We start from the raw sequence: 60,948 nt of genomic DNA, 5'->3' as shown, positions 1-60,948 counted from the left end.
CTATAAAGTTACTGATATCTATACACGTCTGATGAATGCATACCAAGGCCAGTTGAATTATTTTAGTGCTTACGTTCCTTTTAAAAGCTAACCCCTCTTAAAATGTTCTACAATGCATCAATGCTATGCCCCAGACCCCCTTTCTTGGAAAATGATGGTAAAGCCCAGGCACCTGGGTTGAGCAGTGAGGCCCGGTCAACCTAACTTGTTCACCCAGTCGTCCCGCCTATCTTGTTTGCTATTTGTTACCAGGGGAATGACGTCATAGTGTTTTCCCCTTGGCCGTGGGGACATGCGACTTTCCTATTGGCCTGTCTTCCGTCAATCACTGTGACGTCGCCATGTCGCCACCATAGAGCTAGGTTGCAAATTATTGGTGCAAAAAAAATTTTTTTTTTTTTCCTCCCTCTGCCGCTCTCTCTCTAGCGATACCGGGAGGTAAAATGGCGTTCACGCAGGGTGGGACGAAGAAGAAAGTTTGCTATTATTATGATGGTAAGGCGAAGAATTGGCCTGCTGTGGGCGGAAAGCTTGATTGCACGGCAGTGAACGTAAATGTCGGTGTACGGCACAGATTGAAGCTCCGTTTGACCACATTTTGAATGGGTTTTGGGTAACGAGTTGCATTGTTTTTGTCCCCGGGGGGGCTGAAATCTGGGCCTGTGAGCGAGAAGGTGCTGAAATGAGGCTGTGCCTGTGTTCAGCTTCCCCCTCCCCCCTTTTTTATTTAAAAAAAAGAGAAACTTTCTAAATCATCATTCTTTTAAATGTTTAATTTATGATATTTGATATTTTTGTGGAAGATCAGATACCTTACAAAGACCACCCACCTGCACTCATCTCCCCAATATCCCCCCCCCCCCCCTCCATGGCAATACACTGGGTTTGGAATGTGTCTCTGAAAACTGCAGTCAGAGCAGATGCCCCAAAATGTGACTGGATTGACAGACCAGAGTTCAAAGCTGTAGTACCCTCCAAATGCAAAATTATTTCATTCTTGATGAGAATGAAGTGTATTTCTGTTCAATAGAAGCTTTCATGAGGTGTGTGAATTTCACCATTGCTGCATACTCTTGTTGCTGTTTGATATTGAGTTCGGGGGGGGGGGCTTTCTTGGAAGTTGTGGATTTTTTGAAGTTGATGAGACTTTAAAAATATTTTTCCGAAGAACACTAAAATAAAGATTTTCCTTTTTCTTCCAAGGATTGTTATCATGATATGAGACAATGTGCTGTGTGATGTAAACTGAGCCACACAAACTAAGAAAGGTCCAAAGCTGCTTTGTGGTCTGTGTTGAGTTAGTTGATCTTGACCAGTGGCAAAACAATATTTGCCCCCAGGGTATTGAATGAAAGATGCAAGGAGCTTGTGCCCCAGTTGGTCCATATCAGAGCCTGAGTTCTGGTGGGCCACCCTTAACTTAGACACAGCTTTTTTTTGTCCTCCTTCAATGATACCCAAGTCCCAATGCAAATTAAGTTTATGGCATATAATATGTGTCCAGATGGTTATCCTTCATGGTTCAGAACTCCTAGGCATGTAATGGAATGAGTTCCTTTGGCACATCTGAGTTCCAATCACCAAACTGAGGAGCATTTGTGGCAAAAGCGGAAGTGGTTGCAGGGAGGGCAGACTCCATGGTACTCCACCTTCACCCAGTCCCTTGGCGGGAGAGGCAGCCTTATGCCAAAGTCCCTCTCATGATGAGATGGATTAAGCAGGTGATGATGGCATTTAAGCCTGGCACATAATGCTGAACTTGGACATGTAGACAAACAGGTGGCTGGCTGGCTTATGGGAAGCTGTTGTACATGGATTTTTTTCCCCACCATATTGAAGGCAGATGTTCTTTAAATAGAATCATAGAAAGGTTACAGCATGGAAGAAGGCCATTTGGCCCATCGAGTCCACGCCGGCTCTATGCAAGAGCAATCCAGTTGGTCCCACTCCCCTGCCCTATCCCCGTAGCCCTGCAAATTTTTTCCTTTCAAGTACTTATCCAGTTCCCTTTTGAAGGCCATGATTGAATCTGCCTGCACCACCTCCTCGGGCAGTGCATTCCAGATCCTAACCACTCGCTGTGTAAAAAAGCTTTTCCTCATGTCACCTTTGGTTCTTTTGCCAACTACCTTACATCTATGTCCTCCGGTTCTTGACCCTTCTGCCAATGGGAACAGTTTCTATCTACTCTGTCTAAATTCTTCATGATTTTGAATACCTCTATCAAATCTCCTCACAACTATCTCTGTTCCAAGGAGAACAACCCCAGTTTCTCCAGTCTATCCACGTAACTAAAGCCCCTCATCCCTGGAATCATTCTAATAAATATCTTTTGCACCCTCTCTAAGGCCTTCACATCTTTCCTAAAGTGTGGTGCCCAGAACTGGACACAATGCTCCAGTTGTGGCCGAACCAGTGTTTTAATAAAGGTTCATCATGACTTCCATACTTTTGTACTCTATGCCTCTGTTTATAAAGCCCAGGATCCCGTATGCTTATTTAACCGCTTTCTCAACCTGCCCTGCCACCTTCAACGATTTGTGCACATATGCCGCCAGATCTCTCTGTTCCTGTACCTCTTTTAGAGTTGTGCCGTCTAGTTTATATTGCCTCTTCTTGTTCTTCCTACAGAAATGTATCACTTCACATTTTTCTGCGTTAAATTTCATCTGCCACTTGTCTGCCCATGCCACCAGCCTGTCCATGTTCTCTTGAAGTCTATCACTATCCTCCTCACTGTTTACTACCCTTCCAAGTTTTGTGTCATCTGCAATTTTGAAATTGTGTCCTGTACACCCAAGTCCAAGTCATTAATATATATCAAGAAAAGCAGTGGTCCCAGCACCAACCCCTGGGGAACACCACTGTGCACCTCCCTCCAGTCCGAAGAACAACCATTCACCACTACTCTCTGTTTCCTGTCACTTAGCCAATTCTGCATCCATGTTGCTACTGCCTCTTAGGGTGTTTAGGGTGGTGGATGGGGTGCCAATCAAGCGGGCTGCTTTGTCCTGGATGGTGTCGAGCTTCTTGAGTGTTGGAGCTGCACTCACCCAGGCAAGTGGAGAGTATTCCATCACCCTCCTGATTTGTGCCTTGTAGGTGGTGGAAAGGCTTTGGGGAATCAGGAGGTGAGTCACTCGCTGCAGAATACCCAGCCTCTGACCTGCTCTTGTAGCCACACTATTTATATGGCTAGTCCAGTTAAGTTTCTGGTCAATGGTGACCCCTAGGATGTTGATGGTGGGGGATTCAGCGATGGTAATGCCATTGAATGTCATGGGAAGATGGTTAGACTCTATCTACATGAAGGGTGAATTCATTGGGTGAGTAGCCAAGGGTTTACTGTCACCTGTGTAATGCAATGTGAGTTGCCACCAACAGGAAAGAAAGGAAGAAAAAGAAAAAAATATGGAGGTTTTTTAAACTTGTTCATCTGGGCGATGTCCAAGCTCCTTTTATTTGTCCTGCTAAGCCCACATCAGTTCTTTTCTTTACACAGTTGCATGTAACACTGATTTTTACTTCTGTTCCACTTCAGTCCTTTAAATTTTCCCAAGTCTGGAGGACTGGAAAAGACCAACGACAAAGAGCCTTTACTAATCCCAGAACGTTTAAAATGCTGAGGCTGAAGCTTTCAAATATTTAAAATGTGAAGCGGTAGTGGGGTGGACAAGGAAGTGGGAGCAGCAGCGGAGGAAAAGGTAGTGGAGACGGAGTGAGTGACGATGGATGTCAGTGGGATGTTGGGTCTGACTGGGAAGTACGCAAAAAGCTGAATGAGGTGCAGGTAGCCAGCCAATTTTTGCAGAGGAGGTGTGAATTTTTATGGAATATTTTGTATATGTGGGAACTTGCATTTTTCTTTAATTATTCGCAGCCCACTTGCATTGTGGCACTTGTATCCAGCCCCTTACTCTTAAAGGTTGTACGCCACTTTCAGCATCTTGCGAGATACTTTGTAGTTGCAATAAAATTGAATTTTTTAAAGAAAACACAACCTAAATGGATGACATTTTGTAGTGCATTCTTCATTTCAGGTGCCCAACTAATATTGCAGTAGGAGAATGGTCTAATGTACTGAAAATGTCACTGGCATATTTACCCTTGGGAACTTAGCCAAAAGGTTCAGTACAAGGTGGGTCCTGTTGTGTGCGTTCAAACTTTTTATTGAAGCCTGTCATTGGTTAGGATGAATCATTGTGAGACAGAATGGCTTAAAGATGCATGAATTCAAAAGGTTATATGCATTCTTAAATTTTAGCCGTAATCTTGAAAATGGCTGATTTTCCATCTGCTTGTTTTGGAGATGGGTGAATAATACTGAATTCCTCTCTGCTTTAGTGAAGTAGTCAATTTTTAGCTGTTTTTAGACATCTAGCTTCAGTCTTGGATTCAATACTGATTTTCCTGGGGATTTTGCTACTGCTTTACTATAGGTTATTCATGACCATCCTGGAGTCATCTGTTAACTGAAAAGAAACACAGTAACATTTTGAGAGTATTTAATTTGGAAGTTTGCAAATACGATCAGCCCTAGTTGGCAGTGTAGTCAGAGTTTAGACGATTGTAAAAGTAGGAATTCACAGGATGGCCTAGTGAGTAAAGGCACTGCTTGCCGTACAACTGTGTCAGTTGGGGTCCTAAAATTAGTCTCAGCACCTCAGGACTAGAGAGGAAAAATCAGAGGGTTCCCAAACCTGATTAGTCGCCAGTGACTCTTACTGAAAAGTGAATGTGATAGGACATTGGGTGAGAACAAAGTTGTTCTTGGCTGTGATGCCTTTAGTTGAATAGCCTGCTAACACTCATGTGATTGGGCATTTGAGAGAGATATCAGGACTACTGGTGTCTGTGGTACCATACCCCACTTCAGGAAAGGAGAGAAACTTGAGGGGAGGGTGTAAACCTATGCTGATAGGGGCTCAGTAAATATTCTGAGATGCACAGGATGTGGTGCTGCTGTGTACGACGAGATAGAGTTATACAGCACGGATAGAGGCCCTTCGGCCCATCGTGTGGATGGCTAGATATCCTGGAGTTTTTAAATAACTTTGGGGGGTCAGAGAAGTTTTGGAGTAATAATTATAGTAGGCTCGATGATTGGGTAGATTGTACTTGGTCTGTGCAAGCAATAGGCTTGATGGTTTGAGTGTGCTTTCTTATTTTGAGGTTTGTTACCTGATTGAAATGGTAGCAAACTGCCCTCAGCCCCAGTGATTTTAGACTTGCATATTAAATACTGAATCTTTGTGTTTGTTTGGGCGAAAGAAAGAGAGGAGACGACATTACAGAAGTCCATTTTTCTGGGTTTTTTTTGCTTCTCATACTGAATCATTAGCAATCTGTCCAAATGCTATTGCTAATTAAAGAAGGCAATTAAATGCTATTATATGTTGCTAGTGACAAATTCCTGGATCCCAGACCAGCCCAGGGCAGAATTCATAAAACTCCTGTAGCCATTCTATGTTGAAAATGAAATGGCCTGGGCAATAGTGCAGCAAGGAATCAGTTGAGAAAATTGACAGAGGAAAAAAATACCTTGGAGCAAATAACAAGTTGTTAATGCATCAAGGATTCAGTTGACTTTATAAACCGCAAAGATAAAACCAAAATGCTTTTTAAGTGCACTTGATCCTATCCCGTTGATATATTATGCAATGGATGTGGTTTATGTGGATTTTCAAAAAGCATTTGGTAAGGTACCACATAAGAGACGTGGCAAAGGTAATGTCACATGGAATGTGGCCATATGGATAGAGAGATGGTTAAAGGGCAGAAAGTCACAGGTAAATGGAAGTTCCTTATTCAGGAACAATGTGGAGTGTGATGTTTTATAGGGGTCTGTGGTGGGGTTGCTTTTTTATTTACTATGTGCATACATGCATGTTCTGAATTTGGGAATTTAGTTAACTATCAGAAATTGATAACACCAAATTGGAGCATGTGGCAATTTGTGATAAGGATTGTGAAAGACTGCAGAATGACATAGATAGGCTAGGAGGATGGGCAGATAGGTAGCAATTGCAGTTGGATGTAGAAAATGTAAAGTAAGAATAGGAAAAGGAAATACACCTTAAACAGTACCATAAGAAATAGGAGCAGGAGTAGGCCATACGGCCCCTCGAGCCTGCTCTGCCTTTCAATAAGATCATGGCTGATCTTCAACCTCAATTCCTCTTTCCCGCTGATCCCCATATCCCTTGATTCCCTTAGTGTCCAAAAATCTATCGATCTCGGTCTTGAATATACTCGGCAACTGAGCATCCACAGCCCTCTGTGGTAGAGAATTCTAAAGGTTCACAACCCCCTGAGTGAAGAAGTTCCTCCTCCTCATCTCAGTCCTAAATGTCCCACCCCTTACCTGAGACTATGCCCCCTAGTTCTAGACTCTACAGCGAGGGGAAACAGCATCTACCCTGTCAAGTCCTCTCAGAATCTTATATGTTTCAATGAGATCACCTCTCATTCTTCTAAACTCCAGAGAATATAGACCCATTCTACTCAATCTCTCCTCATAGGTCAACCCTCTCATCCCAGGAATCAATCTAGTGAACCTTTGTTGCACTGCATCTAGGGCAAGTATATCCTTCCTTAGATAAGGAGACCAAAACTGTACACAGTACTCCAGGTGTGGTCTCACCAAGCCCCTGTACAATTGCAGCAAGACTTCCTTACCCTCGTACTGCACCTTGCAATAAAGGCAAACATGCCATTTGCCTTTCTAATTACTTGCTGTACACCTGCATGTTAACTTTCTGTGTTTCGGGTACAAGGACATCCAAATCCATCTCAACACCAACATTTAATAGCATCTCACCATTTAAAATATATTTTGTTTTTCTATTCTTCCTGCCAGAGTGAATAACCTCACTTTTCTCCACATTATACTCCACCTGCCACCTTCTTGCCCACTCACTTAACCTGTCTTTATCTCTTTGCAGACTCTTTGTGTGCTCCTCACAGCTTACTTTCCCACCCAAGGTGGTAAATGGAGTATAGCGACCATCGTGTGCAGACACACGGGTCATAAAAGGTGGCAGCAGAAGTGGAGAAGGTGGTTTAAAAAAGGCAAACAGAATCCTTGGTTTTGTATCTAGAGCCACAGAATACAAGATCAAGGAGGATATGTTTCATTTATACAAGAGCTCAGGTTGGCCAAAGTTGGAGTATTGTGAGCAGTTTTGGGCACCCCATTATAGGAAAGCTAAAAGCAATACAAAAATTGCAGCATAGATTCACTGGATGTTACCAGGGATAATGAGTTACAGTTTTGAAGAGAGCCTTCAGAAGTTATAATTTTCTTCAGAGCTGAGAAGGTCTTTAAGATTATGAAGTGTTATGATCATAGAATCTTGCTGCACACAAGGAGGCCATTTGGCCCATCGTGCCTGTGCCGACTCGTTGAAAGCTATCCAATTAGTCCCACTTCTCTGCTCTTTCCCCATAGCCCTGCAATTTTTTCCTTTTCGTGTGTGTGTGTGTGTTGAAACTTACTATTGAATCTGCTTCCGTCACCCTTTCTGACAGTGCATTCCAGATCATAACTCGCTGTGTAAACAAAAAACTTATCTCCACTCTGATTCTTTTGCCAATTATCTTAAATCTGTGTCCTCTGGTTACTGATCCTCCTGCCAGTGGAACCAGTTTCTCCTTATTCACTCCTATCAAAACACCTCATAATTGCGAACACCTCTATGAATTCTCCCTTTAACCATCTCTGCTCTAAGGAGAACAATCCCAGCTTCTCTAGTCTCTCCATGTAACTGAACATTCTGGTAAATTTCCTCTGTACCCTCTCCACGGCTATGTTAAGGTAAATGGTGGTGAATTGTTTCCTCTGCTTGGTAAGACAGTAACAAGAGAAGCACACATTTAGGAATCCTATAACAAATTAAAATGTAGGTTGGCAAAATGTCTTGACAAATATTAGTTAGAATGTGGAATGATGTGCTGCAAAGTACATAGCTTTTTAAAAGAGAATTGGAGAGTTACATGAAAGAGAAACATTAACGGGTGTGGAGAGCATGTAGGAGAATGGGATTAGACTCGGTGGCTCGTGGTGACATCACAAAAACTAATCCACATAATACAGTTTACATTATCCTTGTGGTATAACTGAACTATATGACATATAGGATAACTCTCTTGTAACTTTGCTTTTGAGTAATCAGGTCAGCCTGTTTTTGGTATATTAATTGTATCTCACGAGTCTGCAGATGCCATCTATAGTATATAACAAGTGTGCATAGACAGTGTCATATTTTTCCATTTGTTAAATACAGGTGATGTTGGGAATTACTACTATGGACAGGGTCATCCAATGAAACCACATAGAATTCGAATGACCCATAACCTGCTGCTAAACTATGGCTTATACAGAAAAATGGAAATCTATGTAAGTATCATTAAGTATTGACTGAATTGTTTTATTTGTGTGTGTGGTTTGTGTTTTTTACTTATCACATTCAATGCAAAGATAAAAGCTACACAGCTAATTTAGGGTAAATGTGGTCATCACAACCTTATGGGTCATAATGCAGTCTTCAACAGGTTCTAGGCTACAGTGGGAGTACAGCTGCATAGGGGTAAAATGAAACTAGGCATATGTATGCCTATGCAAGGTAAGTAAATATCTAACCTTTGTAAGTGACAAGCACCTGATTAACCTATATAATTAAGTCTTGTGTCTAGTGTGCATTTGTAGGGTTTTAAAAAATCATTATTGGCTCAAATAATCACTGTCTGTCAAACTAATCGTGCAGATTGATTTGTGTACAATTGATTAAATGTGGTCCAATCCAAAGCAGTTCCATTCACGAGGCAGATGGCAATAGTAACTAGCAAAACCGTGTAATCAAATCACTCACTTTTTTCCAAAGTCTTCATTCGAGAGCAGCAATTTCGACTAATCAGATTGCTCAAATTTTGGCTGTTATGTTGCTTTTTGAGCCACTGACTTTACAAAAACAAAATCGTTGTTACATGAACACAAAGGAAAAATTAAACTTTGCCACAAACGTACCTGTTTTATCTTTGAAATTCTGTAATAACTTTCCTCTGAAGAGGCCTAGTCCTTTCTGTGAGACTAGGGTTCTACTAAGCATCCATTGGTTGCAGTATTTACCTGGCTTTTCCTGCTGACCTTTCCCAGGCTGCAAGCATAATATTCCTCCGTTTGCAGCTTGTGACAATTAGGCAGCTTCTATTTTTATACCTGGCAAAATCTCATTCTTGGCAATTTTTAGTTTCTGTTCCTGCAACAATTAAATGGTTGAGATTTTCTGATTTTCTTTACTTCTGAAGATTTCAGAAATATAATTGGGCTGCAAAGTAAAGTGAGCTAGCAGGCAGTGTTTGGCCTACTGACCTGATCCTACTTGGGTCTTTTTGGAGTATTCTGTGTAGCAACTATGATGGAAATTTTTTGGAATTAAAGGTGTGAATACACTTTTTCTGCTCAGGTGAGTTATGAGTTTATTGTAAGGTTACAAGTCTCAATGAAAACTGCATTAGGCACAATTTCCGGTCTTTATTTCAGCAGAAATCTTGCTGCCTTGTGGCCAGTTCCCTGACCTATTGTCACCCAGCCTTACAATGTCTAATCCATTCAAACTTTCCCTAGGCCCTGAACTTTGTTCTCTTCCTGACAGCAATAATAATTAGCAGTTAGCCCACAGCAGTAGTGCTACAAATATTATTCATATATTCATAATTATCTGGAACTAAAACAGGAGCCACAAGATAACACAACCCTCACTGTGACCTCCACCACCTAGAAGGACAAGGGCAGCAGGTGCATGGGAACACCATCACCTCCAGGTTCCCCTCCAAGTAACACAGTATCCTTTGTTGCTAGGTCAAAATGCTGGGACTCCCTACCTAACAACATTGTGGACGCACTGGAACCACACTGACTGCAGTGGTTCAAGAAGGCTGCCCACCAACACATTCTCAAAGGCATCTTTAGGTGGTGGAGGACACTGGTTCGGGAGGCGCTGCAGTGCACCCCATATAGTACACATTGTAACTGCAGTATGCTGATGGAGGGAGTGGATGTTTAAGCCAGTGGACAGGGTGCCAATCAAGCGCACTGCTTTGTGGTGGAGAGGCTTTGGGGAGTAAGGAGGTGAGTCACCTGCTGCAGAAAATCCAACCTCTGACCTGCTCTAGTAGCCACGAAATTTATGTGGTTGGTCCAGTTCAGTTTCTGGTCAAAGGTGATCTCCAGGATGTTGATGGTGGGGGACTTGACAATGTAATTGAAGGTGAAGGGGAGGTAGTTACACTCTCTTTTGTAGGAGATGGTCATTGCCAGACACCTGTGTGGCACGAATGTTACTTGCCACTTATCAGTCCATGGATGTTGTCCAGGTCTTGCTGCATGCAGGCAAGGACTGCTTCATTATCTGAGGAAATGCAAAAGGAGCCGAATACTGTGCCGTCATTAGCGAACAGCCTCACGTCTGACGTTTAAAGCTGAACCTTTGTACCATGAACCACACAATATATTATTTAATATAGTTGATCTCCTGTTCCATTGCTCATGCACAAAAACTAGAAGTAAAGTTCTCTTCCTGTAACTGTCTCCACTTGTGTCTCACTAGCTAAAGGACAAGAAATAATCAAATGTGAAAATACGTAACTGGAGGAGGGCTAATTTCATTGAGGTAAAAAGGGATCTTGATGAGGTAGATTGGAATCAAAAATTGGCAGGTAAAACAGCAATTGAATAATGGGAGGCCTTCAAGGAGGAGTTGGTTCAGGTATAGAGTGGACACATCACTACGAGGGGGAAAGGAAGGGCATCCAACGCTAGAGCTCCCTGGATGACTAAAGATATAGAGATTAAAATGAAACAGAAAAAGGAGGCTTATGACCAATGTACGGTTCATAACACAGTAGAAAACCAGGCTGAATCCAGAAAGTACAGAGAAGATCTAAAAAAGGGAATGAGGGGCAAAGAGAGAATATGAGAATAGATTAGCGACTAACATGAAAGGGAACCCAAAAGTCTTTTATAAACATAACATAAACAGAGGAAGGGTGGGACCAATTAGGGACAAAAAAGATCATCTTATGGAGGCAAAGGGCATGGCTGAGGTACTAAATGAATACTTCGCATCAGTCTTCACTAGAGAAGAGGATGCTGCCGTTGTAGCAGTAAAGGAGGAGGTAGTAGCGATATTGGATAGGATAAAAATAGAGGAGGTGCTTAAAAGATTGGCAGTACTCAAAGTAGGAAAGTCACCTGATCCAGATGGGATGCATCCTGGGTTACTGAGGGAACTAAGGGTGGAAATTGCAGAGGCTCTGGCCACAATCTTCCAATCCTCCTTAGATATGGGGACGGTGCTGGAGGATTTCAAATGTCACACCTCTGTTTTAAAAAGAGAGAGAGAGATAAACCCTATAATTCTGGGCACCACACTTTAGGAAAAATGTCAAGGCCTTCAAGAGGCTGCAGAAGAGATTTACTAGAATGGTACCAGGGATGAGGAACTTCAGTTATGTGGAGTGACTGGAGAAGCTGGGGTTGTTCTCTTTAGAACAGGGAAGGTTAAGGGGAGATTTGGTAGAGGTCTTCAAAATCATGAACAGTTTTGATAGAGTAAATAAGGAGAAATTGTTTCCGGTGGCAGAAGGGTCGGTAACCAGAGGATACCGATTTAAGGTGATCGGCAAAAGAGCTGGAGGCGGAATGAGCAAACATTTTTTTATGCAGCAGTTATAATGATCTGTAATGCACTGCCTGAAAGGGTGGTGGAAGTAGATTCAATAGTAACTTTCAAAGGGGAATTGGATAAATACTTAAAGGGAAAAATTTACAGGACTATGGGGAAAGAGATGGGAAATGGGACTAATTGGATAGCTCTTCCAGAGCAGTCACAAAGGGCTGAATGGCCTCCTCCTGTGCTGTACCTACTATGAAATGACAGCTTTGTCTGCAATGCCTATGTCCCTAAAATGAATTTTTAAAAATTTGTAGGCATTGGTGAGGACCGAATCGGGGTTTCTTGTTAGTCCTCTCTGTGGAACACCCGTATGAAAAAGGGCCACTTTGGCAACAAGGAGGGCATGTTATAGATTGAACCCGGGCCTTTGGGTGCTGGCAGTGAAATAACAAGTGTGTGTATGTGGATACTGGTGCACGCTGGATATTTTAGCACTGAATTTCTCAATTCTAAATATATAAAACTAATGTCCTGCATTCTTTCTGTTCTATAGAAATATTGACACTGCTTCAAGAAGTATGAAATGTAATTGAAACATAAAGATTTCCCTTTCTGTTCTTCCAAAGCGTCCACACAAAGCTTCAGCTGAAGAAATGACAAAGTACCACAGTGATGACTACATCAAGTTCCTGCGGTCCATCCGTCCAGACAATATGTCTGAATACAGCAAGCAGATGCAAAGATGTACGTTGCCATTTTTTGTTGAGTTTAGCTTAAGGATTTTGCATTGAAATGGTGTACAGAAGTGCTGTACATGAACTTGTTAATTTACTCAACTGTGATGTGTTTTTTTGTCCATTTCCTGTGTAAGAATGCAATACTTGTAACTGTTGGTCTACTCTGTTTTTGCATGGGCTACTTTCCAAAGGGGAGACCAATACAAAAGAGAACAATTCTGCAATTTCAAGAGGTCTTGTAGACCCGTAACCCTCTGTGTAATGCCTTTTCTGTGTCATGGATTGGGTCTAATATGAAGTAGTCAGAGATCCTTTTATCTTGGTAAAATAGACCTTTCCATCTTTGCATGTCCTGTGGTTGCCTGAGGTACTGCTATCTGTTTTATTTGAAACTTCCATTATGCACCGAGCAACAAAATCTGGTTTACATACAATATTGAAAGAATTTTGGAGGATATCAAAGATGTGCTTGGGCATTTTGTCCATCAAATCCTATTTGCATGTGGAGGCTGCTACTTAATCATCCTAACAGTTCGATGCTTTTCTAGGGGGAAATGCAGGGTCGTTGTTGCATGTTGCACGTGTAGTACAACAGTTTTTTTTTAAAGTCTTGTAATCAACAAAATTCAACCTTTTTGGTGAAACCCTTTTTTATGCATAGTTGTATTTTAGTTGCATACAGTGAACAAATCATTTCAATGGACTTTGAAAGGAAGAATACTGAAAGCACCAATGGTTCTGTCACTAAGTTATAAAGGATTTTAAGATCCTTTGATTTGGCATTTTGCAGAAAGATCATCCATGTTGTCAAAGGGTTTCCAAAATTCCAGTTTTCCCCTTCCAGAAGGCACTAACTCTTGGGATATGGTTCCATACCTCGGCTTCATATCTGAGCTTGAAAATGAATATGAACTGGCTATTTGAGCAATCCTGTCCTCACCTGGCATTCCCACACACGTAGTGGGATTTACTGGCAAGCGATGGGGATCAGGGAATCCCCTATCTTTTCTTCCTCTCCTCCCTTACTAGGGGTGTACCTCAAATGCTGCACTGGCTGAGATCATCTAACTCAGCACAGTCTGGAACTATCCTTCTATGTATGGCTTAGCACTACACTGACTTATGCCCTTACCCATTAAGCCATTGGGGGAGTGATTGGCAAAGGGTCTCATCGAGTTGTCTATAGTAAAGTCTGTATGGGTAGTGACAAACTGCTAACAAATTTTGGCAGGACAAATGAGACATAGACCATACTAATAGAATAACAGGAAACCGGTAGCAATTCAGTGGAAATGTCTTGGGAGGATATTTTGTCTAATAAAATATTACTATTTGTCACTTAGCAATAATGTAATCTTTTGCAATCATTTCTTTTTGTAAAATTTTATTTTAAAACTTGTGCTTTCTGTTAGTTAACGTGGGTGAAGACTGCCCTGTATTTGATGGGCTGTTTGAATTCTGCCAGCTCTCGACTGGAGGTTCAGTTGGTAAGTGATACTACATAGAATTAACAGCGCAGACACAGGCCATTTGCCCCAACTGGTCCATGCTGGTGTTTATGCTCCATTTGAGCCTCCTCCCACCCTACTTCGTTTAATCCTTTCAGCATATCCTTCTATTCGTTTCTCCCTTAAATGCATCTATGCTATTCGCCTCAACTATTCCATGTGGTAGCAAGTTCCATATTCTAACCACTCCCTGAGATAAGAAGTTTCTCCTGAATTCTTTATTGGATTTATTAGTGACCATCTTATATTTATGACCCTAAATTTTGGATTCCCCAACAAATGGAAATACCTTTTGCATCTACCCTATCAAACAAACCCCTTCATAATTTTAAAGACCTCTATTAGGTCACCCTTCAGCCTTCTCTTTCCTAGAGAAAAGAGAGTCTTTGCTGTTAGTTATAACCTCTCAGTTCTGGTATCATCTTTGTAAATCTTTTTTGCTCTTTCTCCGGTACCTCTATATCCTTTTTGTAACCAGAACTATGCACAGTACTCTTAAGTATGATCTAACCAAGGTTCTATATAAGTTTTACATAACTTCTCTGTTTTTCAATTCTGTTCCTCTGAAAATGAACCCCAGTGCTTTGTTTGCATTTTTTATGATGTTTTCCAGAAGTTCCTTAAAGAGTTCATTTTCAATTATTACACTTACAATTTTTTTAAAGGGTATCTTAATTTTGTAAAATATTGAATAGAAAATTCATTTAATTGGAAATCAGTGGGGAAAATTGCACTGCTTTTTTGTTTTCCTCTGCCAAGTTTTTTCCACTCCTACCCTGAAGGTATTGACTCCTTGCCAGTGCCAAGGGGCATTATTTATGTGGGAGACTCATCTGAGATTGTCAGCTGGCTAAGCAGGCTATTCACCTATAGTGGGAAATCAAAACTGATCTCCATCCTCACCCCACTGCAACACCACACTAGCAATTTTAGCAGAAGTCACTTTAGGTGATCAGGAGCAGAAACTCTGGCCAATGATTCTGCATCCTCTCCCTCTTCTCTTCAACCCCACTAAGGCTAATTGTAAAGCGTATACTGATAACCCAGCTGATAATAGGCTAACTCAGCACTAACCATGGATTGAACCTGGGACCTTCCGGCTCACAATTTCTCTTGTGGTTCAAACTTGCTGGTGTACATAAATGTCATGAATACAAATGCCCAGCTTAGCGAGTTTTCACGGTCGAAGTCCCTTGATAACGTGCCATTATTATCCTTGAAACCCTTTAATACAATTAACATGTACCTTTAATGATGTAACCTTTTTTGTTTTTAGTCTTCAAACGTGTTTAATTATTAAATTGCGTCAAAACTAGGGGAAAAAGCAGGTTGTTGTCACTATAAATTAATTATCATATTTGAGAAATACTACTTCCCAAACATATTAAATGTACTGTGGTTTGATTGCAAGTTGCTACTTTCTGCAGCTGGAGCTGTTAAACTGAACAAACAACAAACGGACATTGCTGTCAACTGGGCTGGTGGACTTCATCATGCAAAGAAATCAGAGGCATCAGGCTTTTGTTACGTAAATGACATTGTCTTGGCCATTCTCGAATTACTGAAGTAAGCATATTATAACACATTGTACAGTTTTAACCCTACAATAACTCTTTTAGAACACAGGTTCGGTTTCTTCAGCATCAAATTAAGGACTTCCTTCCCCCGGCTCTGTGTCTCCCCCCACCCCCCCCCCCCCCCACTTCTCGCTCTCTCCTCCCCCCCCCCACCCCCCCCCCCCTTCTCTTGCTCCCTCCTCCCCCCCCCTTCACTCGCTCTCTCCTTCCCCACCCCTTCTCTCGCTCTCTCCTTCCCCACCCCTTCTCTCGCTTTCTCCTTCCCCCCCCCCCCTTCTCTCGCTCTCTCCTTCCCCCCCCCCCTTCTCTCGCTCTCTCCTTCCCCCCCCCCCTTCTCTCGCTCTCTCCTTCCCCCCCCCCCCACTTCTCGCTCTCTCCTTCCCCCCCCCCCTCCCCTTCTCTTGCTCCCTCCTCCCCCCCCCCCCCTTCACTCGCTCTCTCCTTCCCCACCCCTTCTCTCGCTCTCTCCATCCCCACCCCTTCTCTCGCTTTCTCCTCCCCCCCCCCCCCCTTCTCTCGCTCTCTCCTTCCCCCCCCCCCCACTTCTCTCGCTCTCTCCTTCCCCCCCCCTTCTCTCGCTCTCTCCTTCCCCCTCCCCTTCTCTCGCTCTCTCCTTCCCCCTCCCCTTCTCTCGCTCTCTCTCCTTCCCCCTCCCCTCCTCTCGCTCTCCCCTTCCCCCCCCCTCCCCTCCTCTCGCTCTCCCCTTCTCCCCCCCCCCCTTCTCTCGCTCTCTCCTTCCCCCCCCCCTTCTCTCGCTCTCTCCTTCCCCCCCCCCCACTTCTCGCTCTCTCCTTCCCCCCCCCCCCTCCCCTTCTCTTGCTCCCTCCTTCCCCACCCCTTCACTCGCTCTCTCCTTCCCCACCCCTTCTCTCGCTCTCTCCATCCCCACCCCTTCTCTCGCTTTCTCCTTCCCCCCCCCCCTTCTCTCGCTCTCTCCTTCCCCCCCCCCCCACTTCTCTCGCTCTCTCCTTCCCCCCCCCCCCACTTCTCTCGCTCTCTCCTTCCCCCCCCCTTCTCTCGCTCTCTCCTTCCCCCTCCCCTTCTCTCGCTCTCTCCTTCCCCCTCCCCTTCTCTCGCTCTCTCTCCTTCCCCCCCCCTTCTCTCGCTCTCTCCTTCCCCCCCCCCCCACTTCTCGCTCTCTCCTTCCCCCCCCCCTCCCCTTCTCTTGCTCCCTCCTCCCCCCCCCCCCCTTCACTCGCTTTCTCCTTCCCCACCCCTTCTCTCGCTCTCTCCATCCCCACCCCTTCTCTCGCTTTCTCCTTCCCCCCCCCCCCCTTCTCTCGCTCTCTCCTTCCCCCCCCCCACTTCTCTCGCTCTCTCCTTCCCCCCCCCCTTCTCTCGCTCTCACCTTCCCCCTCCCCTTCTCTCGCTCTCTCCTTCCCCCTCCCCTTCTCTCGCTCTCTCTCCTTCCCCCTCCCCTCCTCTCGCTCTCCCCTTCCTTCCCCCTCCCCTTCTCTCGCTCTCTCTCCTTCCCCCCCCCTTCTCTCGCTCTCTCCTTCCCCCCCCCCCCACTTCTCGCTCTCTCCTTCCCCCCCCCCTCCCCTTCTCTTGCTCCCTCCTCCCCCCCCTCCCCTTCTCTTGCTCCCTCCTCCCCCCCCCCCCCTTCACTCGCTTTCTCCTTCCCCACCCCTTCTCTCGCTCTCTCCATCCCCACCCCTTCTCTCGCTTTCTCCTTCCCCCCCCCCCCCTTCTCTCGCTCTCTCCTTCCCCCCCCCCACTTCTCTCGCTCTCTCCTTCCCCCCCCCCTTCTCTCGCTCTCTCCTTCCCCCTCCCCTTCTCTCGCTCTCTCCTTCCCCCTCCCCTTCTCTCGCTCTCTCTCCTTCCCCCTCCCCTCCTCTCGCTCTCCCCTTCCCCCCCCCTCCCCTCCTCTCGCTCTCCCCTTCCCCCCTCCCCTCCTCTCGCTCTCCCCTTCCCCCCTCCCCTCCTCTCGCTCTCCCCTTCCCCCCTCCCCTCCTCTCGCTCTCTCCTTCCCCCCCCCCCCTTCTCTCGCTCTCTCCTTCCCCCCCCCCCACTTCTCGCTCTCTCCTTCCCCCCCCCCTCCCCTTCTCTTGCTCCCTCCTCCCCCCCCCCCTTCACTCGCTCTCTCCTTCCCCACCCCTTCTCTCGCTCTCTCCTTCCCCACCCCTTCTCTCGCTCTCTCCTTCCCCCTCCCCTTCTCTCGCTCTCTCCTTCCCCCTCCCCTTCTCTCGCTCTCTCCTTCCCCCTCCCCTTCTCTCGCTCTCTCCTTCCCCCTCCCCTTCTCTCGCTCTCTCCTTCCCCCTCCCCTTCTCTCGCTCTCTCCTTCCCCCTCCCCTTCTCTCGCTCTCTCCTTCCCCCTCCTCTTCTCTCGCTCTCTCCTTCCCCCTCCCCTTCTCTCGCTCTCTCCTTCCCCCTCCCCTTCTCTCGCTCTCTCCTTCCCCCTCCCCTTCTCTCGCTCTCTCCTTCCCCCTCCCCTTCTCTCGCTCTCTCCTTCCCCCTCCCCTTCTCTCGCTCTCTCCTTCCCCCTCCCCTTCTCTCGCTCTCTCCTTCCCCCTCCCCTTCTCTCGCTCTCTCCTTCCCCCTCCCCTTCTCTCGCTCTCCTTCCCCCTCCCCTTCTCTCGCTCTCTCCTTCCCCCTCCCCTTCTCTCGCTCTCTCCTTCCCCCTCCCCTTCTCTCGCTCTCTCCTTCCCCCTCCCCTTCTCTCGCTCTCTCCTTCCCCCTCCCCTTCTCTCGCTCTCTCCTTCCCCCTCCCCTTCTCTCGCTCTCTCCTTCCCCCTCCCCTTCTCTCGCTCTCTCCTTCCCCCTCCCCTTCTCTCGCTCTCTCCTTCCCCCTCCCCTTCTCTCGCTCTCTCCTTCCCCCTCCCCTTCTCTCGCTCTCTCCTTCCCCCCCCTCCCCTTCTCTCGCTCTCTCCTTCCCCCCCCTCCCCTTCTCTCGCTCTCTCCTTCCCCCCCCTCCCCTTCTCTCGCTCTCCCCTTCCCCCCCCTCCCCTTCTCTCGCTCTCCCCTTCCCCCCCCTCCCCTTCTCTCGCTCTCCCCTTCCCCCCCCTCCCCTCCTCTCGCTCTCCCCTTCCCCCCCCTCCCCTCCTCTCGCTCTCCCTCTCCCCCCTCCCCTCCTCTCGCTCTCCCCCTCCCCTCCTCTCGCTCTCCCCTTCCCCCCTCCCCTCCTCTCGCTCTCCCCTTCCCCTTCCCCTCCTCTCGCTCTCCCCTTCCCCCCCCTTCCCCTCCTCTCGCTCTCCCCTTCCCCCCCCTTCCCCTCCTCTCGCTCTCCCCTTCCCCCCCCTCCCCTCCTCCTCTCGCTCTCCCCTTCCCCCCCCTCCCCTCCTCTCGCTCTCGCTCTCCCCTTCCCCCCTTCTCTCGCTCTCATGTTATGTTAAAGCATGACTCACATTATGGTAAAGCTTTACACACCTCACCTAAGGCAGTGATTATTGGTAGGTTATTTAACCTAACGGACCACAACTCTCCCTGTACCTGCTCTTGCTTAACATCCACACAGTTGCACTTCTTTGCATTAGTGACTAGATAATCTCAGCGTAGAAATCTGGCTGATATCCCCTTGTTAGTATATTAACAGCCAAGATTTGTAGTGTCCATCAGCTGCCTGGGCAGATGGCAGCTAAATAAGCACAGAATGGGGATTCAGATATTTCTATCTTTTTTTGGTACCTGGTACTTTTACTACTTGGCTCCAGATAACCCTGCAAGCCAATGGGTGGGGCAGTCCTGATCGACAAGTAGCAGGAAACTTAATGTTGAAAATTACAGCCCATGTTCAGGGGTGGGGGGAGAGAGAACCTAGCTTTTGCGGGAAAAAATGTAAAACATTCTTGTTCCTTTTTCAATTTTTTTTCGCTCCTCACCTGAAGGCATTGACTCATTGTTGAATATATTCAAGACTGAGATTGATAGATTTTTGGACATTAAGGGAATCAAGGGACATGGGGTAGGGTGGGAAAGTGGAGTTGAGGTAGAAGCTCAGCCATGATCTTATTGAATGGCGCAGCAGGCTCAAGGGTCTGTGTGGCCTACTCCAGCTCCTATTTCTTATGTTCTTATACTGGGGGTTGTTCCACGAGCACTCTGTGTACCTCATGTTTAAGCCTAGAGACTGGCTTTTGGCAGAGTATTCAAGTATGGGGAAATCGCCACCAAGCTTGATCTTGTCTTCAACCAGAATCCAGATATATTAAATTTCCAGCAGGAGTACCTAGATCGTGATCGGGAACGATAACTGTGGCTGAATTGCGCCCGGGTCCTACGATCAGCTATGTCACTACATACATACTTAGAATTGACCCTGGGACGTGGCAATCTGTATGGCTCAGTTGCACGGTGGCTTCGCCAACTGAGCCATCAAGACACTGAGCTAGTTTTTAATATCCTTATTGAAGCATACCTTAAATTCTGTGTGTTTCAAATCAAAACAATTTTTTTTCTGTCTTTGTTAAGGTACCATCAGAGAGTGCTGTACATCGATATTGATATTCACCATGGTGATGGTGTTGAAGAAGCTTTTTATACAACAGATAGGGTGATGACTGTTTCATTCCATAAATATGGTGAATATTTCCCTGGTACAGGAGATCTCCGGGTAAGAGGAAGAATACTCTATAGCTTGCATTTTTATGCCAGGGAGGGGAAAGTACATTAATGAGGAGAGATCTGAGATACTGGAGCAATTTCCATTGGAACAGAGAAGGCTAAGAGGAGATTATGTAGAGGTTTTTCAAACTACGAAGGGTTTTGATGGGGTGAATAACAAACTACCATTTCCTCTGGTTGGGGAGTCGTTGACAATGGGAGATCAATTTAAGATTGTCACTGATAGCGAGGAGAAAGGGGAGGCATTTGAGAAAATTAGAGCTAACAATACTAAAAATCATGAGGAATATAGAAAGTGTAGTAGGGAAGTGAAAGGGAGTTTAGAAGAGCTAAAAGGGTATAGGAGAAAAGATCAGATAATATAAAAGGAAATAGTCTTGCTTGAGCATGTACTATCTACAGGATGCATTGCAGCAAATTACCATACATACTTCGACAACACCTCCCAGCTCTGCAACCTCTACTATTGAGAAAAACAAGCAGCAATGTTATGGGAAATCGCCTCCCAAGTCGCACGCTGTCCTCACTTGGACATATATTGCCATTCCTTCATTGCTGCTGGGTCAAAATCTTGTATTTCCTACCAGACACCATTGTAGAAGCCCCATCCCTACAAGGACTGCAGTGATTTAAGGGAACAGTGCACCACCACCATCTCAGGGCAACTATGGATGGGCAGTAAATGTGGCCATGCCAGCATCGCTCATGTCAGAGGAGGATATGAAGGAATGGCAGTATATGTCCAAGTGAGGACAGCGTGCGACTTGGAGGCAATTTCCCATAACATTGCTGCTCGTCTTTCTCAATGGTTGAGGTCGCAGAGCTGGGAGGTGCTGTCAAAGTGCCAGAGGAGGATATGAAACGATTGTCTGAGCTGTGGAAAAGGAACTGGTTCTGAAAAAATCAGCAAGGGTGGATAAGTCACTGTGTCCTGATAACCTACACCCTAGGCTGTTTAAAGAAGTCAAGAGAGGCGATAGCAGAGGCTGCAATTTTTCAGTTAACCTTAAATATGCAAATTTTCCTTTGGGACTGGAGAGTTGCGAATGTAATGGATAAACCAAGTAACTACAAATCAGTTAATTTAATGTCAGTTGTGGGCAAACTCTTAGAATCCATAATTTGTGTGAACATTTAAAAATTCGTAGGTTAATAAAGGACAGCCAGTGAAGATTTGTTAAAGGCAAGTTGTTTTTGACAAAGTTTGTTTCTTTTGAAGTGACCGGATAGATAAAGGGAATGCAATGGGTGCAGTGCATGTGGATTTTCAGAACTAATTCGATAATGTCAAGAGACTTCTTTGAACAATTCAATTGTATTGTATTTTTTATTAATTCTCGGTATGTGGGCGTCGCTGGCAAGGTCTGTATTTATTGCCATCCCGAGTTGCCCTTGAGAAGGCAGTGGTGGGCCACTGTCTTGAACCGCTGCATTCTATGTTGTGGTGAAGGTGCTCCCATAAGAGGACATGTAGTGGCTTATAACTAAACTTGACTGATGGACAGAAAACAGAGTTTTGATAAATGGGTGTTGCTTTTATTGGAGAGGGGTTGGAAGTGGTATACTGCAGAGGTCTGTGGTGCATCCTCTTTTGTTCTCGGCACAGTCCTCGCTGCTTATAATGGGCACATTGGTGTTGACTCGATATTCCCACGATAAGCAGTGGAGGATGAAACTGGAATTTCTAAACTTAAATAAAAGAGATACATACACATGGGTTTAGAGGGTTAGTGCCCAAAGTACATAAATCACAACACAAATGAAATGAAAACAAATAAACCTGTTCATGCCGTTAAATATCTATTTTTGGGTTTGTGATACCTCTACTCGCAATTTGAACTAATATGATTAGCATTTAGACCTAGTTAGCAGTACAAACTGAAAGATATTTAATAAACAATTAAGATATCTGACTTGAAAAGCGTGGCATCAACCGATCTATTCATGTCAAAATGCCCGTTCTTGGCCCTGTAAGTGGGAGTATGGGCAGTTATTGTGTACTGAGCACCTCTTTTATTGTGATTTGTGTGAAATGAGTACATACAGTTTATTTTGTTTAATTCTCCTCCCCTCCTCAAGTGGTATCAGGATATTTTAGAGGATTTCAGATGACTAGGAAATCTAACTTCACAGTTAATCTATTCCTTTCAACTTATAACTTTTAATGATCGAGCCATTAAATGGTAGATACAGAAAATTAATTATTAAGTTTGTTAAAAATAATTTTAACGAGGTGCAAAGAGCTTCTTGAATTACCCAAAACAGCCAGCCTGCTTAATATGTTTTAAGCAACACCTTTGTAATTGACGCCTATGGTGATGCAAAATGGTTATCATTAATTGCCCGGTATAGGCAGTTGCCTGCCATAAGAGTGGGAGGTACAAGTGGTGGGGACTGTATATATACATGATGTGGGCTTGGGTATAGGGAGCACAATGTCAAATTTAGCTGAAAAAATAATGGATTTGACAAACAGCAAGGAGGACTGCAAAAGCTTTCAGGATGACGCAAACAAGTTAATGGAAAGGGCAGACAGGTGGAAGATGCAATTTAATGTGCATGTAAGTGTGAAGAAAAATGGGAGTATACTCAATGGAAAGATGTTGAAGGATGTGAATGAACCTCATGGTTCAAATACATAATTCCCTGAAAGCGTGAGAATATAGATCTATAAAGCCATTAAAAAAGGCTAACAGCACTTTGGGTTTTATTAATAGGGACCTAGATTACCAGACTAAAGAAGTAATAAATTTTTACAAAACATTGGTTACGCCACTGTTATGGAGTATCATTGCATCTTTGTTAATATGAACTTTTAAAATGTATTTTTTCATATATACTAATAGAAGGCACATCTAGGGGAAATGCGTCTTTAGTTATAAGTTTGACTTGTGTGAAGCTGATTTGAGCCGTTTCTTTTTGCTGCACAGGATATAGGTGCAGGCAAAGGCAAGTACTATGCTGTAAATTTCCCATTGAGAGATGGAATCGATGATGAATCTTATGAAGCCATATTCAAACCTGTAAGTGGTTCCTTTACTCACTATTAAATTCCAAATGCAGTTCTCCTAAAGCTAATTTATAGTACAACAAAACTCTTAACGTCATACTTATTTTGGAAGTTTTGCGCTGCCACAGCTTGATCCTCTAGCTGTTTGGTTGTGCGGTCATTCCTGGTTCCACTAGCCGCCTGTTTTTTGTATAAAGTACAGGAATGAAGTTCTGAATTTCTTTTGGCTTCGCGGTGTTCTTTGATGCGGAACATTTCTTTGTATGTTCTAAGCTGAATTACACGTGTACAGATTGTTTGTAGGCAAGTTGTGTGGGACTTCAGTACAATGTTGTAAAAACTTTTCTCTTTCTCACTAGATTATATGTAAGGTGATGGAGATGTACCAGCCTAGTGCCATTGCATTGCAGTGTGGTGCTGATTCTTTGTCTGGGGATAGACTGGGTTGCTTTAATCTTACTATTAAAGGTACAGTAATCCATTTTTAATGTACATATATGTGTCTACATGAATGCATGAGCTCACTCAGGTGATGTCTGATTTGTGGTCACCCATGTATGTTTTTCATTTGTTAGGATGCAAGAAAGGGAACTTGATGTGGATATAAAAACCCTGTAAATAAATTATTTTGCACCCCATCTCCTCAAATATTTTCTCCCCTCTCTTTAAGGTGCTCACTCATCCTGGAACTTTACCCCAGCACGTCAGTAGCCCTCTAATGTCTCACTCAAATGACCATTCTTCCTGAACTGTGCGACGCAGCAGATAGTGTGTTTGCATAAGATATCATCAGTCCACTTGTGTAACAGCTTGTAGAAAGAGTAACATTCCTATATAATCCTGCAATTTTGCCTTCTCATTTCTCCACTGAAGGCAGCAAGCCATGTTGGGGTACATTTGAATGACGTACCATGCTCTGGTACCTTGTACATGCAGAATGGTCTTTACAGTGAGTATCAGTTGTTGGGGCTTATTGCAGCTGATCTTATTCCTGTACTCTCCTGATGTGAATTAACTTTGCTGGTACTAGCCTGGTTCTGCTGCATACACGCCCGGTAATGGCTTTTCTGGGATCAGACGGTACCAGATCAATCTTTTATGCGGGTCTGAAATACTGATTTCCATTGAAATCAAAGCTGCTACAGAATACATGCAGGCAGCCTCCTTAAGCTGTATCACCAGAGCAGCTGAGGAGGGGAAGGGAGACCTGAAATGGCAGTCTCATGGATATTCAGTTTAGTTGTGCATATGTTTTCTGTAGAGAAATGGTGTATTTTACACACAAAGCACTTCCCTAGCAATTTTTCCTCCAAGATTTTGATAATTCTCCTAAGAAGTACAGCTTCTATACATTTGACATCTATCATACCAGATAACGATTGAAGTGACCCTACAGGACAGTCTCATAGCATATCTGGTAGGGTTTTCTCATCATGTGAAGAGAGTCTTGAACGATTAAGCACAGTTTTATAGAAAACTGGTTCTTAATTTTTTTTTAAACAGGCCATGCCAAGTGTGTTGAATTTGTGAAGACTTTTAATTTACCTTTACTGATGCTGGGAGGAGGAGGATATACAATTCGCAATGTGGCTCGATGCTGGACGTATGAGACATCTGTTGCTTTGGATTCAGAGATTCCAAATGGTAAGATAATTTGCTGTTTATAAGTCTTCATTTGGGTGGGTGGAAACGTGCATTGGATGCCTAGAGCCCTGAAGTTCCATATTAGCCTCTGCTGATATTTGCTCCTGGACTGAGGTTCAAATGAGCACGATAAGCAAGGTTAGGTAAGGGAAGCCACAACTATAATTAAAAATACTAGGCATCATTAAAGCCGGAACTTTTGTAAATTATGCTACGGATTTGAGATTCAAAGTCTAGATGTGTTGCACAGCATATTTATCCCAATCCTGTGCAGACAGTGTTTTGGATTGCCCTTGCACCTTCTGCTCCTCTGTGAAGTATCTCAGATTTATTAATATATTAGCAAATCTCCTGTGATGCTACTCACCAATGAGTTAAAGGATATGATATCGGGGGAGGGGGATGGGGATAGCCTGGTTCAAGGGAGGCTTAAGGCTTCCTTGTGAGATCTGGAGGAGCTCTCCTGGCTTAACAGAAAACCTGAAAAATAAATTGTAAACTTCCCTGCTGGGCCTCTTTTGGGCCAGGATCTGCCTGGAAAGGGAGCCGACACTGCCATCCCCCACCCAGGGCTCAGGCCTCTGGTTGAGATTACCGATCAGGGCCTGATGACCTCATCGGACCCAGACTGCATATTTAAAACAGGATCCTGCTTCCTTCCTGCCGGTGTCCTGCTTGTCTGCTCAGAAGAGCAGGTTAATATGGGGACAAGCCAGGAAGGAAGCAGGATCGGTGGGGGTAACTGACACCCATTATTTTAACTGATCCCTGCCTGGTTTCCAGCATCGGGGCAGTTAAAATCCGGGCCCAAATGTCTGTGCCTCAGCGTTGCGACAGCAGTCATCGGTGCGCTCACCCAATACTACTATTCCTTGCTCTTCAACCAAAGAGCATGTGTAATGGGTCTCTGGCTGAGGCTACGGTTCCGAGGCTCAGTCCAGGATTTGGGGCTGAGAATAGCTGCAAGTAGTGACGTGGTTTTGGGTTCCAGTGTTGGGAATGTGGAGAGGTGTCTCAGGAAACGAAAGGTGTATATAGCGTTGGTCCCACATGCAGCTCTCTCTAGAGGGGTGTGGATGTGCCCCTGCTTGTGCATCACCATTAAAGAGTAAGGGTAATGTTGGGAGGAGTACATTCAGTATAAAATTTCTTCTTGCTCTCCTCCCCCACTACCCAACACCAGTATGTTACCTTGTAGGAAAAATTTAATTTTTAAGCTTCCATTTTAGACCTCCGCTGCAGCAACAATTGACTATAATCAGCCTTTACTTGGTACTGAATTTTTATGTCTGGCAGCAGTATCTATGAAACCGGAAACTTAAAAAAAAAAGCAGCTCTTTGGGTAGTTATAGTAATATTTTTGGAGCCTTAACAGAGAGAAGTACTTTACACTGGCCCTATTTCCTGTACTTGCCTTTTGCTTTAATGATAGTGACTCACTAAGTTTATCAAGAAAACATTTGCACCTGATTACCTGGAATTAACATGATGTGTATATATTGTAATGTCGCAAAGGAAGTTTTGAATTTGGACTTGATGGCTGTTGTGAAGAAGAGGGGAGAAGATTTAATGACTGGCTTGGAAGTACGCTTTCAAATTGACCAGTCCCTCCACTAATACTGATTTTATTATTTATGAAGTGGCCAGTCTATTGGAAATTATTATAAATTCTATGCTGGAGGAGAAATAAATATAAATTAATTAAGTTTGTGGTTTCAGAACTACCATACAACGATTACTTTGAGTACTTTGGACCAGACTTTAAGCTACACATCAGTCCTTCCAATATGACAAACCAGAACACCAGTGAATACCTCGAGAAGATAAAGTATGTAATGTCCTTCATTGATATTATTGGTGCTGCCATGTGACACCTCCTTATTTAATTATTTTCTAGGTAGGCAGTATAGCTCACATGCATATCTGTCCTGTGCTTTATAAAAGTGGGAAATGTGTTACAAATGAATACCAGTTCTTAAACAATGTCTCACTTCCACAAAAGTGAATAACATTGTAGGATGTCTGATCAAATTAATCCAAATAACATGAAGCAAGTAGACTGTGCTGAGCAGTTCTGCAGTGCTTTATGAACACTTAACAGCTTGTATAAATTCATCTTGGTTTACAAAGGATTTCACCCCTATTGAAATAAGACCATTTGTTTCCGTTAACCTTATGTGAATTCTGTAACTTTACAGTAGCCATGTATTGATATAAATTAGATGTCAAATAGAGCCTTGCTAGTAGAAGTTGGGAGAATTGGGTTATTATGCTATAGCACTACCTCTTGCATCTATTGACGCTCTGTACTACCAGTGGAACAACAATTTGCATTTATATAGTGCTTTTAAAATAGAAAAACAGAAGAGTAATGAGACAAAAATTGACCTTGAGCCAAAGGAGGAGTGGAGACCAAAAGTTTGGTCGAAGTGGTGGATTTTAAGGAGGATCTTAAACAAGGAGAGGGAAGTCTAGAGGCGGAGAGGTTTAGGGAGGGAATTCCTGACGTCAACAAAGGGCAAAGGGACGGAGGATGCAGAAGAGGCCGGAGCCAGAGGAACGCAGAGTTCTTGGGTGGGGTGGGGAGAATGATTGTAGAGCTGGAGTAGGTTACAGAAACCATAGAGGGATTTAAACAGGAGGATGAGAATTTCAAATTGGCTCCCAGTCCCCCAACACCTCCACAGTAGAGAAGTGAGCATTGGGCTGATGGGAGAGTGGGACTTGGTGCGGGATAGGATATGGGCAGCAGAGATTCGGATGATCTGAAGTTTATGGAGGAAGGGAGGCTGGCCAGGAGATCATTGCAGAGAGGACGAGGAGAGAAAATGCACCATCGTCGCAGAGGATGTCAATTGTGACTTTGATTAGGGTTGTTTCAGTGCTGCGGCAATGGCAGAAATCTGATTGGAAAGATTCAAACATGGAGCTGTGGAAAGATTGGCATGGATTTGGGAAGCAACAATATGCTCAAGGACTTTTAAAGAGGAAAGCGAAGTTGGAGATGGGGCGGCAGCTTACAAGGACAGAGGGGTCAAGTGTGGTGGAGGAAAGGAACTTCGCAAAATTATCCTGAGTGTCACTGGAATATTACTGACAAAAGTTAAAATTGGGTTTTGTTTGTACAGTGACATATAGACAGATGGCTTAGTTCTTGCTTAAATAAGTTTCCTAAACTATTAAATCTAGCCAAATATCGAACATTGAAAGAAAAAGTAGAAATGGTATCTGTTAAATTAATCTTTGTTATCCAGATATAACTAATGCTTGTAGTTTGAGTTCAGGTGAGTTGTTGAATATTGTTCATAACTGGCAGCTGGAAATATTTATTTTGAGTGACTGACTTGTGCTTGCAAATGATAAATGGCTTTTCTCAAGAAAAGTCTCAAGGAAACTTCACTCCTGGTTATACTCATCCAGCTGAAAGATGCTTTTGTGGATTTTTTTTTAAATTGTGGCTTATAGAACTGCACAACTAAGAGGAGTGACATTGGTACAGAGAGCTGTGTCCAGTAAATTATACCCTTGTAGTCTGAACTGAATAGGAGGGAGATCTACCCTTCCAGCTTAGTCAGCTGCTCAGTGCTATTAAATGTGCATGGTTAAATGGTTCATAAAAATACAACAGCTCAATTGTGGTGGGATGTAGAAATGATAAGTCATTCAAATTTCCATTAAAACAGATAAGATGCTTTGCTTTGGAAGCACAAGTCAGTCACTCAAAATAAATGTTTCCAGCTGCCAGTTATGAACAATATTCAACAAGTCACCTGAACTCAAACTACAAGCATTAGTTATATCTGGATAACAAAGATTAATTTAATCTTGATATGGGGCTTGGAGATGCCTTTGAACTATTTCCTAATTGAATGATGGTGGCGATAAATAGAAAAACAGCAAATGCTGGCAATACACAGGCCAGTCAGGTTCTGTTAAAGATCTCAACCATAGTGTCAAATGATGTGTTTCTAGCATGTTCTGTTTTTATTGTGGTGATTTATGTGTTTGAGATGTAAAATTATTTGCTTCCTTTTTTAAGCCAAATTACAGTTTTCACTGTGTCCCACAGAAGAGTAATTATCGGCTATAAATTTTCAGGCAACGTTTGTTTGAAAACCTGCGAATGCTGCCCCATGCCCCAGGTGTTCAGATGCAGGCTATCCCAGAGGATGCAGTTCCGGAAGATAGTGGGGATGAGGAGGAAGAAGATACGGACAAACGCATTTCAAGTGAGTTTTGTTTAATGTTTGTGTTGAATACTTAGCATTGTAAATGTAGAAATTATAGAACATTTCATTATTTCTAGTTTCAGAATAGTCAGCTGACAATACCTAAGTTATATTGCAGGCTGAGCATGGCTGCAACTCTTGTTGCCCGGAGAGAGCTCTGTCCTTGCATACATACCAGATTTACTAGAGATGGTATTTGCAGCCGAGCCCAATCCCATCCTCATTAGGTGGCCACACAGATGCACTCCCTTCAGGAGTCTCTGGATAGCAACTAGGAGTGATTGGGTTTTTTTTCATTACTCGGGGGTATGAAGCTAATTGTAGGGCGCTGCTATCTTGATCACAGGGATTGAACCTGGACTTTTCTGGTCTGTATTGCTCACCTCATTGGATAAACCTACTGAACAAATGGGGAAATTAAGACAACTTATAGAAATTGGGCACTATACCAATATACTGCTTGTATGGCCTGTGGCCTGCACCCTGCCAAAGGCCAAGAAACATAGCCACCACATTAAGATTCATTGTATGCCCCTCTCCGAATGTATGTTAGATGTAAACTTACAGCGAATGTTTATTTGAAAACCTGTAGATACCGCCCCTTGCACCTGGTGTTCAAATGCAGGTTATCCCAGAGGATGCAGTTTGAGGAGAGTGGGTATGATGAACCGAAGTAGGCCATTCAGCCCCTCGAGCCTGTCCCGCCATTCAATTAGATCATGGCTGATCTGTATCTTAACTCCCTGCCCGCCTTGGTTTCCTAACCCTTAACCCTTAATATCCTTGCCTAACAAAAATGAAGGAAGATGCATACAGCCCCACTGAACATTGGAGGAGCTTCTCTCCATGTTTTTGAAAGTAACTTGGTGTAATGGGAGGCCGAGTTTGCACCTGCTCTCTTTTCAGATGGTATTTTTTGGACTCGATGTAGCTTAATACCCACAAAAAAAATGTAATATACTTTGAGGTCAAGCAATGATAAAGCCACTTGCCAGATTTTTTAAAATGTAATTCAGTTTGGAGCCTATTTTGATTCTTGCATTTATTAAGAAACAGCTATCCGGTTGTATTTTTATTTTAAAGTCAAAGCAGCCACCCAATGACTCAGTGGATATCCAGACTACCCAATGTAATGTGGAATCATACAAACCAGATGGATCCCATATTTCATCTTTGATCTGTACTAAGTTAATGCATTTCAGCTGCTGTGACGGTGGGGGCCCTACAGTTGGCTTGAATATAACTGGGCTAGGGGAAGGACAGGGAGGCCAGGGTTTCTGCTCCTCGTTGCTCTAATGTATTTCCTACTGGAAGTGTCCAGTGAGGGTAGTACATTGTTTTCTTGCTGTGTCCTACCAATCACCTGCTGTTGCAGGGCAAAAAAAGCCTGCTGAAACCCACCATGCACGTTCTAAAATGAAGAAAAGCCACTTAGACAAAGTAAGAATGATGGTGCCTGTGGTCCCCATGCCAGCAAGAAGCACCATCTTCAGAATAAGGAAAGGAAATGTAGGAGGGAAGAAAGCTGGAATCAAGGTAATAGTCGTACAGAAACATCAATCTTGTAAAAGATAAGCATTATTCAGAGAGTATTCTCAATACTTGGAGGATGTGTTTAATGGATATAAGCACTGGCAGGTGTTCATGGTAAATGTCTCAAAGTATTTTGAATATTGACCGAGAAAAATGGGGGGGAAAGGAAAACGTAGGGAATTGTATCATGCGCTTCTGGTGAAATTTCTGATTTAAGGAAAAGCAGCATAGGGTAACTTCAGGCAATCTCCAGCCAACACCTGTTACTCAAAGCAGTTCACTTAGCATCTGAATTTGGGATTGGGGTGGGAGTGGGTGGGTGGCAGTGGAATCTTTGAAGAGTCTAAATGTCTTGTTATATACCACACCAAGCTAAACATCACCTGCAAATCAAAAAATGTCTTCAAATTTTTCTTTACGTTTTGCTTTCTTTTTCGACAGTCCGTGCTTCAGATAAGAGAATAGCATGCGATGAAGAATTCTCAGATTCTGAAGATGAAGGGGAAGGAGGTCGGCGAAACGCTGCAAATTACAAAAAACTAAAGCGTGCCAAAGTAGAAGAAGAAAAAGAGGGAGAAGAGAAAAAAGCAGGTTGGTGACAGTTCAACCATTGTGCTGAAAGTGAATTTAAAGTTTTCACAGTTCATTAAGTCCTGGCACCAACACTGCAGTGCCAGATTCAGTATTACTGTTATTGCAGAAGTGTCAGGAATAAGGAATTGACCCTATTGGATTCCAGTTGGATGGAGGAAACGCCAGCAATACTATGTTGCCACTCTGTATTTGGGGAGGAAAAGCCTGACTCAACATGTGCCTGAAGCATAGGTGTCTTGATCAGCACAGCAACAGTAGAGGAAAAGATGTGAAAACAGTTTGAGTGAGGCTGTACTTGCAAAGTTTACTGAGTTGAAAGTACTGCATTAGGCGTATTTAACGCTCAAAAAAAAAAATTAGGAATGGCTAGAGATGTGCCTCATGTGAACAGTATTGGTGATGTGCCGAGAAAGGGGCATTTCATGTACAGATATTGTGGAGACTTATGGAAAAGAGGTTGTGGATACCAAAAAGGTAATGGTATCAAATCTGTCTCCCAACAGATACTCCATGAATTTCACTGACAATAGGTCTGGCTCAGTCAGGAGAAAATAGTACTACTGTTATTGCTGGTGAGAAGAAAAGGTCTCCAGCAATGGAGGATCAATCTAGTGTGCAGTGAGGGTATATAATATGGTACTGTAAATGTAAATTAGACAGATTTATGAAGGTGCCTGGAACCCAGTGTGGGTGGCTGTACAAAACAGTATGTTAATAGGGATTAGTTAAAGAAACAAGAACAGGAGGAAATAAATGGCAGACCTATTAAAAGGTCCAGTAATAAAGGATGTTGAGCAGTTTTAGATATCAAGATTGAAAATGTTTATTTTAATATATAAGTGGAATGCCTGAATACTCTGAGCGTTTAATTTTGCCTGGCCAAAAAGTTGGCTTCATACGTGTTGGATCAGCAATGATGCATATAAAATAATCATCAACTTGCATTTATATAGTGCCTTTAACTTAGTAAAAATGTCCCACGATGCTTCACAGGAGTGTTATCATCCAAAATTTTGAATCTGAGCCACATAGAGAATAAAATGTGTTGCTTTTTTTTAAACTTTATCTCTCACTTGCTAAATTTGTCCTTTTCCTCATTATGTTGACTATTTGGAGTATAGATCCACTTCGGGTTGCCTGCCAGGACCTCTCTGACTGGCTGTTATGCACAGAATATTGGCGAGCTGCTCTTTCATGGGGGCATCATAACTGAGCTCAATCAAGTACGTATGCGTTCACACATACGCACTTCCAGTGGGAATCATTGGAAAGTGATCAGGAGTGGCAGCCATAACTGGTTTATCACCTTCCTAACTCTGGCCAGTTGTGATGCCCCTCCACAGAACTCTGTTTGAGATCAGACAATTTAGCACATACCTAGGACCTTTGTGATCTGTATGGTTCAACTGTTTTGTGTGGGCTGAATTTTACAGTAAATGGAGGATGGGAGGCCAGTCAAGGAGCATTGGAATAGTTAGGTCTTGTGGTGACAACGGCATCGATGAGGGTTTCAGCGGCAGATGGTCTGAGCCAGGGGCAGAGGCGGAAGTAGACAGTCTTTGTGATGGAGAGGATATTGGGTCCGAAGCTCAGCTCGAAGTTGAATAGAATGCCGTGGCTGCCAACAGTCTGGTTGAACCTGAGACAGTGGCTGGGAAGGGGATATGGTGTTGTTTAATAGGCAACACCTTGTGTACAAATGGCACCCTTCCTTTTCAAGGACATTGCTTGTTCATCCATGTCTGCAGTATGTATTTTACTCCTTTAAAGTTGGGGTCTCTACTCAGTATAAGCAATGATGTGGAGATGCCGGTGATGGACTGGGGTTGACAAATGTAAGGAATCTTTACAACACCAGGTTATAGTCCAACTGTTTTATTTGAAAATCACAAGCTTTCGGAGGCTTTCTCCTTCGTCAGGTGAGTGTGCTCACCTGACGAAGGAGAAAGCCTCCGAAAGCTTGTGATTTTCAAATAAAACAGTTGGACTATAACCTGGTGTTGTAAGATCCTTACAGTATAAGCAAAGTTTGTTTCAGGTTTTATAAATATTTCCTGCTGTGATGCAACATCTACTTTTTGTCTGATCAAAAATGCTTGGCATCTCAACTTCAGATTAAATAATGATAAAAATGCTTTTCATTTCTAGATGGGAAAGAGGAAGAAAAGGCCAAAGATGGTGTTCCAGAGAAATTAGAAAATAAAGGGTATGGGTTATTTTTCATGTATAAAACATTACAGGTTTATTTTTTTAAAGGGCAAAAATAAAAAGCTCTCAAAATTGTCTGCTTGTTTCCCATACTAGCTCATTTTATTTTGTTCTATTTATTGTCTTCGGTCTCCCTCTGTATGCCTTATACACTATTTCTGTTTGACTTTGTCCTCATGTCTTTTCTCTGCCTCCTCTCCTGTATGTTTTAATCTTCCTACGCACACCTCTTTCCTGTGTATGAGAAGTTCCTCCTGCTAGCGGTCTCTTGTGCAGTTGTTAAACTCTGTCGTGTGCAGTTTGTCATGTTATGTCCTGTCGAGCCCATGGCCTTCTGCACCTCTCTTGCTTGCATGTGCTCTGCCTCTCACGCTCTTTTTGCCTCGCACGCGTATGCTCTCTGCAATTCTGTAGGTGCACACTGATCCCAGCGCACGTGTTCTCCCTCTTTTACGCCTATTCTTTTGCAAGGCATGCTTTCCCACATCGTGGCTTGTGTTCTATCATATGTCGACCTTCTGCATCTCTCTTGCTGACTCACTCTTCCGCCTCTCCCTCACTCATGCATGTGCTTTCTTATACATGCTGTCTCCTTTCTGTCTGTCTCGTGCGCTCACGCTCTCCTCTCTCTCTTCCTCTGTCCTACCCGCACTCTGACTCTTCTCTCCATGTTTTCAGTCCCTCTAACCTGCCATGCATTCTCTTGAGTTTCAAACATCTTGATTGTCAAAAAAAATCTCTATATATCTCTAAGGGGTGGGATTGCTTTGTTTCCTTTGTGTGAGGTATTGGTAGCAGTACCAGGATCTGGGGCTCTGAGGGAGTCAGGGGCTTAGGTGTAGATTGTTTGGGGGTGGAGAACTCATCATGTAAGCAATAATGATCATGTTAGCTTGGACCATTTGGTTGGTGGGACATGGTCAGCTATGGGCAAAATCTTTTGGAGGTACCAAATAGGAGAATTATTCCAATATTGCATAAATTGTGATCTTAAATACCCTACAATCTAGAAATATTATAAATTACAAACTTAAAAATTACATTAGTGCTCTAAATGAGCCAAGAATTATCCAGAGTATTAGAATGATTGTAGTTTAGAAATAAAGAATCGTGACATTTTAGTAGCATTTGAATGGTCATTATTTACTCTCCTGTTACATTCATGGTTGAGCAGGTAACTGGCTGTTTGTTGCACGGTGCTGGGAACTAGCTACTATACTCGGAATCAGATTGGACAGGCAGTGAAGCTGGAGTTTGTGTACTCACAAACCATTGCTAGGAGGGAGGAAACCCGGTATGTGAAATGGGTTTTGTTGGAGGGAAAAAGTAAACATGGAGCCTCAGCACTCAGGTGGACCTGGGTAAAATTCCCAGGGTAGATGATTAATGAAATTAATGGAGAACCATGGGTTGAAATTTTTTTCCGATAATCTGATTGGTCTGTGGTAATGCATGGATAGCGTGGGCCAATACAATATTGATGACACAACTTTTAACATGGATTTTTGTGCAACTCACCAAGTTTATGATATGCTTTACTCTCTAGAATTAAGGTGGAAGAGACAAAACCGAGCAATGCATAAATCAAGATGGAAACGTATTGGGCTCCATTTTCCTCGCAGCATGGTTACTGTAGCGTAGCATTATTAGATGACCCTAGAAATGCTTATTTTTTTACAACGTACAATGGACCATGTAATTTATTTGTAAACACAGTTTTGACCTTGGAAGTTGTTTAATCTGTGATCCAAAAAAGTTAAATTGTTAAGTGAAGTTGACTGAGGAGTTGTTAAACCTTTCCTGTATTTTCCAGTGTAAACAAATGGCATTTTTTGACTCCTCTTTGCCTGGGCAGTCCTTTTGCTAAGCACATAGCACTCTTAAGTCAACCCTGTAAAGTTGTTGAAAATGACAACCTGGCTTCCATTTTTACTACCCCATAATGTACCATTTGTATTTCTGTGAAAATACTGAGAATCATGTAACCCTCCCATGTTAAAAGTAGTAATCAGATGTGTGAGATGGATATTCTATTAATTTTTTTTATATATTATAAACTGGGTAAAATCAGTTGACTTATATACTTAGAGACTCCTTAAGGAAATGTTTTCCATTTTTAAAAAAAAAACTTTATAGTAAAACTCTTATATTGCCCGACTGAAACATGGGTCAGATGCGTGTGTGTTTTTTTAATCTTGCTATGTGTGAATTAAGTTTATTTCATGACCTTTTTTGACCAAAACTTAAATAAAATATTCAGTCAAATTGTGACTTCTGCTGTTCTGTAACCACAGATCTACAATTTTGCGAGGGCAGTTAAAACAGTATGTACTTGTATAGCATTCTTAAGCTATCAAATGCCTCAGGGTATTTCATGGAGTGTGGGCTAAGCGGACAGACACCAATCAATACTTAGGGGAGTTAATTGCAGCATGGACAAGAGTTGTTTTGAGATTTCTGAAGATTGAGAGCAATGGGGCATGGAAAAAGGTGTAGAAAGACAATTCCAGAGTTCAGGGGTGGGACGGCTAAAGGCTCTGCCATCAATGGTGGAAGTAAGGGGGAGAAAAGCATAATAGTTTCCACGATCTAGTCCGTACTGATCAAATGGACTTCATAAGGGGCTGCCACTGGGACAGTATCAGACACCTATTCAACATTGTGCACCACTGCAGCAACAGTACCCAGGAAAGGTATTTGACCAAGTGGAGTGGCAATTCCTTTTTGCTGTACTCAGACATAACACTTCCCAAAGATTAAAATCCTATAATCTAATTTGACATATACTGTGTTCACAAATTGCCTCAGCTTCCAGGCATCTCTTTCTCCCTCTACCTCACCCCCATTCTTTCACAGACGGACTAAACAAGGTTATCCCCTTCCCTCATCTTTATGCTGGCCATATTGCCCCTAGCAGCAATGACCAGAGTGAGCTCAGACATTGGATAGCTGAGGAAACTGAACACACAGTATTATTGTATGCTGACATCCTGCTTTGTGTAACTAGCCCTTCCAGCTCGCTCACTCCCCAACACTTTCAAAGAGATCTAAGGAGTTTAGCCGACATGGGTTACAAGCTTAACTGCTGCAAAACAGATTGCATACCCCCCATAGAGAACGTACAGCTTCAATCCAGTTCCTAGTGGCATGGCCCCACAGTATAATACTGTCCCTAATTTGATACTCATTGGCAATCTCATCAGATTCCAAAGGATGGCTGCTCTTGGAAATGGAAAAGATGTCACTGGTATATTGGAGGGTTATCTCAAGGTTAGGGCTGAGGTGTTGTTGTACAGTAGAGAGCTTTACTCTGCATCTGACTGTATTATCCTGACCTGAGAGTGCTTGATAATAACACTGGGTGCATGAAATGGGAAGACTTCCATTCCCAGCCTTCACCTTGATGAGCTGCCACGTAAAGGGAAGAGTAAGGAATCTTACAACACCAGGTTATAGTCCAACAGTTTTATTTGAAAATCACAAGCTTTCGGAGATTATCTCCTTCGTCAGGTGAGTGAGTGAATGAAAGGTTCTCAAATCGCATATCTTATATTAGGCTGGGACACGATCACACCAATCAAAGGTGTCGTTGGTGTTCAAACAGGTTAGCCACGGACAACAGTACGTCCCAGTATACTGAATACACAATGGGTCAGATTACACAGACAAAGAGAGAAAGAGACCCGAAAGGCAAAGAGAGAGAGAATGTCCAGTTGTATTAAAAACAGATAACTTTTTTTTCCCTGCTGGTGGGGTTACGTGTAGCGTGACATGAACCCAAGATCCCGGTTGAGGCCGTCCTCATGGGTGCGGAACTTGGCTATCAATTTCTGCTCGACGATTTTGCGTTGTCGTGTGTCTCGAAGGCCGCCTTGGAGTACGCTTACCTGAAGATCGGTGGCTGAATGTCCTTGACTGCTAAAGTGTTCCCCGACTGGGAGGGAACCCTCCTGTTTGGCGATTGTTGCGCGGTGTCCGTTCATCCGTTGTCGCAGTGTCTGCATGGTCTCGCCAATGTACCATGCTCCGGGGCATCCTTTCCTGCAACGTATGAGGTAGACAACGTTGGCCGAGTCACCCTAACCACGTCAAAGAGGCCATCCCCTATGGACAGGCCCTGCGAATACACAGGATCTGCTCAGATGAGGAGGAACGCGATGGACACCTACAGACGCTGAAAGACGCCCTCGTAAGAACGGGATATGACGCTCGACTTGTCGATCGACAGTTCCGACGGGCCACAGCGAAGAATCGCATAGACCTCCTCAGAAGACAAACACGGGACACAACCAACAGAGTACCCTTTGTCGTCCAGTACTTCCCCGGAGCGGAGAAACTACGCCATGTTCTCCGTAGCCTTCAACATGTGATCGATGACGACGAACACCTCGCTAAGGCCGCCTCCGCTACTCTCCTTCAAACAGCCACCCAACCTCAAACAGACCATCGTTCGCAGCAAATCACCCAGCTTTCAGGAGAACAGCGTCCACGACACCACACAACCCTGCCACGGCAACCTCTGCAAGACATGCCAGATCATCGACACAGATACCACCATCACACGAGAGGACACCACCCACCGGGTACATGGTTCATACTCCTGTGACTCGGCCAACGTTGTCTACCTCATACGTTGCAGGAAAGGATGCCTGGAGCATGGTACATTGGCGAGACCATGCAGACACTGCGACAACGGATGAACGGACACCGCGCAACAATCGCCAGACAGGAGGGTTCCCTCCCAGACGGGGAACACTTAAGCAGTCAAGGACATTCAGCCACCGATCTTCAGGTAAGCGTTCTCCAAGGCGGCCTTCGAGACACACGACAATGCAAAATCGTCGAGCAGAAATTGATAGCCAAGTTCCGCACCCATGAGGACGGCCTCAACCGGGATCTTGGGTTCATGTCACGCTACACGTAACCCCACCAGCAGGGGAAAAAAAGTTATCTGTTTTTAATACAACTGGACATTCTCTCTCTCTCTCTCTCTCTCTCTCTCTCTCTCTGCCTTTCGGATCTCTTTCTCTCTTTGTCTGTGTAATCTGACCCATTGTGTATTCAGTAAACTGGGACGTACTGTTTTCCGTGGCTAACCTGTCTGAACACCAACGACACCTTTGATTGGTGTGATCGTGTCCCAGCCTAATATAAGATATGCGATTTGAGAACCTTTCATTCACTCACTCACCTGACGAAGGAGATAATCTTTGAAAGCTTGTGATTTTCAAATAAAACTGTTGGACTATAACCTGGTGTTGTAAGATTCCTTACATTTGTCCACCCCAGTCCATCACCGGCATTTCCACATCATGACATAAAGGGAAGAGCAGGGCCAAGTGTGGATGTAGACCCTCAACTATCATCGCAGCAGAATGTGAAAGGGCCAACTCAAAACAATATACAGAGTGTACACACCTGACACATTCCACCTCTAAGGGATGAAAGCTGGAAGGACTATGGTCAGACAGGTACACTGCTGTATATGGTCTAACCCTGCCCCTAAATCAGTCTTGCCAGGCAACAATCTGGCCACAGATAGCATGATGGATCTTGCAGTCCTACAGATCTGAGCCTATGCTTGTTGGGCTTATCATCCAAGAAGGAACCCTCTCCTGAAAAATACAAGCTCACGCAGCTGTCACCTGCAAGAAGATATGTCTCCTCACTGTAGTGGAGTACTTCTCTCCTATCACTACGTCCCTTTTTTGGCAAAAGTGCTTGAAATGTCTGGGTGTCTTATCCTACCCAGTTGGAAGGGGTGATTTTTCCAGCCAGGCCTGCTCACTGCAGAGGAATCCACTGCACCCCTATGTCCCCGGGCAATGAGAGGAAGCTCATTGGAGTGAATGGAGAGACACATTTTCTTGCAGATGGCAGTCACGGTTGCGCCAGCTTGCAACTTCTAGGAGAGGATTCCTTCTTGGATGGTAAGCCCAACAGGCATAGGCTCAGATCTGTAGGACTACAAGGCCCATCATGCTATACGTGCCCAGATTGTTGCCTGGGATGACACAGAAGATGCATTCCCCTTCTGTGGGAGAATGCAGTGCCCCATACTATGTCTGAAACATGTATGGGATATATATTAATCATTATAAGTGATGTTTAGCCTCTTCCTGGAACTGGGAAATACTGAGCTGCCTTGGAAGAGGAACTTGCATTTATATAGTGTCTTTTACGACCACAGCACATCCTAAAGCACTTCACAGCCAATTAAGTACTTTTGAAGTGTAGTCACTGTTGTAAAGAAACATGGCAGTCCATTTGCACAAATTACGGTCTCTCAAACAGCAAAAATGAGAAAAATGACCAGCTAATCTGTTTTAATGATGGTTGAGGGATAATTTCCCTGTTCGTTGGACTTTTGTGTCCACATGAGAAGGCAGTTGGGGTGTTGATTTAATATCTTGTCCAAATGTGGCCCCTCCAACAGTATAGTACTGAAGTGTCAGCCTAGATTATATAATATTGTAATGGTTATGTTACTGGACTAGTAATCCAGAGGCCTAGATTAATATTTCAGAGAACATGATTTTAGATCCCACCATGGCAGATTGAGTTTTTAAAAATAAATTGGTATCAATAAAAGTGACCATGATGAATTGTCATTAAAAACCCACTAGTTCACCATTGTCCTTTAGGAAAGGAAACCTGTCGTTCATAGCCGGTCTGATTCCAGTCCCACTCCAATGTGGTTGACTCTGAAGTGGCCCAGCAAGCCACTCAGTTGATGAAGTCCCCAGCACCACCACCTTAGGGCAACTAGAGATGGACAATAAATGCTGGCCTTGCCAGTGATGCCCACATTTTGAGTGTTAAAACATTTTTTCTAGTGGAGCTTGAACCCATGACCTTCTTACCCTTTGAGAGTAAAATTATTTTGTATCAAGGAACGGTATCCAAATTTCTATTAATACACTCTTCTCTCTTCTGCACCGCACCACCCCCCCACCCCCGCCACCTCAGCTTTATTACTATTGTCAAAATTATAATACCTATAAAGGTTTGGTAGCATTTTTAAAAATTAAATTGCTATTTAACAATGGTATAAAAAGAAAGTCATGCTTTGTATAATACCTTGTATCTCAAATATATCAAGGGGCTTCATATATAATGTGGTATTTGTTGACAAGTTGGGCTTTTAAACAATAGGAGTCAATCAAAGGGTGAAGAATGATTTGCCATACAAAATATCACCTTTCGTCCAACAAAGTAGTTTTAAACTTTTCTTGAAATGTGAAATTGGACTACTGTAGTTCTGCTTGTGAACACTTGATGGTGCTGGAAGGCCACTGTTTAAGATTTTCTTCCAAAGCTTACTCGTTGGTGTAAAAGGGTAAGTATAGTCAAAGTATATGTTATATGCATTTTGATGGTTTTAATTGAAGCATTAACATAGAGTTTGATTCGCAGATATCATTTAAGTATGAACTAGGCAAGCTAATAACTTAATCTGTAACTTATAGGAGATTGTAATTTTTTTTAAGTTTACAAAAAGTTACCTTCAAACATCCTATTTTAAGTGTATTTGGTCTCTGGAAAATGATTCAAAAAGAACTTGGATTTATATAGTGCCGTCACAACCAATTAATTGCTTTTTGAAGTGCAGTTACTGTTATGTAGGCAAACACAGCAGCTAATTTGTGGAGAGCAGGTTCCTACAAACAGCAAATTAAATGATCTGGTATGTTTTTGGTGACGGTTTCAGAGAGGAGTATTGGCCAGGAGAGCTTTGTGCTGCCTTCAAATACTGTATTGTCATTTTTTAAGTCCACTCACTGTTCATTCAAAAGATGGCACTTTCAACAATGCAGCACTCCCTCAGTACTGTCTGTTGAGACTACATGCTCAATTCCTGGAGTAGACTTATAATATTGTTTCAATGAAAACTCCATTTGAATGTCAATATGTTTCCTATATCTAAAGGTGAGCACTTACAATGAAAAAAAAGGCCCTATCCTCTGTTTTAATGTCTGTTAATAAAGGATCCAATTAATGTACCATTACAATGAATCTGGTAAATGTATACCTGATCCTAACATAAAATTCCAGTGGTCCGTTCATTTCACTCTGGTTAAACAGAGAGGCTATTCTGTGCATAAAATGTCTTTTGTCACACTTAGGTTTCAATGGGAAATGAAAAAAATGTTCATTTTATCTAACAAATATATTTATATGGTAAAGACAGCATGGGTAAAAGGAAACTTAATGTTTATTTGACCCTCTCACTGTATATTGTACACTTTTCCATGGTTTCATAGTTCTCCCTTCCCATACCACATACAAACTGAGACCCCAAGCAGCTAGCCTGATCCCAAATCTCTACCAAAGTCACGCTGCATTTACAATAGTACAATGGTTTGATTTGCCTTATATTCTCTCCCCTTTTCCGGACAGTTGAATAAGATTGTTGAACCTTTGTTCTACCACTCAGTGCACCACGAAATTGTGTTAAGAATATATTACGCCTCCTGGGGACTATTTTACTGAACTTATCGTACAGGTGGTATTTATTGGAAGTCTTTTTTGCAGACTATTTTAATTTCGGGTACATACTTGTGTGTAAATTTTAATGCTGTCGCCTCTTATCCTCCCCAACCTTTCGAGTACACTCCAGCCGCACAGCATTGCGAGGGCAAGTGGCTTGTTCGTTCTTGAACTGGCCACTAGGTGGTGTAGAGGAATGCCTTTGGTTGACGCCAACTTAATCTTCCCTCCCTGTGTCAAGTATCTTTCTCTTGCCAATGTCTATCCAAAACCTCGTATAGTATTTTGGAATCTTCTAGGTTAAAAGTGTAAAGTATGAGTTAGCTGATCTCAGTTGGCATGGCAGTAGGTGTGCTACAGTTGTTCTCAATGTCCTGGACTGGGGAGGAGAAACCAAGCAGGATCTCGTTTTCTAATTGCTACCCAGCATGCCCTGCTGTAAGTATGCATGTGGAGTTTGGGCAAATGAGACTCAGTGATACCCTCCACAGTTGAATAGCTTCCTGACACTTGCTGTTTCAGGCTCACACGTGAAGAGGAGCTGTTTGGACTAGGTATGAGGGTGCCTAGTGTCCTTGAAAACATACCCTGCAAGGAGTTTACTTTTCCAATCACTTATACACTTACACAGATAATTTTGGAAGACAAATAGAAGATCCAAGTGCAAGTGTCCATTTTTACCTTTATTTAACAATGGTTTGTCTGCCATTTCAGTCAATCAGGACTGGCTCCAAAGGGTCTTGTGTTGTTATGTGGTAGCACTCTTGCCTGTGAGTCAGAAGGTCGTAGGTTCAAGTCCCACTCCAGGACTTGAGCACATAATTCAGGCTGACACTTCAGTGCAGTATTGAGGGAATGCTGCACTGTCAGAGGCGCTGTCTTTCAGATGAGACGTTGAACTGAGGCCGCATCTGCCCTCTCAGGTGGACACAAAAGATTCCGTGGCACTATTCGAAAAGGTGCAGGGGAGTTGTCCTGGTCACTAAAGCAGATTATCTGTATCTCATTGCTGTTTGTGGGACTGTGACGTTGTCAAATTGGCTGCGGTATTTCTGTACAACAGTAACTACGCTTCAAAATTACTCCATTGGCTGTAAAGCGCTTTGGGATGAGTTGTGGTCATGAAAGGTGATATATAAATGCAAGTTCTTACCTTTATGTAAGACCTGATTTTTTAAAACAAATTTATGTTGGTGATGAGAACACTATGCAAAGGAAGTGCACAATAATTATAATCTAATGCAGCACTTAATGTTTTAACATAATTACAACTGGCTGGGGAATAGGTTAATTTTATTTTTTGCTAATTGAATGGTTTGACATTTAACTGCTCAAGACCTTTTACATTCTTGCTTGGGTTCCCCTAATGCCACCTCTTTCCCTAGTAAAATGCTCTGAATCATACTTTTATGTGAGGAGGGTGATTTAAAAGTAAGTTGTTGATGCCCCTGCTAGTTGAGTAGCTGAGCCACAGACAAAAGGGAGCCAAAAAGGTCTGTCATGAGTTAGCCTCAACAGCCCTGGAAAATTAGCCAGAGTTCCTGCTCTTGACTGCTATCCAGAACCCTGCCAGAACCCTGTGTGATGATCTTCAGTGAGAGTAACTTTCTGACCTATTGTCTGGCCTCTTATGCTGGAGGGAAAGGAAAAAAGTTGGTGGGAAAATGTCTTGTATTATATCCATCACTTTGTGTTATATTACACTTGGAATACTCTTCCACACCAGGATTTTGAGTGCAAAAACTAGTGCAGTAGTTGCTATCTTTCAGATGAGATGTTGAACTGAGGTTCAGTCTGTCTGTTCTGATGAGCGTTAAAGATCCCATGGTACTACCAGTAATTGATTAGGGAGTTATCCCAGCATCCTGTACAACATTCTCCCCCTCAGCAAAATGGCACCAAAAAGATTTGTTTCATCTGTTTGTGGGATGTGGCCGATACAGATTAGCTGCTGCATTTACCTGCGTAACAGTCACTGAAGAAAGAAAGAGTAATGTGTGAAGTGCTTTGAGACATTTTGAAACTATAAGGCACTATATAAATGCAAGTATTCATTTTCCAATTCCTAAAAGAAAACAAATTAATGAATTGGTTCTTGAATTGTTTTCAATCATGAAATTCACCTAATCCGGAATGATTTTTTAGTAACCTGAACTTTGAGATAACAGCTGCTCCAAAGTAAGTTTTTGATTCAGGCAGGGAGTTATATAAGATTAAAATATAAGTTTTAATTGGAATGTTTTACATCCTCTTGAAATGATGTGTACAAAGGTGTCCTAATGGTTTGATTGGCAAATGTGCTGCACTTTGGAACTGAATTATGTAGACCAACCAGGAAGATCTCAGTTTTGGTCCCACCCTGTGCGGTTAGATCTCAGCCAAGATAACAGATGGACTCTGTGCCCTTGGATTAGGGTCACCCCCACCTGATTAATATCCAGTAACCCCTGCTGCAATGTTCACGTGTGGGGAATTAGGCTTTTTGTGATGCCCTGCCTCACCTGTTCCAACACCCTGCAATGCTTACTACCTGAGTTAAACATGGTCACTTCACAAGCACTGAATGTTAGTTGGCACCTGCAGAAATGTACCATCATAAATCAGTGCCTTCTTGGGGGGGGGGGGGGGCAGAAAAAAAGAGAAAGGGACGTATCAACGTTATTTGGCATTGTTGGTATTACTGATACCAAAACCGGGCAAAACTGTGGTAAATGTAGGCAAGTGTGAGATCATCCACTGTGGACCTAAAAAGGATAGATTTGAGTACTTTCTAGATAAGCTCAAAACAGTGGAGGTCTAAAGAGACTTTGGTGTCCATGCACATAGATCATTAAAATGTTATGGACAGGTACAGAAAATAATCAAAAAAGCTAATTGAATGCTGGCCTTTATATCTACAGGAGTAGAATACAAAGGGTAGAAGTTATGCTACAACTATACAAAGCCCTGGTTAGACCATGCCTGGAGTACTGTGGTTCAGTTCTGGGCACTGCATCTTAGGAAAGATATATTGGTCTTGAAGGGAGTTGTGTAGATTTACTAGAATGATACCTGGATTCCAAGGGTTAAATTACAAGGAGAGATTACACAAACTAGGTTTGTAGTCCCTGGCATTTAGAAGCTTAATAGGTGATTTAATCAAAGTTTTCAGGATATTAAAAAGGTAGAGATAAACTATTTCCATTGGTTGGCAAATCTAGGACCAGGGGACATAGCCTAAAAATTAGAGCCAGGACTTTCAGGAGTGAAGTTAGGAAATCTGAGATTGGTATAGATTTGTTAACCAAAGATATTAAGGGATATGGGGCTAAGGCACAGATCAACCATTATCCCATTGAATGGCAGAACAAGCTCAAGGCAAAATGGCCTACTCCTGTTATGCTATGCTTTTGCTATCTGGCCAGTATTAACTACCCAATCCTGTGGTAATGAAGCATGAAATAGAAGCAGTTATATTGCTTCAGCTGCCTTGAAGATATAAATGGACAAGGAAGTACATTTGCCATATTCTTATACCACTAATTGTACCTACCTCTTTCCTGGAGTTCCCTAGTAGTCTGCAAATTACTTTCATTCTATGTTCCTGAAATGGGTATTTTGAGATACTGCCTTTTTCAAGCACCATATTGGGTGAATAAGCAAACTGTTCTCCAATTTGATGAGCACATAAAAGGAGAATCAAGTGTGGGGAACCCCCATATCTCAATACTATTACTTAAGTGCTAATGGAAAACCAGTTACTCTAAAGCTCTTCCAGTGGTTCAGTGAATTTATCTAAATGAGTATTTGGGCAAGGCGGGGGGGGGGGGGGGGGGGGTGGTTTGCAGGTTGCAGATTCAATCCCTGGTCTGTGCTGAATTAACTCATCTCAGACAGGGCAGTAATAGTGCTGTTCTAATTGGCCTTAAGAGTCTGGGTTTAGGAGGGGGAAAAATAGACCACAATTCCACTCCTGATTACTATTCCTTGGCTGTTGCTGGAAACCAGACAACAGGCTCTGCTGCGATACCTTCTAGAGTCAAATAACCTGCTAGCACACACCAATGAACAATGGGCACTTGGGTGATGAACTAGAGGGCAACCGGTTCCAATAAAACAGGAGCATTCAGTTTCTGTCATGAAGCTTCAAGGGCCAACATTCCAAATCAATGCTCCCAAGCTGCTGATCGTGGATGTTTTGATTTAGAATTTATCCACCAACGAGGCTAAGAACAGCCATTTTCAAACCTCAAGGCCCAAGAAATAAAAACAGGAAAAGCTAGCAGAAAACTTAAGCACATATTAAGCTGTCTGGGCTTCAAGGCCCATAGTTTAGACATTCCTCCAGTAGATCCAAATTCCAGAATGAAGTGAATGTCAAGAGGGAAGAGGGGCAAAAAACAGATTTAGAAAACACCAAAGAATCACCATCATGGTTTCTATGCACAATTCAAAGAATGGGGGCTCACAATTCTGGAATGATTGCTTTGTGCTTAAAGCCTGATCAGAAGACAATACTCGCTAAGAGATGCTGTGAACTTCATTTGCAAAAGTAGACCCAAGTCAATGGCCAAGACATGAATAATAATTCTCTCAATTTCATTTATTGGTACTTAAGTCTAAAACTGTACAATTACTATGTTTGCTGCAAGGCGACAATGGAACAGTGGCAATCTATTTCCAACTTTTGACAAATAAATCAGTATAAATTGTCCATGTTCAATAGCCCTATTTGTGAAGTTCATTTATTTCCTTCCTGTAAGTTCTACACCCTTATTGTATATTCATCTTACCAACTGCTATTTTATAAGAACATGTAGTGTAAACTGCTATAAATGGACTGGATTGAAGTTCTACTGTACCACTCAGCCAACAAAAGGGAAAGTTGAATTACACTTTTGAAAACAGTCCACAGGTGAAATTTATTTTCCCTTTTAATGTTACAAGTCATACCACCTTAAAAGTTAGCAATAAAAAATTGCAAATCAATTTGGCGAAAGTTTTATTTACAGGACAAAAACAGCAAAAAACATACCACATTTAAAACTCTTTGCACTCCCCCTCAAAAATAATCAATGGGAACACAGTATACTTAAATTTCATAGTGTTGTAGTCAGACTGTAAAACTACAAAAAAAACCTAGAAGCTTCAATCAAAACTGCTGTTTTCCTAAAAAGCACAAAAATGTCTCAAATCGGGAAACAAAGCAGGGATGCAAATGCTAATGAACCGATGGAAAGGGACTCTCCAAAGTGTGTCAATCAAACCCATGTTCAGTTAAACGTCAAGTTCTCAGATCATGTGACTAAACGCAAAAAAGGACTTAATGCCACGTGTAGACAATTGAAAGAATTCAGCATTTGCCAGGTTACATCCTCTCATTTCTTCAATAAACTTAATTTTAATCTCAAAATTGGGGAAGTGGATATTTATGCACCCAAGCTGTTCCCAGGAAAATACATTTTAAATTCAATGGTGAAAAAGGCAAACTTTTTAATACTGAGACAATTTGTAGACTATAGTTGGCTGTACAGATCTAGCAACAAAAGAAGTGGGCTGGCTGTGTGCAAGTCCATGGTTAGGGTTGACTGCTTGATGGGGCAATTGGTCTTGTGTGAACACGTGGCACAGATAAAAGTTTGTAAACAGTTCAGCTTTACTCTTCCTTTTGCTCAGCTGGTGCAGTTGTTGAGCTAGGCTCTTCACTTTCTGCTGGTTTTGTGGGTTCCTCAGTTGCCTCCTGCTTGGCTTCTTCTCCTGAAGTCTGTTGCTGCTCCTCCTTTGCAGGGGCTGTCTCCTCCTTAGTCTGAGACTCTTCATTATTAGCTTTGGTTTCTTGTCCCTCAGAAGCACTCGCTTCTGCTTGTTTTTCCTCCTTGACGTCCTCTGCAGCATTCTCTTTAGCTTCATTGCTGGTCGTTTTAGTTTCTTCAGCTGGCTTGGCTTCAGTCTTTTCTTCAGTAGGGCTATTTTCAGCTGCCTCAGGTTTCTTGGTCTTCTTGAAAGACATTTTACCCAGCTTAAAGGACTTGAAAGACAGGGTCTTTTTCTTCTTCTTCTTGGGAGTCTCGGTGCCCTCAGTTTTGGCCACCTCTCCCTCTGCAGGTGGTGCTGGTTCAATGGCATCTCCTGAACTTTCAGCTGCTTCTTTCAAGCCTTCTGTAGTGCTACTTCCATTTGCTGGGACTGCCGCAGCATCTCCATCGGGTTTAGTCGGAGAAACATCACCATTGGTTTTCACGTGGCCATTTTCCTGCAAACGAGATTTGGCAGCGGATTTAAAAAAAGTGTACAAGTTTTGCTATTACAATTCATTTCTCCTCCCCAATTTAAAGTCGACTAATGCTCCAGTTTGCAGGCAAGACAGCTCCAAACACCCCGGGTAGCAAGCCGCTGCCGGTCACGGAAGGATTGGGTTTCGAAAGTTAAAAAACACTGGGATGAGCTCATTCACATAACGAAACCCAGAAAATCCCTCAAAAAGTCAAATGGTGTTATTTCAGGGTGTCACGGGGAAAGTACCAAAAAAACCCCAACTAGCAATTCGAAACAGCAAAAGCAAAACTAAATGAGAAATGCTTTCACCCACTAATGCGGAATAACCCCGGTCTCGGTGTGTAGTGCAAATCACAAGCTGGGGCTTTCTGAAGCCGCACCAGAGCAATTCTTTGCCCGGAGGGTGTTGAGTTTTGCAGCTCTAGATATTTGCAAAAGACCAGCATTCAGTAACTGTTTGCATTGAGCAAGGAGCACTTGTGTTAAGTGCTTCAAGGTGAGTGGAATTTCCCCTCCCCCTACCGTCGATCGTTTAAGGAGTCGAATTGGACAGGAAATTTGGGGGGGGGGGGGGGGTGTCATTTGGTGCCGTTCGCAACAAACCTGCGGCTACAGCCTTCTGCACCCCGCTCGCAGATGGCGCTGTTGCACTTCGCAAGAGAAGCGCATCGATCGATCGGCTCATTCGGTTGTAGCAACATTTTTTTTTTAAAAAGGGGAAACGGGGTCTGCTCCGCGTTCACTTTAGGGCGAAGTGCGCGGTGATTTGGGGATTTTTTTTTAAGGGGGGGGGCGGGAAGAAAGTCTTGCAATCAAAAGGTTTGAGAGATCTCGCCCGTATTAGCATTGACCGAGTGCATTAATAAACAGTCCAATATGCAGCCTGCAGCCCCCGGGAGCCCAGAGTCTTTGTTCTCCGAGCCTTTGAATGGAGCAGCGTTTTAGCGCCACTAATACAAGGAGTGGTCACGCTGCCAGCAACTCGGTACAAATACATACATGCATGCATATGGTGCATGTATATATACACAGACACAAAATAAAGTCGAATGTTTAAAGTGAAAAGCCATTTCCCCAAGCCAAAAAAAAAATGCACTTGCACTGGACGCGCTACATTTAACAATTTGCAATTAGTGGAAAACACGCCGATCGATGGGGTCTGCACAAAAGGGGAGTGGTGGCTCGCTAGAAATACAACCGAACGGTCGCATCGCGTTCTGTTCTCGGTGTCATTTCATTAAACTAACGTTCATTTTTTTTAAAAAAGTGCCCCAACATTTACGTTAAACACCTCACATAAAATGTTTTCTCGTCGAGTAGCTTGGGGAGATTTGAATTTGCATTAGAGCCACAATAGGCGTACCCTCCAACAACAACAAAAAAACGAATTGACACTTTAAAGCGTTGTCTTGAACCTTTAAAAATCTGTCCCCCAAGTTCGATTTCCCCCCCCCCAAAAAAATCACTAGTATTTCAAAGCACGACGTGTATTTTAAAGTCCATGCTTCGATCAAGGCTACACATCGAAGCTGTTCCACGCGTATTCCCCGTTTAGTGTTTGCTAGCTCACCTACATCGTTAATTTACACATGGGATTTCATTTTAAAAACAAAATCAAAACCAGTATTTTTTTTAAAAAAAAAATATCATACCTGGCCGTTGGTTTTGCCAGCAACTGCCCCGCTGGCATCCTGGGTTTTTGGTTTGGTGAGCGTGCTTCCCATCCTGGAGAATAGTATCACACACACACACACACAGGCGCAAACAAAGAAAACTAGGGAGTCAATACAATTCGAAGCTTCAGAGCTCAGAAACCTTAACACAGGTTCAACCAAGTAACCTGTGTGCAGGAAAGACTGCAACAAACACGCCTCGGCTACTCGAGCATTGAGACCCCCAGACGAAAAGAAGCCTCTCTTTTTTTTTTCTTTCTCCTTGTCCTCTTGTGAACCGTTGCTCCCTCTCTCGCTCTCAATGATCCGATCACCAGTTCCCCATCCACAGAAATGAACTGCGTAAAATCCTACAGTGTCTAATATGCACCAACGCCCGAACAGATAGAGGGGGGAAAAAAAGGGCATGGCCATGACGACGTGTCTACCCAATCGTCAGCCTCAGGGGGCTGGATCAATAATCAAACAATAGAAAACACACGAAAGAAAAGTACCCTCTATTTAAATAGAAATCGAGAATTTTTTTTGGGGATGGGAGCTGGAAAAAAAAAGTCTAGACGTTTTGATGATTTAATAAAATTAAGATTTTAGGCTGATGACACTTGAGGCTGGAAAGACCAAAAACGAAGAGAGACAGACGCGGATGTTTATTTGAAAGATGAGGTTTGATTGACAAGGAGGCTGACTGAGAATTAAAAATACTGAAGATTTTTAAAAAATAATTTCTTTGGGATTTCATGCTTGAGAAGTCAGTCTTAACGAGTTATTTTACTCGATGCAAGCAAGCTTTATTGGTGAATGTCACTTGGATTAACATCTGGATTGTGATATTAATCATCTTAATGTCCATACACCCCTTATGTGGAGGCATTGTGTGGGATTGCCTGTTTACTCTTATTTCGGGGAGAAGTACAGTCTGATCTAGCTAAAACTCCGTGCTCAACTCTTTCAACTTCGTTCCAGTGACATACAGTATTTGCTTTTGCAATATCTGCCTTAAACCGGATGATTTTTTTTAACGGTTTAAGTTCCTTCGCGAAAGCGTCTGATAGAAAGTGATTGCACTATTTCTTCAAGAAACCCTAAAGATTGATTTATGAGTTATCTTTTTTTTCCACAAAGTCTATGCATCTTTTTGTTCCTTTGCCCAGATCGTGTGCCTGTTTTCTGAGTCTCGATGAGATTCCCCCAACAACCCACTGTATTGTTCACTCGACACGGCAGCTGATGCTGATCCTCGGTAGATCAGGCAGCTCTGGGGTAGAGCGTGTTTGCGTGTTTGTAGGAGACAGTAAGGGACAGAGGCAGACTTTGTTTTTATTTTTTTGTGTTTCTAATGTCCAACATTGCGGTAATTTGTTTAAAAGCGTTGAACTGTAAGTGAATGTAGAAGGCAAAGGTCGGCTGTCGGCTGTCCAGTACAGCCTTCGTGCTCTTGTTACTTTCTTTGTCCAGGGGGCAGTGTTTTTCAGCTGTTACAAATGCAGAACTTGTATTCAAAGGCTGTGGTGGGGAAATTTCAGTGTTTTCATATTAGAAATATCCAGTGAATAAGATCGGGCTTTATTAAAAACCATGTGGGAAAAGTAAAATAAATTCCTTTTGGTTGTTTTGGGGGACAATTTCTCTATAAAATTTGCTCCGTCGGCGCTTTAATTCGGCCAAAACGTGAAAACAAGTCAGCCTGCTTATCACCAGTGTCCCTCACGGTTGAAAGAGTGAGATATACTGTCTGTTTTCTACTCTCTTCCCCACCCCCATCCCCCAATGGAATACATTGCTAAAATATGAGTAGAATACATTGAAGTTATCAGTTCGGTTCACCTGGCAGCATTTGCACTTCTGAGTGTGGGTTCAAGCTCTGCTTCAAGATTTGAACACAAAATCTAGGCTGATCCAGTTCAGTGCTGAGGGAGTGCTGCTTCATCAGAGGTACTGTCCTTCGGATTAGATTTTAAACCAAGGCACATATGCCTGTTCTATTGGTTCATATGGATGTTAAATTTCCCATTTGAAGGAGGCCCAGTATCCTAAGCAACATTTCCAAAAACAGATTTAACAGGTCAGTCATTGCTGTTTATGGGATATTGCTGTCTGTAAAATAACTGCTGTGTTTACCCACATAACAACAGTCACAGTATTCCAAAGTATTTCATTGGAAGCTAGATGTAAAAGGCACTAGAAATTAACTTTATCATCAGAGCAAAGAAAGTTAGGAGATGATCAAAATTATGAAGGGTTTCGATAAGCAAATAGGAGAACCTTTCCACTGGTCAGTGAGTCAGTAACTAGAAGGCAGAAATTTAAGATTATCACCAAAAGAATGAAGAGGTCAGGAGAATGTTTTTTTATACAGAAGGTTGTTAGGACATGGTATACCCTACCAGAATCAGTGGTGGAAGCAGGATCTGTAATATCTTTCAAAAGGGTAATTCATAAATATTTGAAAATGAAAAGATTAAGACAGTGTGAGGTAAGGGTAAGGGATAGCTCTCTCAAAGAGTCAGCACAGACACAATGGGCCAATTTCCACCTGTGTTGTAAAATTCTATGATTATTGAAATGCAAGTCTCTCCTGATGACATCGCTATTGGGATAAGCAAAGCTGGGGGAGGATCAGTAATAGTTTGGAGACTGCTGAGTCCATGTCTTTGTGACCCTGGTATGAATCCTACTTCAGTCTTGACAATATGTCTCCACCCCTGTGGATTTTCGATTGGCATTATTACAGTGTACACAGATATGGCTCTAAAGAAAGCCACTGGCAAATATCTAAACTGATGAGTGTGTTATAGAAGATAGAATAACAAAATCTCGAATTAGTAGTGTCCTTGAAAGAGAATATGTGGATAATATTTGTATAGAGTTCCCATGCAGGGAGCTCCCCAGTGGTCTATGCAGTAAAGGCACCACCCAGTGTAATACGAGGGCAGAAGGCCCCAGTGCTGCCTGCGCAGAAAGGGAAGCTACAGCTGGCACAGTTGGCCTCGGCAACACTATGTTAAGGAGGAGTAATATCAGCTAGGGTTCCCTGCACATAATCGCTAAACAGTAACTTGCTACAAAGTGGATGTTAGGTGAAGACAGGATCAGGATGGACTGTGATGCCCTCCACAGTCACAAAGTCTACTGATGCTCACTGCCTGGGGTCACACATGAGAATGAGTGAGATATGGGCAGGCTACGTGCGCTGTGGAATCCAATCTAACATGGGTCAGTGTCTTCCTAAGAAGAGAGAAAGCCAGGGGAAGAAACAATTTTACATACAAGAATATCATGAATGGAGAGTACTGTCCAAAGTTCACTGCCTGGAGTGTAATTTCATTGTGTCACTTGAGACAAAATGTCTGTTCCCTGCATAAGACACAGCAACAAGAGACGATTGAGAGAAGCTTGTAATTCACAAATATCTTCTTTTATAACAGTTAGGATTATATGGGAATAGATGAAGACTCAGTATACTAGAAAAGGTAGTATTAGTATATGGGATCTGGTATGGTAGAATCATAGAATTTTACAGCACAGAAGGAGGCCATTCGGCTCGTCGTGCCTGTGCCTGTGCTGGTAGATACAGAGTGAGTCATAATGCAGTTCTGTAAAGTTGTAGATTCTTTGCACAAAACTCCAGGCAATGGGGAATATCAATATTTTGACTTTAAAGCACCAAACTAGCAACCTTGCTCTTTACCTATGTAAATTAATTTAAACAGCTTATATGGAGCTCCTACTGATGCGACTGCTGAATAATTTCACTAATAATCACGGCAGATTGATCTGTTGCCTTCCTCTTTACTATTACTAAATACGCCAAAGGACTAGAGTCCTCAGTGCTTACATTAGGAATTTTAAATTTGAAACTGGCCCTAATTTCAATCTTTAATCAACTTCTACAAAGTTTGTCACTGGCAGATGACACCTCTGGGCAGCACCTCTGACAATGCAGCACTCCCTAAGTTTGGTACTACCTAGATTATGTGCTTATGTCCTGGAATGGGGCTTGAACCCACAGTCTTTGACACAGATACAGGTGCTACCAACTGAGCCAAGCTGACATTAATCCTGCACCCACACTATTCTGTACACTTGTAAAGCCAGTGACGCCATCTAAAAGCAATAATCATTTATGGGGAAGCTAGATAAGTACATGAGGGAGAAAGGAATAGAGGGATATGTTGATAGGGTGACATGAAGTCAATAGAGTGGGAAGAGACTTGTGTGGAGCATAAACACTGGCATAGCCAGAATGGCCAGTTTCTGTGCTGTAAATTCTGTGTAATTCTATGCAACAATCATCGCCTCAAATTTTAAACCTGGAGGAAAGAAAAAAAAATCCATCCATTTGTGGTTTTGTTCTATTTTAGGGAGTTCTGCATTACGTAAGAATATTGGTGTGAATACATTAAATGTAATAAGTAGCTAGCTCACTCTAACAGTTTGTCTTGTTTGAGTCTGATGGAGAGTGTGTTTCTATGGCAATAATTGCACCAAATTTGCTGGAAGAGAGTGATAGCACAAAAATCTTAGATCTCACACTTAGAAAAGGTAATTTGACGCTTAAAATGGACCGTGGTTTACAGATAGACATAATCCAGTTGTTTAGAGCTACGTCCTGAAAAAAATAATGTATGAGGACTAAATATAAAAATTCGTGAGATGATGATGTCTTTCAAACCTGTGTAGCATTCCCGTTTCTATGGAAACAGTAGACGCAAACACCAGAAACCAAGACGAGCTTAATGTGTTGAATCCAAAATATCTTTTTCTGTAATGCCACCCACATGCTGGCTCTGATTTGATGAGCAATAAACAAATGCTTTTTTATTTGTATTTAATTTTTTTGGGATGGATTTTGGTTCAGAATCAGGTCGTAATCTCTGGTACAACCCACTCTCCCCCTTGCAATGGAGTAAAATTAATACCTAGTAGTTCATATAAATGTTCTGAGCTTAATTTAGTAACAGCTAGTGTGTTATGAGAATGTGTCAGTCAAATCGATGTAATGCAAAGAAATCACAACTCAATGATGAAATATTACCAGATCGAAAAGAAATGTTAATAAAAATAACAACAAATAACATTAAATCGGTTCTGACCAAAGCCTGCTTCAACTGTAAAGCTCCTGTTGTACTCAATTTTTTTTCACGTTTCCTCCCCTCCTCTTTAGAAGGTGCCAACTCTTGCTGGGATATGGTTCCATAGACAGTGGCTGCCCTCCAGTACCTCAGCCATGTTGTCATTCTTCATATGTGAACCTAGACAGTTAGTGTTAGCAGGCCATTTTATTATGAGAATATTCAACAGCCAAACCCAATCCTATTCTCACCTGCCATCTTTGCACATGGTCCTTCCAGATAGCGATCTGGAAATTCCTCTCTGACCCTTGGAGGCGATCAAAAATTAGTTCCAGAAGGTAACAGTGATCATGAGGTACATCACCCAAATTCTGTCTACCTTTTGTACATAGCGATATCAACCTCCTTCCACTCGCCCAGCTCCCTTTTGAACATTTGCAGCAAATCTGCAATCACTGCACAAATCAGCAATTTATTCCAAAGGTCTATGACACTTTGCGAAAAGAAAAAACTCCTGACATTTAACCTAATTCTATGCTTATTCACTTTATATGCTTGGCCCCTCATCTAATTCTAATTCTCGTCTAAGCTGTCTTAATTCAAATCATCTATCCATGTGGACACAGACCAGTCCCATCATCATTTTAAATACTTCAATCAAATTATCTCAAACTACACTTTTCTAGAGCAAGAAGTATGAGCTCTCTGAGCCTTTTGTGGTGATGAAGGTTTTATTTCTAGATATCAATCTAGTGACCCTCCTCTAACCATTTCCAGGGCCCCTACATCTCCCACCATTGAGAGGGGACCAGAACTGAACGCAGTGTTCTAGATGCAGCCTAACCAAGGTCTTGTACAAGGACACAATAGTGCTTTTTGTTCTATATTTGTAACAATGTACCATAACTGCATGGCAACGACTCCCTCTTCTCCCTTTTATTTAGTGCTGAGTATTTTCCTCCAGCATTTCATTTACCGCAACAAATAATTTTCTTCCGTATTACGGACTGCACGTCCCTATTTTTGCTTTTACTACCTCTACTTGCCATTTTCTTTTTTGAATGTGGACATGCACAGTGCACATTTGCCTGTTCACTTGCACTGATTTTATTACACCATGATTTGCACATTGATTCTTATTAGAGTTTGGAAAATTGCGCAGGTATCATTTACCAGCAAATGCACGTGGGAGAATAGCAACTTGATATACATTTCTCATACATGGGCTGGAAAATAAAATTTTAACAAATGCTTACAAGTAGAAGAGAGAGGCCTTGCTGTTAGTACACTATTACAAATCTGCTTTAGATATTTTCTTGGGTTCATTCACATAAGTAGTCCCTGTGCCCCTTAAATTTAGGAATTCATCTGTACTGCCCAATATCTAATAACCAAATTGTGCAATGTGGGGGATGGGGTGTAACAATGAGACCCCTTTGTTATTCGAACTGGATATAGTGATCCTCCGCTTGTATCCTCTGGTGCACTTCTCCAGTCACCTGAAATGAGGTCAGGTACAAATTGTTAAACTGCTTGATATTACAATATGTGAACGTACAGAGTAACACATAATGAATCTCACTGTACTTCAATGTAACTTCAATCCTTCATTGTAAATAAGAAAAATAATAAATCATATCAACCTGTGCTGGTTAGCAGGCTAAGTAACACTTTTGGTCAGCTCAGTCACTGAATCTGACTAAGGCTTGCTCACAACCTTCTTAAAGTAGACTTGCCTATGCCTTATCTGTCACTCTAAGCAGACCTTACCAATAGACCTTGAACATGTGGGTCTCTATTCCTTTGTACCCTCTCTGGACTAGGAATTGGCAGTTTGACCTCTAATTCTCTCCCTGTCAGGGGTTTGGCCTGCAAGGCTGCCAACTTCTCTGGCTACTATGCTCCCAAGAGACCAATAATTAGAAAACTGGGCGATAACGAATCAGTTGCCTGTTTTATACTCCGTCCGAGGAAATCAAGCGAATTGTATAATGGGCTGCTAAATCGCTATTGCCCGCTTTCCGCTACTGCTCCCAAGACGAAATTCACCCTCAAATCAATGTGCAAATAGTTGGGGGTAGAGGGTTGTGAAAAGATCGCAAATGTCCATTCAAACAAAAATATGAGAAAATAAAGAAAGAGAAAAAATATGAGCTGCGAATGCAGCGGATGTGAAATTAAAGCGGAAAATGGAAGCGAAATATAATGGATCCTCCAACCACAATATGAGTAAAAGAGCAAAAAGAACAGGTCCACACCATGGATACAGACCCTGCCAGTGCTGTGTTGATTGCTGTACCAGTAAAAAATAAGTCTTTTTAGATGCCAGTCTTAATAAATATGGTAGGTTTATTTTGATGTGGCCGTCTGCAGAATCCGTGCTGTAGAGGTTGGTGGCTGAAGACCAACATAAAAATAACTTCACATTTCTGGTAGTTGCAATTTTTTCATTCAGTGATACAAATATTCATTGTCACACTTGTGGGATGCTAAGCAGATAATTCAATATTAAAATAACGGGGGGTAATTTTAACTTTTGGCAGTAGTATAAGACGGTCTATATCAGATCGGCTGCCCATTATACACCCCGTCCGGTTATCCTTTCCATTTAAGTCAGAATTTGCACACTGATGTACAAATCAAAATGAATTCATAATATATTCTGTTCCGAATAACTGTATATGGCTTTAGTTCACTCAGGTGTATACAGTTCTTGGTGTCAAACTATCCCTCTATTCAGGGCAGAAGGCCCACTCTTCAGGTAAATCCGATAGGTGGTATATTGGTACAGTTGTAAGGTGCTTCAAACCATATTATATCAAAGTAGATAGATGAAAATAGTTTGTTCATACCTATGCCCATGAATGACATACTCTTTATTTCCTTTGCAAAACACACTGTATAGCTGTATAATTATAAGTAGTAAAAGAATATATATTTAAATTTGTCCATATTTTGGGGGTAATATCAGCTTCTGGTCAGGGTGGTGTTAATTTTACAAGCTCGTCTTCTGGTGGGGAACCTCACCCACTAGAATCACATAGAATAAATTCTGGTATGGTCTGCCCATTGTTCATTTTATTGATCAGAAATCGTGGGCAGTGAGTGCCTGAATTTCCAGTGTGTACTCCCTGTGGGTGAGGCTCCCTGCCAGGAGCATGAACTCATAAAATGACTCCCTTTCTAAAATATTTTATTAGCTCTGTTGTTAGTTATTTTTCTCCTGTCTTTTTGTGAGAATGCGATCTGTGATGTGCACTGGAGTCTCTTCCCTAACTGACAGGCAGGCTGGCAACCTGATTCCAGGCCTCTCCATATGCTGTTTCCCCGTACTTAAACAACTAAAACTGGCTCCTTTATCCTGATGACAGTTGCAAATTTTCTGGGTCTGAGATTCTACTGCTTGGATAAGGGAGCTAGTTTTATCAATGTAAAGATACAAACCCAACACACAGACATCACACTGCCACAATCCAAACTAAACAGTTGCTAAATGTAAAAGATGTATTTCCCAGGTTTAACCCTTAGTTTATCTAAGTTAGCACATCTCAGCTAGAGCTGTGTTTTATTTTTTTTATGTCTGATACGCATGGAAACCCACCACCATGCTAAGGAGTCTCCTTAGCCAAACTACTGAGGAAATTAGACAAATCGACTTTCAGGTTGTCTTACATTCCCCTAAGCCGAGAAAGCTTAGTTGCATGTTGGCAAGAGCCATGGGCTTGGGAAGCCCCAAGCGCTGGACAGGGCTATTGTTGGAGTTTAACCAGCCAAAACCAGGCAGTTTCTACCCATTACAGCATTAGCTGCAGTGTTGTCTGGGGATCAGCAGAATCTCATGACAGTTGTTTCCTTCCATGCGCCATTAGTGAACCAGGCTGGCTGAGCCAATCATCAACAGTGCCCTGAAGTGCTGGGCACCTGCCTGATACAGATATTGGATATCCCAAGTCTACCTCAGAGGTTCTAATCTTCCATCACCAGCTGTGCAATGGAGCGACCTTGATCCCAAAATGACCCTACTTACCTCTCCCCCAAGTCACTAGTTGGTTATGAGACAACTGGCAAGTGTGGATTTGAACTCCAATTAGGCAGAAAGCAGGAGGCCCTTAGAAATAGCATGGTGAGTGGCACAACTCACCACCGAACCCACAATTGGTGATTCCACCTGTTGAAGGTGTAGACTTCTGTGGAGAAAGAAACAGAGTTTCAGGTCGATGACCTTTTGTCAGAACTGGTCTCGAAAGTACACGTGTGTGGATGAGGATAAGCTGTGAAGCCACATACTATGAACACTCACTGTGAAAATCGATCGGATGGAAGAGATACCGGTGGTTTAACAAAGGCTGAGGAACTGTTCCAGCATGTTGGGGGTGGGGGGGAGGAGGGCAAGGGAAATTTGGATAAAAACAAGTTAAATTTTGTTACATTGTCAAGGGACATTCAGACTGTTTTGACTGAATGACAAGGTGTTAAACTGACCAGTTAAAATGAACAATTAATAGATTAGCATTTATAAAGGAGAAAAGGCATACTAATCTGCTATTTAATTGTTCATTCTTTGTGTTTATAGACTGTGGAACCATACACTACAGCCTGTCTTGCAAAGTTTTTGTCACTGTGCTATGCAATTGTCTTGTGGTTTGTCTACAAAATGCAAAATATTCCCTGCAATAAACTACACAAATTGCAGGACATTACTTTTCTGCAGATCAGCAAAAAGCTGGGTGAATGAACTGCATTGAAAAATATGACTCACCGTTATAAATGCAGACCAGACTTGTGATAACTGGTGGTATTGGTGTGTAATGGTCAGGATCTGTCAGGAAAAGATTACTTCCACCAAGGTACAAGTTGCACACTCAGGCTGTGAAAAACTGCATGAAGATGCAATAGTATGTAGAAATCAACAGAGAAGCAGAACAACCTAGGATTTTGTGTTAAACTAAGCAAAGGTCATACTCAGCAGGTCAGAAGGTTAAGACACAGGAGTCTACACCTGAAATGTTAACATACCTTTTGTCTCTTCACATACTGTTAGATCTGCTGTGCATTTCCAGCGTTTTTCTGTTTAATTTCAGATTTTTCAGCTTTTGCATTTTTTTCTTTCAAGTAAAGGTCATGTTGGCAGAAATTGGATGTACAGTATCCAGTGGTGTGAGACTTGCGTCATTTTTTCCTAAATATAAAGAAAATTACAGACAGAAGTGGGATATGTAAAAATGTTTTACTTGTACTGGAGAATGACTTTCAGAAGCTGTAATTTCTGCTTCTGTAGAAACTGCTCTGGTTATAAAACAGCTTTCAAACAACAGTACCCACAATTGGCTTCTTCTTTTCTCATATTGTGTCCTTGTCATCCTTTATTTACAACCAGGACATCTCTCTCCTAATCTCTGGCCATGTCTATATCAGCTGAATTCTCTCCCATGTCCATTCCATGCTCTTTTTGGCTACTCTCCTGACCCAAGCCCAATACTTCTATCTCCCTTTTGTTCCCCTTGGCCCTTCTCTCCTGCCTCCTTCCCTTCTTGTCAGCCAGTCATGCTAGCTTTCACTTCTCCCCTTTTAGGGACTTTGTCCCCCCCCCAAAAAATCCACCCCCCAATCCATCACTATTCCTCTGCCTTCCTGCTGCTATCTTAGGCTTGACCCCCCCCCCCCCCCACTTGGATAAGCCCATAGCTACCCTCTATGCCTCTCTCCGCATTCTCAAAAGAGCACACAGGAGGCACCTGTCTCCGCCTCCGTACAAGCAGCAACCCCCACCGCCCCATCCTCCCCTCCCACAGACCTTCCTGCCCAGCGCTTGACATTCAGTTTTGACATTAGCCCACTGGGGGCTAATCTTGACAACATCCTCCCCATCCCCCTCACTCCACCCACACTGCCTCATCAGACTGCCAGCGGATCATCAATTATCACCTCACTCCGTACTTCCCTCCAGAATGTCCGTTCACTTGTGGACAAGGCCCTTGCCCTCCATGATCTTATTGTGGGCAATTGTGTATCTGGTGTATAGCAGGTTTAGCCATACATCACCAGATCTGGCTGGACCACATCCAGCATTATCGGGTCTCACTCTTCTGCCAAAATCACCCACTGCTCTAGGACCATTCTGGAGAGCAAAGATAACTCATGGCTTCTTTTCTCCATTACCAACCACTCTTGAGTTCCCTCCCT

At 42.8% G+C, this 60,948-nt stretch overlaps 2 protein-coding genes across 2 annotated transcripts; one reads left to right on the top strand and one right to left on the bottom strand.

Moving 5' to 3' along the window:
* Positions 1–389: 389 nt before the first annotated feature.
* Positions 390–35,540, top strand: hdac1 (histone deacetylase 1). The gene is made up of 14 exons (XM_068006650.1): positions 390–495; positions 8,286–8,398; positions 12,302–12,419; positions 13,825–13,899; positions 15,348–15,486; positions 19,905–20,046; positions 22,988–23,080; positions 23,427–23,535; positions 24,571–24,711; positions 26,431–26,539; positions 28,810–28,940; positions 30,915–31,064; positions 33,216–33,273; positions 34,822–35,540. The coding sequence occupies exons 1-14, from the start codon at positions 444–446 to the stop codon at positions 34,856–34,858; spliced, it is 1,467 nt and encodes a 488-aa protein (XP_067862751.1). The 5' UTR covers positions 390–443; the 3' UTR covers positions 34,859–35,540.
* Positions 35,541–46,322: 10,782 nt separating this feature from the next.
* On the bottom strand, positions 46,323–50,055 carry marcksl1b (MARCKS-like 1b). Its single transcript, XM_068006649.1, has 2 exons — positions 49,673–50,055; positions 46,323–47,997 (listed from the first exon to the last, which is right to left on the bottom strand). The coding sequence occupies exons 1-2, from the start codon at positions 49,742–49,744 to the stop codon at positions 47,401–47,403; spliced, it is 669 nt and encodes a 222-aa protein (XP_067862750.1). The 5' UTR covers positions 49,745–50,055; the 3' UTR covers positions 46,323–47,400.
* Between the last annotated feature and the right edge of the window lie 10,893 nt (positions 50,056–60,948).

This window comes from Heptranchias perlo, chromosome 26 (assembly GCF_035084215.1).
Source record: "Heptranchias perlo isolate sHepPer1 chromosome 26, sHepPer1.hap1, whole genome shotgun sequence".
In the NCBI taxonomy this organism is placed as follows: Eukaryota; Metazoa; Chordata; class Chondrichthyes; order Hexanchiformes; family Hexanchidae; genus Heptranchias; species Heptranchias perlo.
The sequence above is the reverse complement of the archived record's forward strand: the minus strand, read 5'-3'. Positions and strand labels throughout refer to the sequence as shown.

Bases quoted from the DNA above. Each gene is read 5' to 3' on its own strand.
- hdac1 (XM_068006650.1), top strand. From the start codon at position 444: ATGGCGTTCACGCAGGGTGGGACGAAGAAGAAAGTTTGCTATTATTAT. The intron at 496-8,285 runs GTAAGGCGAAGA...TGTTAAATACAG, and splicing joins AGTTTGCTATTATTATGATG to GTGATGTTGGGAATTACTAC. The intron at 28,941-30,914 runs GTGAGTTTTGTT...CTTTTTCGACAG, and splicing joins TACGGACAAACGCATTTCAA to TCCGTGCTTCAGATAAGAGA.
- marcksl1b (XM_068006649.1), bottom strand. From the start codon at position 49,744: ATGGGAAGCACGCTCACCAAACCAAAAACCCAGGATGCCAGCGGGGCA. The intron at 47,998-49,672 runs GTATGATATTTT...TCTCGTTTGCAG, and splicing joins CTGGCAAAACCAACGGCCAG to GAAAATGGCCACGTGAAAAC.